The 72,089-nt window shown below is 34.8% G+C and overlaps 2 protein-coding genes and 1 long non-coding RNA gene across 3 annotated transcripts; 1 reads left to right on the top strand and 2 right to left on the bottom strand.

The window, feature by feature from the left end:
• The first annotated feature begins 17,850 nt into the window (after positions 1-17,850).
• Positions 17,851-22,516, top strand: LOC128555623 (uncharacterized). Its single transcript, XR_008370214.1, has 3 exons — positions 17,851-17,904; positions 20,831-20,986; positions 21,798-22,516. It is a non-coding gene; the product is annotated as an uncharacterized LOC128555623 (long non-coding RNA).
• A 366-nt stretch (positions 22,517-22,882) lies between these two features.
• LOC123524880 (uncharacterized) lies at positions 22,883-29,252 on the bottom strand. The gene is made up of 3 exons (XM_045303466.2): positions 29,109-29,252; positions 26,441-27,064; positions 22,883-24,220 (listed from the first exon to the last, which is right to left on the bottom strand). The coding sequence occupies exons 1-3, from the start codon at positions 29,146-29,148 to the stop codon at positions 23,349-23,351; spliced, it is 1,536 nt and encodes a 511-aa protein (XP_045159401.2). The 5' UTR covers positions 29,149-29,252; the 3' UTR covers positions 22,883-23,348.
• Positions 29,253-38,395: 9,143 nt separating this feature from the next.
• Positions 38,396-47,448, bottom strand: LOC123524878 (uncharacterized). The gene is made up of 3 exons (XM_045303464.2): positions 47,330-47,448; positions 40,829-41,122; positions 38,396-39,323 (listed from the first exon to the last, which is right to left on the bottom strand). Exons 1-3 carry the CDS (start codon positions 47,367-47,369, stop codon positions 38,437-38,439), a joined length of 1,221 nt encoding a protein of 406 aa, XP_045159399.2. The 5' UTR covers positions 47,370-47,448; the 3' UTR covers positions 38,396-38,436.
• Between the last annotated feature and the right edge of the window lie 24,641 nt (positions 47,449-72,089).

The following is a 72,089-nucleotide window of genomic DNA, read 5'->3' as shown; positions in this document are numbered from 1 at the left end:
ACTATGTTTTATTTATGGTGCATTATGCCATTAAAAGCCTAATTTCATTTTTACTTAGAAGTATTTAAAGCATCAAATTACGTTGATAGATCTAACATAGATATTTTTATGCTGGCTTATTATCAACTTTATTTAAAAAAATATGAAAACGTGTTGTCATTTTAATACATGTCTAACACATGTATTAAAATATCTGAATTGTAGAAAGATTTTTGCTATTACATGTATACAAAAATGACAGTATTTGATCGCTTTTGCACATTAATTTTGCTAGTGAAATGGCTTCCTGATTGCAAAAGGCGGTACTTGTCGGCAACAAAAGCAACAACAATAACTTGGAAAAGCTAGAATTCCATAACATGAACAAGAAAAATGACACAGTTCTTGATATTTTCATTTATTTAACTATTCCTGAAGTAATTAATGCTGTATCAAACGGCTAACAAATTCACAATTAAATTGATATCAAAACATAACGATTGTAAAACAACATGCTCAAAGTCCTCCAACAAGACAATATATGATATATGTTTGTAGTTCGACGTTGGTCTCCTGTAAGAGATAGTGATAATATAAATTACCACGCTATGGATATGTTAAAATGATGAACACATTTGTCCACAGTATCAATTATTACCATATACAGAGCTTAGCAAAAAACTAGTATGTTTATTGTACAATATTGCCATTGTTCTTACAAACCAGTTAGCTTATTAATGCGCATTTTATAAATGAATTGTGTTTTACCGACATGACGGTTGGGATAACGTACGTCTGTTATAGCCCATAAAGTGATAAATGCACACACGTATCTGCCGTCAACGTTCACACAAGAGACAGGATTTTGATGTATCAAAACTTGTTTACAGTATTTGATTACTAATTGAATGGCAAATTTGGCCAATGACGTACTGTTTAATTCCCGTGACGTAAAATACATTGAAATATTTTACTTGAAATCCGTGATGATTGCCACTAAATTCACAGTGTTTCGATATACATCGTTACTTATGAGAAATATTTTGAATAAGAGAAAATACTTAATCGTACGAATATACATGAAGTGGCCAAACAAACTTGTTGAAAAATAAGCCTTGTAACTTTTAAAGTGATCAACATATACTCTTAGAAATGTTTACCCTAATGTACCGGGGACAGCCGTACACTGTACCGGGTATAGTTTCATGTACAAAAAAGAAAAACATATGGAAATAGATCAATAATCCGGTATTTTCATTGACTGAACTTACATTTCTACTATGCCCCTTTCTCATTATTCCAAGCATTCTCATTGACTCTAAACCTGTCACTTATGTCTCTCTGGTTCTTGATAATTATTTCATATTGCTGGATCTCATAGAAGCATTCAGTGAAGGATAATTTTATATTTATTTGCTAGGGCAGCTGGTTTGTGCCATTTCTCTTTACGCGTTCCCGCCAGGTGAAAACACCACGTTTTAGAATTTAAAATGGCGAGAGCAAATAGTAAAAAGTCGCTGAATAGAGAATTCGCGGAAGGAAACCCCGTAACACGGGGCGAAAAGTCGATATTTTAGAGTTCACACACTAGGATAACGGAGCAAAATCTCGTTGTAAAGAGAGCGTTAATAACCATCTTTTGCTCCATGACCCCGCAATTGTGCCTCTTAGTTTAGTTTAAACATATTTATTCCAAGAAATTAAAGTACAAACACTAATACATGTGTCATACTTTGATCAAAGCAACACCGGAAAGGATAAGAATTAAATGGAAGACAAGTCTTATAGAATTCTTCTCCTTCGCGGACAAAATAAACTTGTACGGACATATCGAGCTTGATATTTTACGGGACTAGGAGCATAATCTTAAAACAAGAAACTGATACTGGTTATTAATGTAAAAAGTGGAGAAGAGACAACATATGATAGAAGAGAAAGTATGCTTTGTTAAATAGATGTGTGAGTAGATATAGCAGAAAGATAGATAAGTCGGAGATAGAAATGAAGAATGAGAGAAGGAAGAAATGAGACTGTCTCAGGGCAGCTAAAAGAATCTCTTACTTTGGGATATGTATGTCTGTACCTGAGTAAATAGAGGATATTACATAGTAAAGGCCATTTATGGCCAAAATGCCAAATAAAGGAAAAAACTCGCAAAAAATAGATTTTTTTGTGTAAGTATTATACAAGATGTATGCAACAACATATAAAAAGTATAGAAAAGTATCATGATGCAAAATGTCTATTTTTGGGGTTAAAATGTTTAAAATATTAATGAAACTGCGGATTTCTGGAATCGGCTCATAACAACAGATTTATGCCTCTAACGAGGTCCAACTTTGGCACTACATTAGATTACGATATTGTGCAAAATGTAAACTAATTAGAAATTTAGAAGGAAACAAAATGGCGTCCTAAATCCAATATGGCCACCATAAAAACGACATTTAAACCAGAATTGTCGTCGATTTTATGTCAAATTGTCTCGTATCATTGGTTTTACATATAATAATTTGGTTATTGTTAGTAACAGTATGCAGTTTACTTAAGATGGAAAACATACTGGCAGCAGATTCAGTACGGGGCAATAGTGAAGTATACAAACAAAATTGCCGAGTCATTCGGCAGTAGAAATTGTCGTAAAGCAGCGATAACTTCCTTATTTATAAACAAAATATATGAGTATGGGTTCTTTTCTTTCTTTGTAAGATCATTTCCCATATGATAATCATGGTTTTGGGGCAAAATTACATTAAAAGGTTTTTTTTTCAGTTAATTTTCATTTTCATTAAAAAGGAAAATGGCACGAATAATATGGTAGGTTCAAATAGTCCTCAGCCTTTTTCTTCCTTGTTTTTTGCTCTGTAGAGCTATTTTCCTTTTGCAATTATTTTTCTGAAATGACATGATTTAAGATCTATGCTTGACATGTAGGTAGCATTTTTACAATGAAATAATAACATGACAGAATTTGTCATGGAAACTTATATCATAAACCACCATTACAATCTGGGGTCTCATTTTCAGCTGATTTTGCAATTTGTGTGTTTGACTGAAAATATTTTTCTTTCATCAAACATAACCCCCACTTTTCTTTTGATTTTTCTTCAGCACTGATAATATTCTTCAAGAAAATGTAATTAAGTTACAGACATTCTAAATTGGTCCTGATGTGTGCTGCAGCCATTGGAAATATGTCAATTTTATATAGTATAAGACGAACAGCTATTTAGTGTGTTATAACCTTATGAACGACTTGGGTTAATAACAATCATAGCTGGATCTCAGCATCACACATTATGTTAAATACAGTCGTATAGAGAACCAACTATTTGTTAGATCAAGTACTCGTGTATTCAATGTAAACTATGTTCGAATTTGGACCAATCAGAAACAAGTTCCATACATAGCACCAGTCGAAGCACACCTCTGCTAGGGTATAGATAAGTAGATGAATTACACTGAAGTCATTCTATATCCACACATCAAGCATTCAACTTATAATTTATCCCAGTACCTTGAAAAAAGAGCTGTTGCAGTCAGGGCAGATAAAGTATATTACTATATCATATATCTTTATATAAGGAATGCTAAATTTACTAACACACTCGTTCATTTTTCATTTGCTATTAATGTTACGCACTTGGGAAGGGCTGACTTCTAATGTTGTAATAACTTGTAGCCCAACCCATTTGCTTTTGTTACTTATTATGTACATGTATATGTGCTATGTATAATGTGTTCAGAAGCAGTAAAGTATGATTAAATCAGATAAATTATATAAAAAAGATGTTTGAGACTAAAGAAGAGTTGCAATATTGTAACTAGGTTTCGAGCCTTAAGGCCAGCGCATAGAAATTAAACCTTTACGGGTTAGACGATAGCAAATACAGGCTGATCATCGGAAATCTGAGACAGAAACGTTTGGTTTGGTAATCTTCTGAGTTAGTAAGAGAACGACGTTCAACGTTATCAGCGAAGTACAGCCAAGGCATTGTGGTCAAACACAGTATTCCCAGCCTATAGGAGTTTCAGCTGATTATCTTCAGTTGAAGGTTGTTAGTTTGAAACATTGAGTGATTCGCCTGATCCCTGAAATCATTACAGTTATGAATCATTTAGGCGAGGTAGCCAGAGAAAAAAATTATTTATAAGGTACTGTATATGGTCTCACCAGCTCTACGTTTTAACATAGGACCGTCACCATAGCGATTGGACCCATTACATTGTTCAAGATACTGAAGGCATAAGCATTTTCTTGTGCCATATAACTCGTATCCTGATATTTACATATGCTATGTGGAAGTGTTGTTATGATATAGATTTCTATGCTAATGCGAATCGTACTTTAGTAAAATGTATTCAATTAATGTTTTTGCTAAAGGTTATGACACACTTAATAGCTGTTCTTTTTATATTCTTAATAAAATTCACATATTCCCAATGACTGCAGCACACATCAGGACTTATTCTAAATGTCTGTAACTTATATTTTCTGCAGAATATTGTCAATTCTGAATAAAATGAAAAAGGAAAGCAGGGGTCATGCTTAATGCAGAAAAAATATTTTCAGTCAGACACACAAACTGCAAAATGAGCTAAACAATGAGATCGCGAACTATAGTGATAGTGTATGATCTAAGTAAACATGAAACATTCTGTAGTGTTATTATTTTATTATGAAAATGCTACCTTCATGTCAAGTATAGATCTATCATTTGATTTCAGCAAATATTGCAAAGAAAATAAGAAAAATAGCTCTAAAGAGCAAAAAATCAGGACTGTGAATCCGTCATTATGCGACTACGATTTTTTTACCATTTTCCTATCAAGTTTCTGTATGCCTATAAGAAAAAAAAATCAAGATTGTGCCAGTTTCATTTGAAATGTACAAACAACCTAAATACAAGGTTTTAGTTTATACCAACAATTTCTAAGGTTTTATGGCAATTTCAGTAAAGTGTGACAACTCGTCAAATTTTGGCAAAAATAGCTGTCACAACATAATTTTCAATCAGTTATCATAACTGTAGCCTACCTTTGCCCTGTTTTGTCATTTTCTACTGTGATCTGCTGCACTGTCAGGGCAAATTACACATTTAAACTGTAAAATATGTTCAACTGTACCTCTAACTACTAGAAATTAGCAATCGTTAGGATACCAAAATGCAGTTTTGAAAAAAGAATAAAAATATTTGTGTTTATCAATATTTAAAGCAAAATTGCAATAAGTTTGTCATCTTTTATCAAATTCTAGTCAAAGCAGACCTTTCCTATCCTCATCTGGCCAGATTTCAATTTTTACCAATGTTCCCTTTGTATGTTATAGCACACTAAATAGCTGTTCTTCGTTATTCTATATCAAATTATCATATTTCCTATGACTGCAGCACACATCAGGACCTATTTTGAATGTCTGTATCTTACATTCACTTGACGAATATTGTCAGTGTTGAATAAAAATCAGAAAAAAATGGGGGTCATGTTTGATGCAAGAAAAATATTTTCAGTCAAACCAGTTTAGCGCCATTTTCTTATTCGGGGTCTGTATTGTCTAAATGACCTTGTGGCGGCCATTTTGGAATTGAGAAGCCATTTTGAATTTGTTTAAGACTGAAGTTTGTATGTTTTGAAATAAAATGTGTATCTTCTATGATGCTGGCCATTTTTTCACACTGTTTGAACTTTGTGAAATACTTAAACGGTTTTCCTGTGTAATGAGAATTTAATGGCAGCCATCTTGGATTTTGGCGGCCATCTTGGATTTTTTTTAAAAGTCATGAGCTTAAATTTTGTGTTATAATTCTCTACTACCATGCAAAATTTCACTTTCTTAATAAAAATATCGACATCATTATGGGCCGATTCCAGAAATTCACAGTTTCAATTCTATTTTTAAACTTTTTACCCCAAAAAATGCATTTTGCACCGTGATAACATTCTATACTTTTAGTATGCTGTTACATACATATTGTATAATGCTTTCACCAAAAATCAATTCTTTGCGAGTTTTTTCCCCTTTTTTCATAAATGGCCTTTACTAACATGAGTGTCTTTTCTTACTGTATTTATTAAACGAGTTGCAAAAAATAATAAAATGCGAGGCTCTGCCGAGCATTTTATCAATTTTATTCAACGAGATTAATAAATTCAGTGTGGAAAGTCACAAATGTAATATTCTTTTATCACATGTTAGCTTTTCCAGCCGAAACATAAAAAGAAATTACTTTACCGATTATAGACCAAGTCAATTTGACCAACGTCTCCTAAAACGTATTTTGACGTCGACGTCAAAGCTTTATTACACTAGTGTATTATCAATTTTATGTAATGGATTTATTTCACTCCCATGACGTCAAACAAGTGACAAATATAGTCATGTTATCCTAATCAGAAAGGTCTTAATGGCTAATACGCTAATGGCTTCTCTAGTTGCAGTAGGTTTTAAAAGCGAACAGCATGGATCCTGACCAGACTGCGCTATGTTGGTTTTCTCATGGCGCGGCTCATATAATTAATCTGTTGCATTATTCGGAACACTGTAGTTTTAGATAGCGAAGAGTGTACTTTCAAAACAACAATGGTGAGTAGATTCTTTTATAATAATTATTTTTTCCTAATAATATTATTTGAATATTTGTGTAAACTGTAAAGTGGTATATGAAATCTGCAGTGGAAAACTCTATGCCAAGTTGAAGAATAAAAAGCTAGAGATGATTCAAGAATTAAATGTTCATAAACTGTAATTTGCCATCCGCTGAAAAATACCTGAATTTAATTTAAAATATCCTTAACTCGAGTGAAAATCTCGTAATCTTGTCGATTCACTTGAGAAATAAAAGTTTTAGATATTATTTAATGTCTTTTTTAAAACTAGATATTTATTCGAACGACGCCTTTTTGTTTATGTCTTTTGTGAATGACGTCAGATCACAAATGCAGTCTGGCAGAAAGGGTCGACACCAATATTCTTTTTGCACAAAATGCAGAGTCAATGTAAATGTTAGAAAACCAATCAAACAGTCTAGAAGTGTTGATGATATTTCATGTAACATCATCAATTATATTTTGTTTAGTTATTAATAAGCTGTTCAATACCTCAAAATGCTATAAAATGTTGACATTGAACATAACTATGTTTACTGTTGTTACTGAAGAAGTTTGTTAAAGATTCAATTTTTCCGCCTGGAACAACACTTCCTATGGTGAAAACCCAAATTCTGTATATTTCGTTTATCCAATTAATCTTTCTTGGAATGTAATTTTACTTTTTTCGGATAAATTATGAAACAGAAGATTAGATGAAATTAAGGTATTAACCTTTAGCCTGCTGGCGGCAAGTTATTTTGCCTTTGCCACCAGTGGAGACCAAGATCAGCCTGCACGTTCGCTATATATTCAGTCAGTAAATTTTCCGTGAACACCCCTTTGAATATTAAGTGGTTCTGCCTAAATTGAATGATGGACCGGTCTATTTTAGAAAATTAACTGGGTAGATGTTAAGTCAGGCTTTGAAAAGATACTTTTATTGTTGTGGCATAGTGTTCAATTATACCTTCATAATATATCCCTGGACCAAATATTAATGTTCTTACTCTCAAATAATTACATTAGATCAATATATTATTTACATATACTGATATAATATCGTGACTTCCTGGGTTAGTTTGCCAGACATTAATATAATGTTAACAACATGCAATGGCGGAAAAGATTTAAAAAAATCAATCATTGACAAATAATATCTTGATTTCTGTTATGTTTACTTTTTAAAATATACTTGACGGTACGATATTGTGACAATGGCATAGAGGCCAGAGATTGACTTAGTTATGTCGTCGCAGCCAGTTGCCAGGGTGAATGCCCCAACTACGGATCTCTCCAGGAAGCGGAGACATGCATCTATGGATAATGAAGAATCTGTTAAAAAAATATAAAAGTAATAGCGATACGTTAACTGACAAAATTTTGGGACCGGACATGGAGCGACCCAACGTGTTCCAAAGAAATGGCACAACTAATGCAGATTTAGATATAGACCTTCTGATTCAATTGTCTAAGGATGTGCAAAGAATACAGGATAGTATGAACATGCGTATGGATTCGCTGCAAGAGCATATTTCTGACTCTGAGAAACGCATAACTGAAAAGATTACAGACAAATTAACAAAAGTGTTCGATAAGAGAATAAGTTCTGAAACAGCAAAGTTGCGGAATGAGATAGATAGTAAGATAGGTGATGTGCGAAAGGAGGTAATGGATGATATTTCCCAAATTGCTGAGAAAATAGAAGAGCTCACACGAAACCAAGTGGAATATATTCAGAATACTGACATACTGACATTGAGTGTAATGTGGTGATTAGAAACCTACCATATCATGTCTCGGAAAATCTTCAAAGACAGGTAAATGACCTTATAGGTGAAGGTCTTCACTACGTGATGTGTCACTAACCAAGGTTGTGAGGAAGGAATCATTCAACAATAAACCAGGAGTTGTGATTGCGGAATGCAAGGACGTGAACGATAAAAAGAAAATCCTTGGTGCAAAACGAAATTTAAAAGATAGTGATAGATTTAATGCAGTTTACATCTACAGTGACCAAACCAAAGAAGACAGGAAAATGGCATCTAACATGCGTGTAATTGTTAAGGTCATTAAGGAAGGAAATTCTAACATTAGTGTAAGAGGATCGCGAGTTGTTGATACAAATAAATATTCAGTCAGCAGTCAACATAGGGCTGGTAATGCTAACAACAATAGACAGAATGAGCAAAGTGTAAATAGAGGTCAGATTGCTGACAGTCCTCGGGGAACAAATGGGAGAAACGATAACGGAAGATCTCAGCAAAGGGGATGGCAACAAATGGTGGTCAGCGAGGCGGTCAACGTGGCGGATACCGAAATAACCAATCAGGTGGTCAAAGACGGAGATAGATACCTACAGGATTTTGGAACGTCAATGGATGGAATACTGATAAGGGCTCCATTAATTTCCAGTTAAGAAATGACTGTATTAACTACCTTGATTTGGACATAATAGGCATTGCAGAAACACATCTTAAAAATAATGACACTATATTTCTTGAAAAATATAAATGGTTTGGGAATAATAGGCAAAACTTGCATGTTAATGCTTGGACGGGTTCTGGGGGTGTAGGTTTTTTGGTGAAATATGATCTCTTCCAATTTTTTTTATATATCTGTAGAGAATGATAGAGAAGAATGTATTCTTTGGCTTTGTTTAAAAATAAGGTAAATAATAAATCTTTGTACATGTGTGTATGTTATTTACCTCCAAAGAACTCAACTAGGCAAATTGATGCATCTGTATTTTATGATAAGCTTTTGTGTAACATATATGAATATCAGAACAAAGGTGTCATTTGTATATGCGGTGATTTAAATAGCCGTTGCGGCGATGAAGCCGACTATATTGAAGGTGTTGATTGTTTACCTATTAGAAATGTAGTTGATTATACATGTAATGAGTATAGCGATGTTTTTATTGACTTTTTAATTGGTGCTAATTATTGTATTTTAAATGGCAGAAACTATTTTAAAAAAGAACTTTACGTGTATCAGGCCACAAGGGTGTTCAGTAGTGGACTACTGCCTTGTTAGCCATGATGAGCTGTACTTGTATTTTGAATTTAAGGTCATTCGATCTTCCGAGTTAGTAAATATTGCAAATATCTTACAGCCAGTAGGAGTTCCAGACCATTCCTTTTTACAGTGGAACATAGCATTTGATTTCTATTATGTTGATTCTGATGTAAATTCAGGAAAACAAGATATTAAATTTGATGTACAAAATATTTCAAATAGCTTTTTAAAAGATAATGATGTTGCTTCAGATTTTCTTCAAACTGTACATAATCTGGCACAAGGTTTTCGTTCACAGGTCGATATTGAGGCTGCATGTGAGACACTATGCAAAGCCATAAAGCAAGATATGTATGATAAAATACCTTATAAACGTATTGTGCTTAATAGTTCTCGCATAAATAAAAAGAGTAGGGTCGGAAAAACATGGTGGAATGATCATTTAAGTCGGCTGTGGAACAATGTTTGTATATCTGAAAAGAATTGGCTAAATAGTCGATCTTACAGTATTAGAAAAGAGTTAAATAATATTTATAAAAACTGTCGTAAAAATTTTGACAGGGAAGTTCAGAAAGCTAAAAGAAAAATTTTTGGTTTAAACAGCAGGAGGAATTATTAAGTTTAGTAGAAAAAGACCAGAACAAATTCAGGAAAACTATTGGCAAGACAAAAATCACAAAATACCATTTGAATATGTTGATGAATATGGTGTGCTGGTTACAGATCAGAATAAGGTGTTAGAACACTGGAAAGATAGCTTCAAAGATCTTTTGAATGGTCCGTCTGCTGATGGCCCTGATGGTTTATCTCGTGATTTTATTCAGGATGAAAGGGAAAATTTTATCCCTCTATTAGATAATAATATATCATTTTATGAAATTAAGAAAGCCATAGAAAAATCTAGTTTACGTAAATCTTGTGGATTTCATAATCTGCCTTATGAAGTTTTCAGAAATGACACTCCTATTCCTTTTTTACATGTATTTTTCAATGTATGATTTGAAACTGGTATAATACCACGGGATTGGAGAAAAGGTATTATTAACCCCATTCCTAAGTCTAGTACAACTGACCCGTTGAATCCAATGAATTACCGTGGTATTACTTTGGCACCAACAATGTATAAGCTATACTGTTCGGTTATCAACGAAAGATTATCATCTTGGTTAGAAGAAAATTCAAAATTGGTAGACGAGCAAAACGGCTTTCGTAGAAAGCGTAATACGGTTGATCATCTATCCACCATTACCTCTATTGTAGAAACTAGGTTAAGAAAGAAACTTCCAACTTATGCCGCATTTATTGACTTTAAAAAGGCGTACGACTCAATCGATCGCTCAATTTTATGGAAGCATATTTCTGACATGGGTGTTAACTGTAAAATGTTACATGTTATCAAATCATTATACTCTTGTGTTAGTTCTTGTATCAAATTAAATGGATATACTTCAGAATGGTTTGATGTTAATATGGGTTTAAGACAAGGGTGTATCTTGTCCCCTGTTCTTTTTAATTGCTTTATAAATGATCTAGCAGTGAAAATCAATGCTGTACGGCTAGGAATTGAACTAGATGATTGTAAAATCTTGTCAATTTTATTGTATGCAGATGATGTTGTTCTCTTAGCAAAGAATAAACAAGATTTACAGAGAATGTTAGATATTTTATGTGATTGGTGTGACAGAAATCATATGCTTATCAATTCCCAGAAAAGCAATATTATACATTTTAGAAGTAAGTCTGCACCAAGGATATTGTTTCAATTTAAATGTGGATCAAACAATTTAGCAATTATTGATAATTATGTTTATCTTGGTTTAGTTTGAATGAATTTCTTGACTATAATTTCACTGCTAAATTTGTTGCTAAAGCAGCGGGTAGAGTCCTTGGATTACTTATTGCAAAATTTAAAATTCTGGGAGGTATGCAATTTGATGTATATCAGAAATTGTATGATTCTATGGTATGGCCAGTCATTGGGTATGGGGCAGCTATTTGGGGTACAAGGACTTTTTCTTGCATAGAAGCAATTCAGAATCGAGCCATGAGGTTTTTTTCTTGGTATAGGCCGATATACACCAAGTGCTGCAGTCGCCGGTGACATGGGTTGGGAACCAATATTTGTTAAACAACTTAAATGTGTGGCAGGCACTTGGTGTAGGTTGGCGTGTATGAGTAATTTAAGAATAAATAGTTTAGTTAATAAATACTGTATTAAGCTTGCTAGTAGAGCATGTAAAAATTGGCAATATAGAATAAAGGAACTTTTTGAAAAATACAACTGTGGTGAATTTTTTAACATAAATGGTGTATTGAATAAAAAGTTTTTGAATGATAGATTAACCACCTCATATTTAAATGAGTATCTTGATACATGGATTGAGACACTACATATCATTAACAGTAATACTGGTAGTGGAGGAAATAAATTGAGGACTTACAGATCTTTTAAGTTTAATTTTGAAACTGAATCATATGTTAAGACAATGTTGCCTTATAAACATAGAACAGCTTTCGGAAAGTTTAGATGTGGTGTCGCCCCTATCAGACTTGAAATAGGCAGATACGAGAGATTACCTTTAAATCAAAGAATATGCCCAATATGCAGAAATGGTATTGAAGTGAAAAACATGTGTTATTATACTGTCAGGAGTATGAGCATATTTGAAAAGATTTATTTACCAAGGCAGTGTCTATAGACATTTTATATGGTTTTTAATACAACGATTAGCAATGACTCCTTAGTTTTATCATGTAAATAGAACTTGAATATTGTGGAAAAGGGAAGATAAATCTATTGGGCATATAAACAGCTAAGCCTATTTAGGCTATTGAGTTGCCTTTCTTTAATGCTGTGTTGTATATTTGTGTATGTATGTATATTACTTTTTATGTGCGTGTATGTATGTATGTGTGTATATATACGTAGGTCGGTACCTATGTATGTATATGTAGGTGGATATATATGTAGATGGGTATGTATATACATGTATGTATGTATATGTGTTTATATGTGTATAGGTGTATTTATTATTTATATGGGTATATATGTATGTTAGTATATGTGTGTATATATATGTGTATGTGTATGTATCTATGTATGTATGTATGTATGTATATATGTGTATATGTATATGTATGCATTTATATGTGTGTATGTATATATGTGTGTGTATATGTATATATATATATGCATACGTATGTGCTATGTTTATGTGTGAAATATATATGTATGGATGCTGATGCAAGTATTTGTTTGTATCGGTGCATGTGTATTTATGTATATTGCATATATGTTCTCTGGTTCACATAAAGTACAAGGGTGATATGATCACAGGGTAAATCTTGTTTTAGTTATTAACTAGAAATGTTACGGTTGTCATTTAATGTTTGATTAGATAGTCTCATATAATTCTATGTCAAGAATGGTCATATGCATTTTTTAAAGTTGTTTTATATGTGTTTGTATGCATGTGAATGAGACTTAAATAAATAAATAAATATGAAATATAAATATGTATAAACTCTTTTTCTTTCACAAAGTTGCAACATTTTCACACATTTTTCATGAAAAATGATACAATTAATTTCATATTACTGAACTTCTGAACATTGTTTTAAATCCATTGACTGAATATTCGCACAACACATGGCGGTGTGCTATCGGAGTGGAGTGTGCTAATTGCTTTTGGCAAAAAATAAGTCCTATCGTTGGATATTGTGAAATTTGCATATGAAACAAACTGACACACGCTTTTTACATAATATCCCTGTAAACTACAAGAACAATTTTGAACAAAAAACCAATAATCGTTCTTCATGGTTTTCATTGATATTTCCTAGTGTTTGATATTTATTTTAAGTAAGAAATCGAACAATTGTCATTATTCCTAATTAGCTAGCAAGAGTTTTCCGTCCCAGAATACCATCTGCCTATCGTGAAGCTTCTGGTGTATTTTATAAGAAACAAGTGGTAGCTTCTACATTTTGGACTTCAAAGTTCATACCAGCACTAAACAATTACATAATACAAAAACAATGGACGACTTATTTTCGAATCCTTTATATTTATGTCTCCCCCCCCCCCCCCTCTCTGGGGGAGACATATTGTTTTTGCCCTGTCCGTCGGTCCGTCCTTCCGTCCGCCCGTCCGTCCGTACGTCACACTTCATTTCCGGGCAATAACTGGAGAACCATTTGACCTAGAACCTTCAAACTTCATAGGGTTGTAGGGCTGCTGGAGTAGACGACCTCTATTGTTTTCGGGGTCACTCCGTCAAAGGTCAAGGTCACAGGGGCCTGAACATTGAAAACCATTTCCGATCAATAACTAGAGAACCACTTGACCCAGAATGTTGAAACTTCATAGGATGATTGGTCATGCAGAGTAGATGACCCCTATTGATTTTGGGGTCACTCGTCAAAGGTCAAGGTCACAGGGGCCTGAACATTGAAAACCATTTCCGATCAATAACTAGAGAATCACTTGACCCAGAATGTTGAAACTTCACAGGATGATTGGTCATGCAGAGTAGATAATCCCTATTGATTTTGAGGTCACTCCGTCAAAGGTCAAGGTCACAGGGGCCTGAACATTGAAAACCATTTCTGATCAATAACTAGAGAACCACTTGACCCAGAATGTTGAAACTTAATAGGATGATTGATCATGCAGAGTAGATGATCCCTAACGATTTTGGGGTCACTCTGTTAAAGGTCAAGGTCACAGGGGCCCGAACATTGAAAACCATTTCCGGTCAGTAACTTGAGAACCACTTGACCCAGAATGATGAAACTTCATAGGATGATTGGTCATGCAGAGTAGATGATCCCTAACGATTTTAGGGTCACTCTGCTTAAGGTCAAGGTCACAGGGGCCCGAACATTGAAAACCATTTCCGGTCAGTAACTTGAGAACCACTTGACCCAGAATGATGAAATTCATAGGATGATTGGTCATGCAGAGTAGATGACCCCTAACAATTTTAGGGTCACCTGTTAAAGGTCAAGGTCACAGGGGCCTTAACATGGAAACCATTTCTAATCAATAACTTGAGAACCTCTCGACCCAGAATGTTGAAACTTCATAGGATGATTGTTCATGCAGAGTAAGTGACCCCTATTGTTTTTGGGGTCACTCCGTTAAAGGTCAAGGTCACAGTGGCCTGTTCATGTAAAATCATTTTTTGGAAATAACTTGAGAACCACTTGACCTACAATGTTGAAATTTAATAGGATGATTGGACATGCAGAGTAGATGACCCTTATTTATTTTGAGGTCACTTGATCAAAGGTCAAGGTCACAGGAGCCTGAACAGTAACTTGAGAACCACTAGGCCAAGAGTGTTGAAATTTAGCGGGATGACTGGACATGCCAAGTAGATGATCCCTATTGCAGCCAACCATCAGTGTCTCTTTGACTTTCGCTCCTGAACCCTATTGACTTCTTGCCTATAGGACTTTGCATTGGGGGAGACCAGCGCTTTTTTACAAAAGCATTTTCTAGTTTCTTTTTAGTTTTCGTCGTGCGCCCCTCCCTCTCTTCGCACCCCCCACAAAAAATATTTTTTGTTTGTTTATTTGATTTAGTAAAGGGCGGTGTGTGTGTGTGTGTGTGTGTGTGCGTGCGTGCGTGCGTGCGTGCGTGCGTGCGTGCGTGCGTGTGTGTGTGTGTGTGTGTGCAGTTATTCAGCATATGGACCAGTGTTATGACCCTTGACTTTGTCAAAAATATGCATATAGGGTCTAAAACTTTGTATGGCATATGTATCTCTGAAGTTTTTTTTTACCTAGAGTCATGAAACCATGAATGTTACTTAGCACGCGAGGTTGTGCACCCAGGGTATTGCAGTAAAAACAGAGTTATGGCCTAAAAGATATTACTGCATGTACAAATGTATTTCAAAACTCATTTTACCTAGAGTCATGAAACTTTATAGATTTGTTGTTCATCATGCGAAGTTGTGTTTCTGGGACTTTGTTTGGGGTTTCACGCAGCCAGTCCAGAGTTGAGGCCGCTTAGCTCAATAGGGAGAGCGCAGATATACGGATCGCGGGGTTGTGCGTTCGAGCCCTGGGCGAGGCGTATGTTCTCCGTGACGATTTGATAAAAGACACTGTGTCTGAAATCATTCGTCCTCGAGCTCTGATTCATGTGGGGAAGTTGGCAGTTACTTGCGGAGAACATGTTTGTACTGGTACAGAATCCAGGAACACTGGTTAGGTTAACTGCCCGCCGTTACATAACTGAAATACTGTTGAAAAGCGGCGTTAAACCCCAAACAAACAAACAAACAAACAGAGTTGAGGCCCTTGACACAGTCAAAAATATGCATAAACTGAAGGACCTAAAAGTTATTTGTCATCTGTATCTCAATAAGTGTTTGGCCAAGAGTCAAGAAATGGTACAGGAATATTATTCAGTGTGTGAAGTTGTGTACTAGGGGTTTGTTTAGGATTACATTTTGCAAGACCAGAGTTATGACCCTTGACTTAGTCATAGATGTGCATTTAAGGCCCTAAAAGTTTGTGTGGCATGTATCTTGAAAAGTACATGACATGGAGACACCCCTCCACCTCCTACCCTTAACCCCACCCCAAAACTATTCTTTCAGTTTATCTTATCTTGTGTTTCTTGATGACGTTTAATTGTATTAACACCCACAGTCCAAGTTAATATGAAAGTTTATTTAGTCTGCATCAACAACAAGTAGCATATAACGTTATGGTGACAGGAACGGGGTGGGGAGGGATTCAGTGTCGTATGTGTTTTCAACTGCAGGGATGTATGAGGTCGGTTCATTATTGATCCCTTCTTGTTTTCGCGAACGTCTTATTTTCGAATCTTATTCATTGAGTGCTTACTTTCCAGGCCGGAAGTATTTCGACCCCCATAGAATAACGACCCCCGGTCATTATTCTATAGAAAATGTGACCCCTTTCCTGTAAAATATTGACTCCCCTTATAAAAACTGACTCCCTTTGAAAACTCTATAGAATAACGACCCCCGGTCATTATTCTGTAGAAAAACTGACCCCTCCAAGTAAAATACTGACTCCCTAAAGATGACACCCTTCGAATTTCATAGAATAACGACCCCGGTTATTATTCTATAGAAAAAGTGACTCCTTCCATGTAAAATACTCACTGCCGAAATTACTACATTCGAACTCTCATACAATATCGATTCCCGGACATTATTCTGTTTAAAAAAGTTACTCTTTCCGTGTAAAACACCGGCTCCTAAAAAGACTTTCGACGATAATATCTATTAAAAAGTGATCCCCACCAAACCTAACTGACAATTTTACTAGATCTACAACTCTAATACCCTCCATTGCCAATAGTTAACATTTTGATTGTACTACTACTACTGGTGCCGCTACTTCTATTGCTATTACTACATGTACTTCTTCTACTACTTTTACTACTACTTCTACTACTACTACTACAACTGTTACTCCTGATACTACTATACCTGCTTCCACTAATACGTCTTGTACATCTACCTCTTCTTCTCCTGCTGCTGTTGTTGCTGTCACTTATTCCTCTGCTGCTGCTGCTGCTACTGCAACTGCCACTACCACTGCCACTACTACTACTACTACTACTACTACTACTACTTTCTATTGTTGCCGCTACCGTACTTTACTGCCACTGCTAAGTATTGCAACTTCTATTAATACTAAGTTCTATGCTAGCAGTTTCTTGTGCAGTTTTCTTGTGAAGAATTACTTCATACCGAAGTTTGCAGGGATTACTGACACTGGTGTGTTTTGTGAATGTATTGTGAATTGTTATTTTCCTGAAAAAAATGTATACACCAAGATACAGCGTCTAGAAATAGAATCCCGTTTCCCGTTGCGGAATGCTCTGATTTCTGTGTCAAGTGATGGTATCCGGGGCTAATGGTCAAACGGAAGGACGGACGGACGGACAAGGGCAAATCTATATGCCCCCCTCCCCCGAGTGGGGGCATAAAATGCAGCAATTAGGCCTTAGATACATGAGTTATCACTAAATTTGACCAAATGACCGGGGGTCGTTTTTTTATGGGAGTCAATATTCTTCGTGAGGTTCAGTTCACTTCACGTGGGGGAGTCATAGTACTATGATCTGGAGGTCATAATACTATGACCGGGGGGTCACTTTTTCTATAGAATAATGACCGGGGGGTCATTATTCTATGGGGGTCGAAATACTTCATTACACCGGCTTATCTATAAGGTAGAAACACTTTGCATAAGAGTATTTTCTTCTTGTATATTTCAGGTTATTTTATTTGTCCTCGCAGCCTGCCTTTTGGTTCAATCTTTCGGGTAATGTATCACCTTCATTAACCCACCAGGTTTAGAATGAAGTGACTTTTACATGAAAATTCATATCGCCAAATTAAATTAAGAATTCTAACACGATCCGATTCATTTTCCTATTAAACAAAGAAGGAAGAAAGCAGTGAATTATCATACAACAAATCACTGTTCTGACGTCACAATTAAATTACGTCATAGGGTCAAGCGGCATAGCAGCGCTCTGTTAAAGAAACCGATTGAAAACGGGCAAATATTTAATGCATGTCTGACATCAAGGATGTACTTTAAAATCCTTTATAACGTGTTAGAATCGAAATAATATATCTCATTTAGTGATTTGCTCTTGAATAAATCATTGCTAGTCGTTCAGATGCGTATTATTATATCACTCGGGCTACGCCCTCGTGATATATTTCCTTCGCATCTGAACTCCAAGCAATGATTTATTCAACGACAAATCACTGGATGAGATATATTATTTCTTAAACAGTTGATTTACAAATCAAAGGACCTTGAAGATCTTGAATGTCGCTATCATAGATGTGGGATAAATAATAGATAGTTATAGGTTATTAGATTTGTATCGAGAAATATGCACGAGTTCTGCAGCGGAAATATTGCGCGACTTTAGGAGCGCAATATCATTCCGCGAAAGAACGAGTGCATATTTCTCGATGCAAATCTAATAATCTTTTTATTACATACACATACTACACTTATAATTAATATATAAATGATATAAATTTGTTCTTTAGCCGGAGTAAAATTGAACATATCGTCGTTAAAGGACTTCTAAACCCAACGGCATGCATGAAACTGACGTCACAAATGACGTCACAAACCCGATTTGAAAGTTGAACGTCAATATGGAAAAACTGGAGAAAAAAACCCTGAAAAAATGACGTTTAAGGTTCCACTGTAACTCAGCGGAGTTTATAAATGAGTAGGCCTATTTAATAAGGTAATTTTAGTCCAAGAAAATCTTCCAAGCGGTTTAGACGATATGGAACGAACATAAAGTTAAGCTGTTTGACTTTTTACCTCCTGTCCTAAAAAAACAAACCAGAATTCAACATTTGAAAGATCAGAATCATCTGTTGTTTCACTTCCTACAAGGATCAAAACTTTATATCTCTCAAAATTCACTAGAGTGCAGCACCTAGCGTTTAAAATATATTTTTCCTGGGGAGAGTCCCTGTGCCACTTGTGGGATGAGGTTACCACCTTTAATACTCTCCCCCACTCCCTGCCCCACATCCCGCTACTACACCATTAGTATACAAACATACATCACATTGCGTACACTGCCTAATTGTGTTGGTGCCCTAAAACACTGCGCGCATGCATTTTTGATAGCCTAAAATTCAGGCCGCATATCATATAAGATGAAAAGCTTTTCAAATGCTTTAACAGATTACAGTGCAGAATTTTTATTATTACCACGCTTATTTGTTTTTAATAACAAAAATATGATGAATAAATACCTTGAAAAAAGAAAATGTTTTTCGTTTACTCTGTAAAAAGTCTGGCGTTCATGTTCTAAAAAATGGCTTTCATGAAGAGAAAAAAATGGCCCCAAGATAAATCCGAGCCCTTTACTAATATTTTGCAGATTAGCTTCTATATGCATTGTATTGCACAGATATAACAATTTCAAAGTATGCAACGACGCACAAATAGCCTTCGATGGATTCGAATTGTCTAACAACACCAATATCGCCCGGAAAGAGAAAAGGAAATTTTTTGAAACAGCCGATTGCAATGGTAAATGATTTTTATGTTGCATAATATCAAATACTAATGACCTGAAAACACACAGCTGGCTTGTGGAAGGTCGCTGGTTCTATTAAGGTGCCCGTATGTGTTGCAATAATGCCCGGAGGGGCACCTGGGTTCTTACTCTACCACGAAAAGCTGGAAAGTTGCCACATTGTGACCTTTACATGTTAAGAATCACCTAGTTAGGTCAAACTTTGAAGAAAAAAAAGAGAAAGAAAACAGCGAAAAATTCGATATGTCAAAATAAAAGAAATATATCTATGCCAACAGCGCACGATTTCATTTTTTTTTTCAAAATATCTTCAGGAGATATTCAGAAGATACACACATGTTTTGTATTCTAGCATTTTTATGCATGATATATTTCTTAAACATGTATCAAATTAAATCACTTGAAAAACAAAAACTGCAAAAGAGATTTATAAATCGGTTATTTACTTAAAGACAAAGTTTAGTGCTAGTTATAACACCACCAAAGTGATAAGTTTTTGCATAGAGCTTAAATTTTATATATTTAATATTCCATAGTATCGAAAAAGATAAAACGCCTTATACTTTGATGGATGTTTTCTGAATCTGGCGCAAAAAAAGTCAGCCGCATCGTAAGTTGCGAATGATATTTTATGTCCCTGATAACATGTTTTCAGCACATCATAGCTAAAGGTACACCTAGTGTATCCCACTCTTAGATATGCAATGGGATAACGGTCTGGTTTGTTGAAAAATCGACTTGAAATATAAGATAGGTTTCAGACGCCGATCAAATTTAATCATAAGAAATAGATAATAGGTGGATAACGAGTTGCAGCGGTATCAATAAAATAAAATGTGCCGAAAGAAATAATTTCATTATTATGGCACTCACCTTCAATCATTTTTCTGTAGCAAATCCGGCAAAACAACGAAGCTGATGCCGCTGTCGAAATATCCGCATTTATTGCACGGTGCTTGGTCAAAATCTTGCAATCGTGAAATAAGGATGTTCGTGCTTTGTTGTCGTTACGGACGTAACCTTTAGAACTTTTTACTACAATCCAACATTCAGAAAAAGATTTCATAACAATTTTATATGCCAGTTTTTTCTATATATTTTCATTAGTATGTGTACCAAATACACCATACAATATTATGATAAAGATATTTTGCCAAACAGATGATGGCATCATATCCGAGGACGAGTTTTCTTGCAAGTGGCAGCACTCTGGAGTAGACATGACGCCATTTTTCGATCTACTAGATGGATCTGATAATGACAGAAAAATCAGCCATACCAACTACCAGGACTTTCTTCAACAGTTCGACTTGAATGGTACTTATATACGATTTTACTAGCTTAGATTATATTTTATGTTTCACTATTGCAATGAAACACTGGGTAATATTGATGGAACATAATGCGGGGTTTCATTACATGCATTTTCATTACGACACAAATATTCTCACTGCAGAAATGTTTGCATATTGTAAATTAAAGTAACTAACCATTATTATCCTGACATGACTCCGTAGATTACTGGGTGATAGTTTGTGCTATAGGACCAGTCTATTTTCAACACGTATTTATTGGTCTAACAAGTCAAAAATTTAAGAAATAAAACATTGTGAAAATTAATTTTTCATGTCATATGATAAAACAATTACTGAATGGCTTGTCGGTCAATAGTCAAAACTAATGGTCCTCAGTCGTTTGGACCTCAGGTAATATTTTTGACTATTGACTGACAAGCCATTGAATAAATGTATACCAGTCTATAAGAAAATGTCTACTGTGTAGGCGTTCTTGCAATCAGTTTTACTGTCACTAACTACCACGTAGATGATACCCACGGCTGAGATAGTGTTCGGGTACCAATAGTGTCTTCTACAGCTAACCGAAAGTCGGTTGTTCTACCCAAGTGTCCGCCAATGTATAAAATAATGCCCCGCGGGACAATTGGGGAGGGGGTCGTGGGTGGGGGGGGGGGGGTGGCTTCATCCATCACCAAAGGTTGGAAGAGTCGCAACATGACCTAACCTTGCGTCAGTGTGATTCTAAACTCAGACTGGAGGAAACACCGTGTATTATACAACTCATCGGCTTGTAGTTTATTGTCTTTAAAGTTTATTTCCTTGCGTTGCAGGGAACGGCAGGATTAGCTCTGAGGAGTTCGTCAAAAGCTGGATCGTCATGATTCTTGATAACGATATTACCATACAGAATTTGCCAGCAGAGCCCGATTTCTCGAATTTCATAAGCACTACGGATCCACCAATTGCCGAATGATGACAGACTGCCTATGTAACTACGAAAGCCATGATACAACGTCCGCTTTCCGTAACCTTAATAAAGTGAAATGTAAGCACGCATAGTTAAATGCTTTGATCTGTTTTTACATGTACCTGATTTTCGTTTGTACAAACATGTACCTTCCCAAGGAAAAGACTGTATAATTTCATTAAATATATTGTTTTCAGCACTTTGTTTCAGAAATAATCATTTCTGTACAAGAATCGTTAAAATGCAAGTATCAATATGGAAATATTTTTCTATTGAATTTCTTGATCTACTGTCAGTTTTCTCTTTATTATCTTGACCCACTGCATGACTTTAAAGTCGTCTTAGGCCCATGAAATGAAAGCTTAAATGTTTCAAATGGTAATGCTTTTTTTTTTTTCGTTTCCTTTAATTTTCATTTATTTGGTGTGTATTCAAATAAATTTAAACTTGCTAAATCATTTTCACATTTTCATGACTGTGTACAGTGTAAATATACCATCAGCCGTTTCGACAGCTGTACTCTTTTTGTCAATGGTTTGTGTAATAAATGTCCAATCCAACAGATTCGTCGAACATTTTATAACTTACCCCAGAATATGCTGCGGCGGATACACATAGGCTTTAACTGTATGTTACATAAGTTTAAGGATCGATGTAAAGTGGGCAGTAGCAGTAGCAGCAGTAGCAAGGTCATGAAACAGCAACTGGCAGTAGTAGAAACAACAGTAGCAAACATTTGAACTTGGTAGCAGCAGTAGCAGCAGCAGAAAAATAAGCCGTGACAGTCCTTGATGTGTGTTATTAAACTTCTGCAAACTTGTAAAGTCCACACATTTCGTTTGTAAAACTATTTAAAATTATGCATTGCATGCTTTAGCTATAGAATGTTTAAAAACAAGTATACAGTCATACAAAACATGCATGACATGGTATAGTGAAAGCTCAATAATTAGGTTAGATTTTATTAACAAACAATATCTGTCAAAATCATAATAACCGAAGAAAAAATCATACAACCATATCATAATTCTGCAATCACTGTTTTCGAAATATAAAGGGCTAAAATTAGATTATTGTGCTTCGTGTAACTTGTATATATTATAACTATATAAAAATCAATAATGTTCGAAGTGGGTTAATGTTCGCTCTATTACACGTTTTCAATCACATCGCAAACAGTAGTCCTCGCGTGAATTTAACCTGAACTATGTTTTTATTTGTTCACTCATTTGTCCTATTTTCTTGAGTGATTCTTACGTGCAGAATGATGTGCCAACAACACTCGAAAGTCTGTAACTAGTAACGCCCATTTTCTTATCAGTTCCATTCACGAAAGTCAATTTAAAGAACGAATCAATTTTGTTCATTTGATAATTACTGGAATATCAAATTAAGCTGAGAAGTTTCTCTTAATTTATAGTAATTTTGACTTCAAGTTAAATTGCTCTAGCACAGCCATGACGATTATGATTGTAAGACATATTGAGAAGACTTTTTCAAGCTGCAATAAAGAGTTTAGTGCCCACTGTGGGTCCTTCTCGATTTCGCCAAAACACTTATCCCCTCTTGAAAAGGTACACTCTGGACAGATATTATAATCTATAAGTTCACAACACTTGTCGCTACCACAGCAGCCACATGGCCGGAAGAAGAACACTTTACAGCAGCAGACGAAATCGAACCGGTAAACGCAACAGCTTCCTCCACATCCGTCAAAGCAGTCAGTACAAAGGGGTTTGTAGATGTGTTTGCAGGTGATTTTACGAATGTTATTCTTCAAGTCCTTGATCAGCACCCAGGCAATAACTTTAGCCATGGCGATTAGATCGATACTGCATTTGACGCTGAAGACAGCCAGTAGAATAAACTGTGGAACATCTTCAATAGCCATGCCAATTACAGTCTCGACCCAACCATGTATAATCTGAAAACCTCTACAACGTGGTTCAGTTTCACTTGGGTTTTGTTTCTGGTATTCAATGATAGTCTCACCTACCATATTTACCAATTTAAAGCACGCGAAGGCCGTTCCAAATGCTGTGATTATGCCAAAAAATGTTGTAAGACTTCCTCCACCGTCTCCGCATTGTGCACGTACTGGAGAACCGCCATGTAAACTGCTGCCGACCTCGAGAAAATTCAGCCAGTCGGGCAGTTCAATATTACCTACCCATGAGGCAAACTGTGCCCAGTTCAAAAATAAATCGAGAATAATGAATAGTGCAGAAATAATACGCTTGAAAATCAGCATTCCGATTGATGGATGAACTACAGGGCCGTCGTACTCTAAAATATAAACAAATATAAAACAGTACAAATTATATATACATCTATATATATATATCAGAAAAGCTGCACCAAAACGTGCAAATAAGTAAGTATTGATGATAAATTGAAAAACAAAGCGAAAGAAGGGCCAGTATTGACATGACCGTCAAGCTGAAGCAAATGTTTCGTGTAAAAAGTAGCCAAAATGGGCTTGGGGAAAGTGTGGCAGGGATGACTGAATGGTACAATAAAGACAGAAGAGTTATAGTTCCTGTACACTGCACTTTCGTTGTGTCCTCTATCGTTAAATGAAATGTCAATAATTATCTTGAACAGTTTTGAATTATACTCGTGACAAGGAAAATGAAGATAAATAAAAAATGAGGCAATTTAGAGTTCTTAACAGTGCACTTTATCCCAGTGTTCTTTATGACTGTTCAGCTTTGAACAGTTTTGAGTCATCTAGTCATCTTTATGACAAGTGTAATAAGAGAGAAAGAGAGTTTCTAGAAATGCTTATAGCTTGCTACTCAATCCTTGTGATATAGTAGATAAAAACACAAGGGAGATAACTGAAATAAAACTATCCCAGGTTGCAGTTTTAATAAACCCCCTTCCGCTCTTTCAGCGTTTTACTCCGTACAACAAGTATAAAAAGGGAGATGATAAAAAAAAATAGCTTAGCAAAGTATACTTATGGTTCTGGTAAAATGCACTTCTGTCATTTATTGAAGTGAAATATCAAATAAATCTCTTGAACAACTAGGAAACCACCTTTATGACTAGGATTATAGATGATTGAAAAATGAGACAATGTAGATTTTACTTAGTTCCTCTTTTTGTGTACAGTATGAATTAATTCCTTCAGAAATTTTAGAGTCATGCTTCGAATATTTTTTTTCAATAACGGGAAATAATTAAGAAGATATTTTATAAGGTAATGTTACAGTAATGTTACAAGTCAAATGGTTTATCGCGGCCAGAAATTTGTACAAACCGGACAGAAGTTGCGAAATTGTCATTTGTGCAGGAAAGAAGCGTTTACCATAATGTCCAGTACTGGACAGGTATAGTGACCATGCACGGACACAGCCAATTTTCTCAGAGGGGGTCCGATCCCCTGCCCCCCGCCCCCGCCCTGGAAATTTTGAAATTTAGCACTTCATTTTTTTGCATTCTGGGATAGTTTTATGGACTAACCTGTTAAATTTGGGAAAATGATAAAATCAAGCTTTCTTGAAGGTAAAATTCTTAGTTTCTTTTAGATAAATAATATGAATTATGTCGGGGTCGTATGTAGCAGCAGCCGCATATACTTTACATGCAGTCCTAATGTTGCCTTTTTCGAAAAACATTTTCTTTCCTTCTTGTCTTCTTTCCTTTTTTAAAGATTTTCGAGAGGGGGTCCGGATCCCCGGTCCCCCCCCCCTCTGGAGCCGCGCATGGTGACATATCATGCTTTCTGTTTATGCAGGTAAACTTGTGTTTGGTTAAATTTCAACAGAGCACAATTGTCTGAACAGTGTACAAACTCAATACTGTTTTTTCAGGCAAGGGTGGAAAAAAGTGGTAGACAATGAAAGCAGTAACAGTTTTATTAAAAAAAAATAAACAATGAGACAAACATTTCCAACATCTTTGGACGGTTCAAAAATCCCACGTTAAACATACGATAAAGCCCGAAACGCGTGAAAATGTTCCGAATGTAAATCGGGTGAAGTAGGCGCTCTATGTATAGAGTTAGATTATGCGTTTAGATTGATTAAACTGGGCGAGTCTACTTACTTATTACTCGAGTATGAAAAAAAAAACGTGTTTTTGAAATGTTGCTCTTAAACAAGGGTGGCGGTTGAACTACTAAAAGTACAACAACAGTTAATTCACAACAAATCGTACGGTATGTTTTATAATCAGTAGAAGCTAGTCGTATTTACGCTTATGAGACCTGTTTCACCCATAAGTAAAGAATTCACAGGTCCATCATGAAATATTTTCCCCAGCGCGCATATACTTTACCTATTCAATATGATCGCGATCAATAATTTTTGGTGCCTGAGACCGTACCCTTCAAAGAGTAGTTCTCGGATTTGATAAAGATATCAATATTCTTTTAAATTCTTTAAGCACATGAAACGAAATACCGTACTACTTTCAACCCATACAGTAATGACCTAAATTGCGATCTAAGTTACATCTTTATCGAGACGGCAATAAACTAATGATGTAGTATAAACATACCCTTATCAAGTGGCATTGGCGTGGTTGTATCTCTGGCTATGTACTGGTTAGCCGGTAGCAGTACACCAGGCTGGCCGTTCTGGACCGGCCCGTAACTTACCGGACCGAATCCTGGATGAACATACTGAGCAGGCATATTTGCTGGATAGCTATATTGGCCAGGTGCCATCACATACTGGACTTGACCCTGATTTGGTGGTTGCTGTGCCATGTACTGCATAGGAATAGACTGCTGACTACCGTAATGTTGATTTGGTGGTTGTTGCCCCATGTTCTGCATAGGAATAGACTGCTGACTACCGTATTGTTGATTTGGTGGTTGTTGCCCCATGAACTGCATAGGAATAGACACCTGACTACCATAATGTTGATTTGGTGGCTGTTGTCCTATGTTGTCCCCAGGCTGGTTACCGGCATCTGGATTTGGTTGTCGTTGTCCCGTGTTTTCTATGGGAAGAGACTCCTGGTTACCGGCATATTGATACGGTGGCTGTTGTCCCGTGTTTTCTGTGGGAAGAGACTCCTGGTTATCGGAATATTGATCGTCTTCATTGAAACTATTTTGCGATGAAGATGAGCTTTCACGAGACGAAATCTTCTGCTCTGGAGGCTCTGCAACATAGCCTATCAAAGGAAAAAATGGTTTGCAATCTGTTTTAGATACTTTCAAATAAATATCCCTTTACACATTTTCATCACTTACAATAGACGCTAATATTCTTCAAAAGGTCATAACGTAATTATCTTGGCAATATAACGCTTCCGCAGAAACAATTTCTCTCTTTTGCCGCCTTCATGTGGACATGGACTGACACAGTATTAGTATTGTGACATATAGTATCATTGTGCAAATGAACATGCATTTGACCGATCTGGGCCCTCGTTTCAGGTCTGCCTCACTGACTGTTTACTTTTTTTTTGTTTAAAGCCACATTTACAAAGTTTCTATAGCTTTAGCGGTTGAAAAAGACTGCAGATAAATGAATGTTTGATCTGAATTGTCATAAGTAGCTAGGTCAGACTGTTACATACTTAAATTCTCAACCAACTGTACTCAAAAGATAATATTACACGAATTCTTGATAATATACAAAGTAATCGACACTTCACATTACACTACCTCTCTACCTAATAGATAAGCAGGAGGAGGTCTACTTAATCCAGTTTACATGATGAAACAGAACATTTAAGTCACTTAAAAAATCTTCTGATAATTCATCGGGTCCTTCATGGCCGAGTGGTTAAAGTCACTGACTTCAAATGAGCCGTGCCATGGGAAAACCAACATAATGGCTTTGCGACCAGCATGGATCCAGACCAGCCTGCGCATCCGCGCAGTCTGGTCAGGATCCATGCTGTTCGCTAACAGTTTCTCTAATAGCAATAGGCTTTGAAAGCGAACAGCATAGATCCTGACCAGACTGCACGGATGCGCAGGCTGGTCTGGACCCATGCTGGTCGCAAAGCCACTATGTTGGTTTTCTTATGGCGCGGCTCAAATTACTTTGTCCCTCACTGCTGTGGGTTCCGTGCCTCGTTTAGAGTATAGATTTTTTCATGCTGGAAGGGGCACCTTGGGTATTCTCCCCACAAAGGAAGCCGACTTGTGTATAGGTTTGACGTTAACCCTTAATAAGATTTTTAAAAAATGAATAATAAAAAACTAGGAGAAGGAAATAAAAATTATTACATAATTGAGTTTTCAAAAACATACTTAATGACACTATTGTACCAAGTCATTAATCAACTCTCTAAACATGGAGGGCACTAAGAGCCACTTTCTTGGAAAATTAATTGAATTTAAAAACGCATATCAAACCTTAGTTCTATAACTGAATAAGCAAACGGTACGTATCGCTAAATAAAAGGTCAGTCTGTTAAAATGATGCTGGATTTTGGATCTTATTTCATCGTTTCATTATTATTGCCGTCTTGACGCTTTCTTTATATTTGTATAAGAGGATGGCTTAATCATTTACTTTCTATTTTACACGTACACTTTTTTTTTATCAAATACTTTTAACACAAAACGAACACAGTAGCACAAGCTTTATCACGAATAGGATAAAGTCGTACATGGTTACAAAATCACGTGTACGGCTATTTAATCTATAAATGTTGTTGTAGGACCTTTTTTGTTTATAGAATGCAACATCGTCTTTGCAAGTGATTAAAAAAACTATTTAATACAGAATTAAACAAGTATTCTTTTAACATATCGGATTAGTTATACAAATTTAGTCTTATATTACTTACCATTATTACAATCATCATTATTATTATTTATCCTTATTAAATTTATTATTATTATCATCATTATGATTATTTTCATCATTGATGATGATAAACATTTTCTACATTGCGTCTGGCACGGCGCTGCAATAAAACCTTTATAATTTATCTTTTTTCCACAAAGCAACGCTACATAATAACTCGCTTATCGCCCTAACACCAAAAAGGTTATATAACTCGTTTCAACTCACATCATATGACTCCAAAACTAAATCTGGCCCAAGTTCTCTCCATGTGTTTCCTCTCGTTCCAGGAAAAGGAAAGACAATAGAATTGTACTCCCATCTCGATTCAGCACCTCGTGTACATGAATGTCTTCCATATTCATACATTTTATCACAAACTACATAAACTATAATGAAAAAAAAAATCGTACCATCATTTTCATGAGCTTCATTGTTGTTGGCTTTCTCCATCCTTGAACACGTATGACAAAATGTGAACAAAAATGTGCGCGCTCTAGAGATAAACTGATAAATCTGGGGTTTTCGAGAGCTTGATAAACTTAGACACCTTCGGTTTGATAGTCATGCATGCAGTTGCATCAATATTAACATATTAAAAGTTTTTTCCTGCTTTTTTTTTTTTTTTTTGGACAGCAGCGTTAAAATCATCCTCTACACCTCTTGAAGACTTGTCTCTGTGCATATTTCATCTCTAGATAATATTTTTACCTCTTAATTAAAGGTCCATAATGCTTTGAATTTTTATCTTAAAAACAGATGAAACAGCTTTCCAAATAGATATTATGCGTACTTACATGGTTAGAAAAACACTACTTTTAATATAGCACATGAACTGTTACAGTTAGAGCCATAAAGGGAGGTAATAAAATCAATAGATTCAAGAAAACATTCAGTAATATATTCAGCAATATTCAAACCTTTGACAAATGTTGTAGAAAGTAATTATCAGAAATTGGATTTAACAAGAAATTAATGTATTTTATGTTCATAACGGAAAATGTGGCAGCCACATTTTAACTAAAGGCAATATGAGCCTTTAAAGAATTATTAAAGAAAAAATTCTTAGAATACACTGTTGATCAGCATCCCGATCACGTAGAAATAAAGAAGGGCTGATTTTGGACCTAAAGGACCCTTTTTCTTACTTTTCACACTTGAAAATTTATTTTTATTTGAAATATTTAGGGTAGCACGAAAATAGTTTTGAAATCTTAAATTGATTGAGAGACGTTTTAAGGAGCGGATCTGTGGTCTAGTAAGAAGACGCCAGACTACGAAGCCAGCGGCCATGCTTCTCATTCAAGTACTAGTATTTCAAACGGGAGCTGTTAGCGCAATACAAATTTTCAAAATATAAATTAACAAGAGCTGATATATGACTACATGCGTTAAATTTTCTATTGCATGGCATACGCAAATGTTTTCTCGTCAAATTGAAAAATAAGGACATAACGCGCACAGACTTTGCATTAATCAACTAGAAATGAGTGCAAGTGCATATTCATTTCAGATTATAACTATTGATATCTCTGACCTTGATAATCTTTTCTTCGAAAGGTGATTAGTAATTATGTTGTTTACTTTTAATGCTAAACAAATATTGGACTGTGATAAATTACTATTTTAATTTATCTTGTTATTGTATGTTTATTTATTTTTTATTTTATTTGAGTCTCATCCATTTACGTGGGTCAATTTACATAAACATATAAAATACTGCACATAAAAAAATGTAAATGGCCACTCTTATAAGAGTTACAAGAGACTTTATACAAATACTACACCATTTGATATATCAAACATCACGTTTTTATATTCCACTTGCAATTAAGTATATATACATTATAAGAATTAGGAAGTGTTCGCTAATCGTGCACTGAAGTGCATAAAAGAGCCTCAAAAGATAATTAATAAATTTTGACGAAAAGTTGAAAGGTGCACTATATATGCTCCAGTAAAAAGAAATTAAAAATATGTATGTCTTTCAAAGAGATAGCTTTCTGGTCGCCTTATTTGATAATAATACTAACTGTATTTTTTTTTATTTTATACTAATAATTGGTCCCCATTTTCAACATATTTCAACGGGTATGTTTTATACTGTTCGTCGTCGTCGGCGTTCCCAGTATGGTTCCTTTTAGTTAATAATCTCTGACAATATACTTTGTACAAAATATTTTCAAATTGTCATACAGTGTAAATGTTCGGACCATTTTTTTTATACAACGTAGAGTTTGACAAAACCACGATTTCAAAAAAGCAATAAATTGGGTCAGTAAAAAGGATAGCGTCACGTCCTTGTTTTTTTTTTAATTATTATTTATCTATTTGAAAAGTATGCACCTAAACGAAGTTTTCAGAATGAGATTATGTGGATAATCACAATTTTGATGATATTTTGCGTACAGATAAAAAACATTTATAATTCTAAACAGGCAAACATTTGGCGTGTGTACATTACCTAATATAGTATATCCTTTGCAGCAAAACGAATTTTTGTCTTACCATACTTACCGACTACTTAGTTTGTGATTTCATTTTGCTGTTTGTTGGGTATATTTAATCGGTCTCGTCCTGTATAGAATTCACTGGGGGTATATATTCCATTATTAGGTAAACTACAAATATTATTAGTTTCACTGTATGTAGTTTGGCATATATTTAATACACACTGCCAGTAAATTTCAGAGCGAAGCTGGAGTCCCCATATGAAAGTTTCTAGCAGTGTATATTTCATACATACTAGGTAAACTGCACATTTTGTAACGAATTAATCTTACCTACTGCAGTTCTTGTTATCAAAGAAATACTAATTTAATTTTGTTTCTGTTTCATTACAGTATAGCGCACTGGTTCACCTCGAGTTCAGGTTACCCTGATGAATAACGCATGAATAAAACCCGAAGGGGCTTTATGTTAAATGTGTGCGTTAAGTAGATCTATAATTTTTTTTTCGCATCAAAAATGATTTAATGATTTTGCTCCCCGCAACAAGGCATTCAATAAGAACTTTTCATCAAATAATTTGTTTGGTATTTCTGCATCACAATACGGTTACGCATAGAAGATCGACAGTTTTACGGCGCATTTCCAGAAACGTATTCTGTTTTGTAACTTACATATGTCGGAAAATTTTAACTATTCAAGGTCTTCAAAACTGGGCACGTTAGTATAATTTTAATTGTAAACTGTAAATTATTAAATCGGGAATAAAATAGCGGTCTTTAGAATCAGGCTGTATATTCACCAGTGACCTTTACTAAAGGTTTGACTAAAGGCAAATAATGGTATAGAAACACAATATCTTTGTTATTATAATTAACTTTTTACTATTCCAATGGTTAAATATTCATTTGTACGAAACTAAAGCAGCTTGAAAATACGTGATTTTATTAAATAACATATTTAACTGGATTCAGCATTGTTTAGAGTTTAATAAACATAGCATCCCTTATCGTCGTCTAAGCGTCTAGACGATCGTGACGTCTTGACGTCATTGGTAACCAACGTCCTTAACGACGACGTTAATAGTTCGGACAGTTATTACGTATGTTGTCTGTTGAAGAATTTTGCCGGCGGCGCCGAAAATGTTCACAAAATGATCCCTTTAGATTATACAAACATTGCGGAAACAACAATCGCTCTCTGTTGACAGAGAAAATATCTTCAGGACAAGCAGATGTAAAGATATATCACAAAAAAGACAATGTTTCAGCAATTGGAGGTGAACTTCAAAGCAGAAAAACTGTATCTGTTTCACAAATAGTGCACAAAGCTAAAACAACAGAGGAAGATGCGAGGAAAAATTATACACCGCTGGGATTTTCAAGCACAAATTCATATAAAAATACAAATTTGTTGGATGTCAATAATTCTTCAAAAAAGAATAAGGAGACCAGTTCTGAAAAGGAGATGGTTAAAATATCAGGCAAATTGAAAAATGAAGAATTTGATTCACCAAGCAGCGGAAAAACAATTTTCAATTTTAATGTTAACAAGAAACCGAAAATATTCATGAAAGGTGGGAACATACTAGAAAAACGTACTGCGGTCCCGACGTTTAATAAAGAGGTTGCTGGAGAAATAGTAACTGTCAATATTATACCTGATGCTGTAGATAACGATATAGACAGTGATGAATGTCAAACTCCCGAAAATTATGAAGAAACTCTTCAGTATTACGAGTGTATAACAGACTCTAGGACAACCCTTTTCAAGTGTATGTATTATCTTGGAGATGAATTAATAGCTGGGAATTTAGAAGGGGACAAAGAAGACTGGGAACATTTCTTACAAAAATCTGAAGCGGAAACTAATGCATGGCGGAAAAAATGTAAACTCAGTGATGACTACTTTGAGAAAACTAGAAGAATTATTGACCAGGACGGCTCGCCTGCTCAGAATATGTTTATGTATGTAAGAAACAAAGTTAGGAATTTATTTCAGATACTTGGTGGAATATGCCCACTGGGATGTTTGCGGCGTAAAGTGTAATGTTAGAATTTAAGTGCTGGTTTATATGGAAATTCCAAGCTAAAGAGGTAACTACGAGGCCGCTTCTGCTTACATATTGTCAATTAATACTGCCTATATTTAGACAATATCATCACAATATTATGACTGATATATTCTTCTGTTTACATAGCGATGGATTAATTGATATGTATACCAGAATGTCTTATTTTCACCTTACCCATTTACAAAGCCAAGGAGCGAAACAACGAAAAGCCATAACATAGTACGTAATGTTGTTCTGTGCTCTGTGCCAGGAAGTAAATTAATAAATGTTTTCTATTGAAAACTTGAAACTTTATCTTTGATATCAAGAAGGGATTAAAGTACATTTCTGATGATAAACCGATAAAAACATGACAACGTAAAATTAATGCATACTTCGTTACAAAGTCGTTTGTAGCTGTCAGTACTTGTATGATAAAGTATAGGTTTTAAATATTTAAGTACAAATTATTTAATTATCTCTGTATTATATTTATAAGACGACACCACTCCAGGAGTACACTGAAACAGGCGCGCTTAAGTTTTGAGTAATCATGGTTTTGCCTTGGGTGTAGAATACTTCAAGCGAGGAAACATCTAGCCGGCTTACGGAACGTCGGTGGTTCTACCCAGATGCTCGCACATGCCTAAAACAATGCCTCAGAGGGGTAGGTGGGATCCTTCTCTACAAGCAAAAGGGGGAAATGCTACATGACATACACTGTGTCGGTGTGACTCTAAACCCCAACAAAAATAGAAATAAAAATCAATCATGTATACACCCGCACTGTCGTTTGTAGTCATGAAAATCGATTATCATCTGTGTTTATTATTATATCTTGCACCAAGTCCTTCAGTATATGTTGTGCAAACCTAGTTTTGTTTTGTTCATATACCACATATATGCCGGCTTCCATACCTTTATACACATATCCATCATTATCTAATAACAACTGGAAGCTACTTCAAACTAAATTATAACAGTCACAAAACAGTTTATACAAGTTTTACTTCCTTCAAACTAAATTATAACAGTCACAAAACAGTTTATACAAGTTTTACTTCCTTCAAACTAAATTATAACAGTCACAAAACAGTTTATACAAGTGTTTACTTCCTTCAAACTAATTTACAACAGTCAAACCAGTTTATACATTTTTTTTTTTACTTCCTTCAAATTAATCTACAACAGTCTCAAAACAATTTATATATGTGTTTTACTTCCTTAAAACTAATTTACAATAATCACAAAAAGGTTATACAAGCATTTACTTCAAACTAATTTACAACATTCCTAAAACAGTTTATACAAGTATATTTTACTTCCTCCAAACTAATTTACAACAGTCAAAACAGTTTATACATTTTTTTACTTCCTTAAAACTAATTTACAACAGTCACAAAACAATTTATATATGTGTTTTACTTCCTTAAAATTATTTACAACGATCACAAAAAAGTTTATACAAGTATTTTTTACTTCCTCCAAACTAATTTACAACTGCAATCACAAAACAGTTTAGACATTTTTTTTTACTTCCTTAAAACTAATCTACAACAGTCTCAAAACAATTTATATAAGTGTTTTACTTCCTTAAAATTATTTACAACAATCACAAAAAAAGTTTATACAAGTTTTACTTCCTTCAAACTAATTTACAGCAGTCACAAAACAGTTTATACAAGTTTTTACTTTCTTCAAGCTAAATTACAACTGACGCAGGGTCAAATATAGATACATATATTTATGTTATGTATGTCCCGTATTGTCCTCCGTAGTCGTATTATTGTTATTAGTCCGTAATCGTCTTCCGTAGTCTAGTTGTTGTATCTAGTCATGTTTAGGCATTATACTTAATCCAATACATCTCATATAGACCATATCCAATAGTCCAGTCTTTACCCATATCACTTATTCATAATTCACTACCTATAATAACTAGCCACATGGATGGGCCTCTCTTCAAATTTTCGATTTCCCGGCTAATTTGCACAACGCATTCGCACTTGGAATAAAATATTGATGGCGAAGGCCTCAGGTTTTGTCGCTGACAAATAAAATATAATATAGGCGCATATTTGTGTATTTCCAGGTAATTTAGAAGATTGTTTTTGATGCTTAATCATTTATCTATATTTTGCCATTCATCGGTTTTGTTACTTCTATGTATTTGCACTTGGAATGAAATGTTGATGGCGAAGGCCACAGTTTTTGTCGCTGACAAATTAAATATAGGCGCATATTTGTGTATTTTCAGACCCGTTATCCCTTGACCCGAGTCTCGAACTCATATGAGCAAACAATTTCTACTAGCCAGATGTAATTTTGGACTGCGACACAACAGTCACAAAACAATTTATACAAGTTCTTACTTCCTTCAAACTAAATTACAACAGTCACAAAACAATTTATACAAGTTTTTACCTCCTTCAAACTAATTTACAACAATCACAAAACAGTTTATACATTTTTTTTACTTTCTTCAAACTAATTTACAACAATCACAAAACAGTTTATACATTTTTTTACTTCCTTTGAACTACTTTACAACAGTCACAAAACAATCTATACAAGTTTTACTTTCTTCAAATTAATTTACAACAATCACAAAACAGTTTATACAAGGTTTTTTTACTTCCTTCAAACTAAATTACAACAGTCACAAAACGGTTAATACACGTTTTTTTTACTTCCTTCAAACTAATTTACAACAGTCACAAAACAATTTATACAAGTTGTAACTCCTTCAACCTAAATTACAACAGTCACAAAACATGTTATACAAGTTGTACATGTTTTTACTTTCTTCTAACTAATTTACAACAGACACAAAACAATTTATACAAGTTTTTTTCTTTCCTTCAAACTTAATTAAAACCGTCACAAAACAGTTTATACAATTTTTTACTTCCTTCAAACAAACTAATTTACAACAGTCACAAAACAGTTAATACAAGTTTTTTTTACTTCATTCAAACTAATTTACAACAGTCACAAAACAATTTATACAAGTTGTTACTTCCTTCAAACTAAATTACAACAGTCACAAAACATGTTATACACGTTGTTTTTGCTTTCTTTTAACTAATTTACAACAGACACAAAACAGTTTATACAAGTTCTTACTTCCTTCAAACTAAATCACAAAAGTCACAAAACAATTTATACGAGTTTTTTACTTCCTTCAAACTAATTTACAACAGTAACAAAACAGTTTATACAAGTTTGTCTTTCCTTCAAACTAATTTACAACAGTCACAAAACAGTCTATATAATTTCTTACTTCCTTCAAACTAAATTACAAGAGTCATAAAACAGTTTATACAAGTTTGTACTTCTGTCAAACTTAATAACAACAGTCACAAAACAGTTTGTACAAGATTTTTAACTTCCTTCAATCAAGATTACAACAGTCACAAAACAATTTATACAGGTTTTATGTCCTTTGCACAAACAGTTGCACCTGAATAAGCATTTAAGCTGCACTATGAAATGTTAAGCTTCTTTTAATTCTATAGTACGCTCACCTATTTTGCAGGATGACAAAACATGAGAAGTGTAGAAGAATTCCACACTTTTCCAAATTAAACTAATAACGTTTAATATAACGGAAATACAGGCTAACATTAAATTATTGTCTTCACGATTTTGTAAAAACATGGTAATGAATAGTGCTTATTTAATTTGGTCAAGTTTGTTAAAGCATTAGCGGGGATCCCCAATTACATTGTCTTTGTTTACGAATCACTTGATTGAAAAACTTTTTTATAAGCACAGTCGGGCAAATACGTGTTCATGTAGGATACTGTCTACTTTTCGACATTTCAATAACCTTTCTTGGTATGTTTAGCGGCGACCGACTGGTGACATACCGGTAAATCTACAGAGACCCAAAGTTGTAGATTTCACCATTTTCAAAACTGAAAATCACGGGTGTGTCTACGTAAATCTAGCATATACCTTAAAATACTAATATGTATTAACAAGTGAGCGCATGGCCGGACATTCAAATGTCATGATATGCCAGTTTGATTGTTAACCAAAATGAAACATTGGACTGCTTTCTCCGTGATAGAAAAATATAATATAAAGAAAGATCTTTCGGAATATCACTCATACATTCACCTTCACCACAGCCATACCATCTCAAACTATATCCCCGGCACTTGTTGCAGCGGGGTAACTCTAATTAAGGTCTAAATCACTAAACATTTAAGGTGGTATCACGTTTAGAATTTCCGGTGAATGACAAAAAAATGAACAAAGAATATTCAGTTCTTTCCAAAAAAATTTATGTTTTGATTCAACCAAATAGTTCCCTTTTCCCACCAGAAAGGAGCAATTCTTATATCTCAATAACGAGGTCTGGTACCTTTATTACAGACAATAAACTAAAACAATAGAAATTCGTACGGGACTTCAGTGAGCTCAGCAAAGCAATCCCAAGCACAAATATAGGTGTGGAATGTAAAGTTACAAACTACAATGTCCTACCAAGATACTAACAAAAAACAATACATATGCAGAATGGAGAGATAAAAATAATTTTGACAGATCGTGAAAACTAATGACAAAGTTTGACAGGTGTATGATGATTCATGACCTAATTCAAAGTTCGCTGTTATTTCTACATTCCACTTTGATTTTCTTAAAATGGCTCTTCTGTATTGTAGCTTACAACTAAAACATTAAAAACATAAAAGAATATCTTGTTATTTTACTGTCGTTTTGTCTATCCAAATCACGTAAGAATTCCTTTTGTTTCAGTCATTTGTCACTAATTAGAGCAACTCATTGTGTTGAAATCATACAAAACACATCCCTTATTTTCACATAGATATTGAGGATTTATTTAATGAGCACATGTATTGGAAATCAATTTTAATATCATTTGTGTATTGCAATAATGCTAAAATATCTCAGCCGTGACGTGTCCTTAAGTTTCTTCCTTATACGAGTAGACAGGGTTTTTAAATAATAAAATTCAGGTTACCTTATTTTCTCTATAATATATTTTAGAACGAACACGACAGAACCTCATGACTACATACATCCAGGCGCGCCTTTCTAAGTGTGTTTAAACTTTGTTAAAATCTAAACAAGCACGTCTTTTTACTGTAATAATTGTGAGGGTTTGTGTTTCGAGCATTCGGATATTTTATCACAAGTAAAACTAATGACTGTCGACGAATACTTTTGAGTATGCCCGAGCGTTTGAAGTTTCTTCTTGTCTCTGGATATTAGATGTTTGTCTGTAATTTTGAAAATCCTTGATTTTGTTTGAGTACGCCAAATCCCTTTAGTAATGAAAACACAACTATTGCAACCATAAGTATGAAATACAGGTAAAGTAACTTCTCATATAAGCCCAAAGCCCATTCAGGGTCGTGGTCGATTTCACCACAACACCTTTCATTTCTTTTGCACGTGCAATCGGGACAGTTATCGTATGACACGCATTCGATGCATTTCTTGTCGTTGCAGCAGCTGCATGGTCTAAAGTAGAGTACTTGGCAACAACAGATGAAGTCGTAGCGGTCGACACAACAGTCCTCGAAACATTCGCCGCAACATGGCTTGTAGATGTGCTTACATGTACCTGGGCGAAAATTATTCTTCATCATTTTAATCCACGCCCAAATCAAGACTTTTGCCATGGAAATATAATCGATGTGACACTGCCAACTAAAGATGACCAACAGAATAATCTGTGGCAGGTCATCACAGAGAATGGCGAAAGTGGTCTCCATCCAACCATGGAGAATCTGGAAACCTCTGCACCGCGGCTCAGTTTCACTAGGATATTGTTTCTGATATTCAACAATTGTCTCTCCAATAGTATTAACTATCCGAACGAGGCCGTATGCGGTTCCAATGCCAATAAAGGCACCGAAGGTTGTCGTAAGGTCGAAGGATCCCTCGTCGCATTGGGACTTCAATGGGGATTTTCCCTTTAAACTATTTGCTATTTCTAGAAAATCTAACCAGCCCGGTAATTCGAAATTACCGACCCACGAGCCAAACTGCATCCAATTAAGGCAAATATCAAGAATGATAAATAATGAAGAGATGATGCGTTTGAAAATAATTCCTCCTATTGAAGGCTGCACCCGTGGTCTGTCATTTTCTGGAAAAAAGATCAAAACAAGGTATGACAAGTCCATATATTCTGGTTACGTTTTCATTGAAATTGTGTTATGAAGTTGCTGTATCAATGACTTCTTGATTTTTTTTTAACATTTGATACTTTTCATTCCAATTAGGAAAACGATGATAGTTTTTAATAGTTCTTAATTTTCTCAGCTTCTCCCGAGGCATCTACATCAATTATTAATTTAGTTAGAGTGCAATGGCGATTGGAGGTGTAAAGCTCAAATATGGTGACTAATTTGTGCCATTCCCTCTTTCGACCCGCGACCCTACCAAGCCAAAACACGAGATTTAAAAAGTTAAAGTTAAAATGGGGGTGGGCTGAGCGAAAACTCGCTTAACAGCGGGGAAGCAAGTCTAAAAGCCACTAATTAGCTGGTGTGGGGTGCAACATGCTGTTTAGTGAGTTTTGGTTCCACGCCTAAATTCTCGTGTTTTCACTTGGCGTGGTGAAAAGGCAAAATGGCACAAATCAGCCGCCATACTCAACAGAGTTCAGGGTGCTCAGAATGTAATATTGTGATCACCCTGTGTCTTTCGACTCTCATCCGAGCTTTGAAACAGACAACAAAGTATATCTTGTAAATATGCTTGTAGATTTTTAGTGGGAGCATTATTGATGATAAGATAGTTCCATTTTTATTAAGCAATTCATTGCTTTCCTTCATGCCATTAGCCATGTCAAAAGTTTTAGATGATGAACAGTGTCAAGACTTACATATAATTGAATACATTAAAAAATCAGATATGATATGCTGATATATATGATAAAACAGACATATACTTCCGTCGTCGTCCGTCGTGCGTCGTCAACAATTTGACTGTTAACACTCCAGAGGTCTCAATTTTGACCAAATCTAAATGAAACTTGGTCAAGTTCGTTACTATGTCATTTGTGGTTAAAAACTAGGTCACTATGTCAGTTAATAGGAAAACCTTGTTAACACTCTAGAGGCAACATTTTCTATCTCATCTTCATGAATCTTTGTAAGAATGTTTGTCTTTATTACCAATAGATCAATTTTTAAACTGGGTTACCTGAGATCTTTAACTGGGTTACTAGGTCAAATCATGGAGCAAAGCGGTGTTACCACTATAGAAGCCAAAAAGAGAGAAAAATTTGGATAATGATGTACTGATTTACATAATGGTCAAAATGTTTGTCTCTTTGATATCTAGACCACATGAAATATTAGGTTATTTGTCGGGTAAGAACTAGGTCAGGTGAGCGATACAGGACTTTCAGGGCCCTCTTGTTTATAACTTTCAACCAGTGTTTGGAAGATTATATTTTGAGTCGATACCTCCTCGATTACCTTAAAACAACTTAATCAGGAGTTTGTTTAGCACATTTGGACAATTTGCTCAAGAAATTACCCTTTTATTTGCTGTTTTGAGTTAGTCTATATCGTTTGTGTGTAACATTCAATCTTAATACTGCTTTTTTGAAAAGATATATCTGACGCACTGAAATGAATTTACCATGATCAGTCGGCATCGGTGTTGTGGAATCTCTCACTAAACGTTGGTCTGCTGGTACTTGCATTCTATTTCCCGGATGTTCGTGCGGGTAATGCGCTATTACTGGGGGTACATAAGGACCTGGTGCCATTATAAGCATTCCTTGGTACATTGGTGATGGTTGTCCCATAGTTTGCATTTGTATAGATTCATGGCTGACTGAATGCCAACCACTTCCATAAAAGCCATCTTGAGTAGAGTTTCGTTCTCTTGGTCTAGATGGAATAAACTGATCTGGGGGCTCGCCGTGAAAACCTAGAAAACAGAAATAACATTAGAGATTTCCATAAAATTTGATTAAAAATACTGAATATGTAACATACAGTTTGCTTGAAGGTAATAGTATTAATCTTTTGAAGTGTAAGATATTTAGACTAAATTTTCTTTTTTCTTTTTTAAAAATATTTCTGCTCATTCGAAAACTGTTTTCCCATTTATATTAAACTGCGTACGGATTTGTTGGATTTCACGTCGCACCGACACATGATAGGTCATATGGCGACTTTCCAGCTTTAATGGTGGAGGAAGACCCCAGGTGCCCCTCCGTGCATTATTTCATCACGAGCGGGCACCTGGGTAGAACCACCGACCTTCCGTAAGCCAGCTGGATGGCTTCCTCACATGAAGAATTCAACGCCCCGAGTGAGGCTCGAACCCGCATCGATGAGGGGCAAGTGGTTTGAAGTCAGCGACCTTAACCACTCGGCCACGGAGGCCCCAAACTGCGTACGGATTCTGCATCATGTGCTATATATTTTTTCATCACGATGACTGAAAATTTGCTGAAATATTTTTACTACAAACTGGAATAAAGGAAGTATGTTCATTGCTTCTTCACAAGGTATATGATGTCATATTTTTTTTCTAAAAGCATTATATTAAAGTTATAATACCGGCCAGCGAAGATTACGCAGCGAATTTTTTTGGAAGGTCATTTTTCTACAGCAACGCATAAAACATCCGTTCACGAAGACATTGACTGGATAAATTTACCTGTAAATTAACAGATTCCATCGATGGAGGCGGAATTAAAAAATGTTACTTTCGGTTTCAGTGACACAACCGCCATCATTCGGATACGTCCGTGACTACGCTAAAGGAAGTGCGCTAATCGTACGGTCCCGTATGAATAGTGAAATAAACCGCAGGTGGTTATTCGCACGGCAGTTTTGTATTACATTGTACTGAAGCCATTCAGCTGATAAGTTTTCAACCGATTTCTTTACTTTTCTTTAATTTTCAGTCGCACATAAACAGGAAATGATTTCGAATATAGAAAAAGGTTAATTTTATGTCTGCATGCAATATTGTTGTCACCGTATGACACATATGCAGTAAGTGTGAAAAATAAAAATGTCATCTATAGAAGTTCACATCATCGTTTGAGTATCATGTAATATGCTTACTTTTTCTTTCATATTTCGGTTGATAAGACTAGAACTAATTATTGACAATAATAAGTCTTAATTCTCTCTCTCTCTCTCTCTCTCTCTCTCTCTCTCTCTCACCGAAAGACGCTGCTAAATATCTGAGCGTAAAACTAAGTAAATAAATGTACACAATGTATCTCATTTGGTTAGAATATGTTGATAACATCACATCAAAAGCAAAGAATTCACTTAGATTCATCAGAAGGGAAAATAAAAAAAAAAAAAAAAAAAAAAAAAAAAAAAAAAAAAAAAAAAACTTACAACACAATGTCCGCCCACACCTTAAACACCGCTCCTCTATAAAAATGAGACTAACATTTATATGTCTTCACTTGGTATCAGCAGTGTTCCACAAGATTGGAAGACGGCTATCGTTGTCCCTGTATACATAAAGGGCCCACGAAGCAAAGCCAGCAATCACAAACCTATTCTCTTACTTGCATTTGCTTAATTCCAACTGATGGGACATGTTTAGTATCAAATATTATTAATCATCTAGATAATAAAATTTGCTTAATTCCTTCCAACATAGCTTCCGCTCAAAACACAGTTGTGAATCTCAATTTTTATTAAATTTTAGTCAAGAATTTTTTATTACCTTGAAGCTAGTAAATAGACAGACCTAACAGTAATGGACCTTATCAAATCGTTTGTCAAAGTCGATCACAATCGTCTGGTCTATTATTATTATTATTATTATTATTATTATACCAGATTTATATAGCGCCCTTTTCATGATCAATTTCACGTTCAAAGGCGCTTTACATAGTTAAAATGCAGCCACACAGGGCGCATAATTCATCCTCTATTAGTACAGACACAGAGCGATCTGACCAGAGGGACAGAGTGAGACAAAGCCCCACACTGACAAAGAGATCATAAATCAGATACCTTTAAATACAATACGAACACAAAAGGTCTTCAATCAGATATACCACATCTGGTATCAAGGGTACCGCAAGGGTATGTCATTAGGCCCTGCCTTTTCTTAACATGTCCGTCACCTGCCAAGCTCACTTAAAAGCACCGTAAGACTCGTTGTTGATGATACAGTAGTTTATCTTGCACTATAAATATCGTGCATGATTGTGAGACTCTCTAGCAGTACCTCCATAAATTAGAGCTGTGGAAAAAGACCCGGTCAAAGCGGTTGAATTACGATAATGCGAAGTGATTAGGGTATATAAAAAGAAATAAAAAAACATTGCTTTTCGCTATAAGCTACATATCCATGAATTTAAAACTATAAAAATGCTTAATATTTAGGCGAACCAGCAGTGTTAGATCACAAAAAAAGACAAACAAGACCCTAAAAAACATGAAAAGAAATGATCAAACAAATGATAAATGTACAAATTTAAGAAACTCCGTTCAACGTAAAACATGTTCAACCATAATTGGAATACTGCTCAACTGTTTGGCATTCAACAATCTCTAACACATGGAATTGAAAGATTAAGAAAGGCTGCCGCCAGATATGTTCAAATCAAGTATGTCTGTAGATGAAGCATCACAGAAATGTTAACTGTACTGGTAAATGTTAAAACAAATTTCACATCCTTGCATCCCTGATTCTTTTATATAAAATCCGTCATTCGTCCATTGTTTTTTTGTAGATCAGTACCGGCTAGACTCTCAGGACCTTCACTTTTATATTCCCTCCTCTCGCACCCATTATCAAGAGAACTCATTTTCCCCCAAGAACCATTAGACTCTGAAACAACCTACCACATCATGTTAAATCTAGTGCTACTCTTAAAGAGTTCAGGAGTGTTGTAGATTGAATGAATTATATGTGAATATATTTAGAATGTTATAATGCGCATGCTCAGCATCATATAGCCAGTAGTCAGTAAAATTTAGAACTATCAACACGTGTTTGTGTTCTCTTTCTAGCACACAATCTGTGGCTATATTAGATCTATAACATAATAAACACCAAATACAGCAAGGAGTGGCTTAGATTGTTCAAACCTGAAATATCTGTTTTATCATCTTTTAACCTGTAACTTGTAATATAATAGTGCTGATTTTAATATTGCACACTAATTTGTGTTTTCAATGAAGGCTGGATCTAGGTGCTAGGAGGCGTGGGCAGTGTTGCATTTTCCATTACTGCTCATGAACAGACTCAATCAAACCGAGTCTGCAATTTTTCACTGTTTGTATTGTTCTCGGTGCTTCCGAGGGATCTACTTTTCAGATTATATTAATCATCTGTGTCGACCAGACAGTCGCCTCCCAGTCACAGTCAGTCATTGACAATGGGGACTATCTAGTTCTGGCTAACATAATTTAACTGACACTGTTTTTATTTTCTGATGGTCGCATTCATTTAGTTATGGCGAAACCCCATTTTTTAACTAACCACTATCAAACCGCAACATCTCGCACAGTCTCTCGTGAGAAACTCATGATGCCATGCAACAGTTCAGAGCACGTGGTTATTTTTGAAAATCAGTATCAAAATTTTACCTATTTATGAATTTATATAATCACATAAAATCTATAAAACAACATACAATTTCTCAGAAAATGTCAATAAATAACGATCCCCTACAGCCTATTGGTTTTTCAAAATGAAGAGTACCCTGACCAGGCGACAACTGAATGACGGACAAAATATTGCAGACAGGGGTACCAATTTGAAACTTGTGTTCAAATTATGTTGCATGGATTATTTATGCCAGATCAAAAGGAAAAGTGATTAGAAATATTGTATAGTAAAAGGTGAGTCCATTGCATTTGATAAAATTATAGCACGACAGACTTCTGGAACGAAGGTGTTAGGTGTCAGTACGGATTTCATTTTAGCTCAGAGATCCGTAACAGCATATTATATAAACATCTTTGAGCTGAACTTTTAGCTAGGGACTACTGTGCAGATGTATACAAATTGATTGTGAAACGTACGGGACCGTAATACCAGCCACGCTAAATGATTGTTCGTACGGGACCGTACAAAGAGCCACGCTAATCTATTTTAAGAAACAAAACAACAACATGTCTAGCACATTCGTATCGCATTTTCTGGTAAACTGCCTTTCCTTTTATTTAACAACAGGCTAAATTTTACAACATTAATGCATTTTTTGTAGAAATGGCATCGAAAAGCAGAATATTTGTAAATTTCTGCATTTATCCGCCGTTTTACACAAAATCCTATCACGGCCGACCAGCCATTGTTGTTTTCGACGTATTTAAATTTTTGTCACGTGACACTGTCTTCGTTGGTTTACGGAATTCGGCGAAGCCTGGCGAGTGAATTAGTGTAAAGCTGGTCATTAAATATTTCATGGTTTTATATCCATTCGTATCTCAACAATATTTGGCCATCCAAGTCTAACTAACGAGCGAATTTGTTCATTAGACTGTCTTCTACAAATCTACAAAGTTATTTGCTTTATTTTAACGGTGATTTTTACCAGTATTATAACTTTAAACATCAACATGTATTTCCCTATATAACATTCCAGTATTGCAGAGGTTGAATGTTCATGTAACATCATGATGGTACATCCCTAAAAACACAGATTAAACAAAAATGTAGATAATGTTACCAATGAAGAATATGTAGCAAATATTCCGCCAAAAATATACTTCCGTGGTGTAATCGAAACATTAATTTATAAATAGATCTTTTTTTTACACTTTAAACACATTTGCGCGTAAACCGGGACCCAGAGGGGCACCATTTCACTCGTGGAATATAATTTACATAAAACAAGATACTTTTCATGCACGTTTTCGATTTTTTTACTTGCAAACAAAACTAGGGTGTTTATTCTGTAGATCGCTCTCTGAAATACGACAGTATGAGGGTCCATGGCTTCAGTTAAATTGTATTCCATTGCATACTATAAAACACCTCGTTTTCTTTTCGTTTTCTTGAAGCAAAAGTTAAGGTGTCATGTGGGAAATTGGTCTCTGACGGAGTGAAAATCTAGAAACTGTATCAAAATGGATATGAAGTGACTGAATTATATATGAAACAAAGAAAAGTTCTTTTACTTTTACTACCTGTAACATTATGATGGCATACTCCTAAAATAGACTAAAGACAGATATTAGGGTTTCCCTATAATCAATCACTAATTGTTTTTAGAAAATCGTTTCATTTTGTCATCTGTATATGTTTTTGGTATAATAAAATAAATATCACACGCCCTGTATGTGTCGGTTTCTTGTCGCCTGGATATAGATAACTCCTATTTTTCGTACAGTTTAATGTAACTTTGTTTTCCGGTATTTTGTAAATAAATACCCTATTCAATTCCTACCGTTGTTGAGTTTCTATACAGAGGGATGCACAAGCTTTCCTTTGGGGAAACAATATGACATAAATGTGTGCTATATCTAATATTGTGAAGCCTTGAAAAATAGTGTCAGCCTCGGCTTTCACAACAAATGGCAAAATTACATTTCTCTGCCAATACCCTCAAATGCATGTAATAAGTAAGTAAGTAAGTAAATTATTTATTATAGTGACTTGTGTTATACATATTCAATACATTGTATATACAAATACATCAGTCATATAAGGAACACCCGGCCCCATGGGCCTATAAGTCACTAGTATATAAAACAATATAATAATATAAGATGTTAAATGTGTGCGTTATATCGCAGGGTTCTACATGCATGATCTTCCGAATGCAAACTAGTGTTGGTAAACTATCATTTTTTGGAACAAGTAAAAATTTGTCGCATATCTAATGCAGATTATTCTTAAGTTGGAGAATCTTTCATAAAAGAGTAATTTGACTCTACGTTATGAAGATATTAAGCTGACTTGCGGAAGGTCACTGCTTTAACGGTAAATCTGTGACGGAAATAAAGCTTGGAGGCCATCTTGTGTCTTTCTCTACCATTATAACACTAGAAAATATCCCTATAACCAGCACTTTGTCAGTGCGACTAGAGGACAGCAGTGATAATGTTTATAAGAAAACACTATTTACCATAAACTGCCATTTTCCTTATTGAGTAGAAGTAAAACCAAAATAATGCCAGAAAATAGGTCTATTCTTACCTCTGTTGTCTCTAGCATAATAATTCCTGTTAGCCGCCATGTTAGCTAAGGTTTGAGGGTGTAAGTGATTGCCTTTTGCAGGTTGCAAATGTAAGTGATATACCTGGCTGTATCTTTTAAGGTTACCTCTAAGCTGTATCTAGTTAAGAGCAGTGATAAAAGCTCTTGACAATAGATTATGGACTCCGACATGTTACGATTTCAGTTTCATAGATAAATAGCTGAACTTTTCGAATGGCTACCTTTCTGGTCCTCGATTTTGTTGGTTTTCTCCGATAAGAAATCTTAAATATACCATCCAGATATCTTACTCACTTAATAAGTATCTGCCATTAAATTTCTGTTCATCTTAGCTAGAGATTTGTGTTGTACAAATCGAGAAACCAATGCTCCTTAACATAACAATTAAACATTATATAATTTGCTTATGTATCTTTCTTGATCTGCATAGAATGGATAATTTCGAATGTACATTCCCATGTGACTGTGTGCTTCATCCTTCGAGCACCTTGTCAACCTCTTACAAAAGAAGAAATAATACATTTTTAATTTCTATTTTCAGGCAATACTTATTTTCACTTTTATTTAACCCAGCAGTTTTGATACATTCTTGGAAATGTATAAATTAGTTTAGTCATCCGCAGACATTCCCCATCTACAGTCAGGTATAAATAAAGCGTACATCTGGCATGAAAATGGCCTTTAATTTTTACAGTTCCTGAATTATTTTCACAAAATATGAACATTTCAATTTCTTTCATCCTGAACTTGAGGACTTACAATTCCTACTACAATTAGATTTTTTTCAGGAGAAATATTTTACAATCACACTGTTTCCAAAAATTGTTCCTGCTTTCCTCTTCTGCTAAATTCGTTTTTAGAAAAATATGTATCAACATTGAAAGGGTTTTGTTGCGTCAGTTACTCACTTCCGCGAAGCCTGCTTTTACATACAGGCGATTTTAGGGTGTATCAGATAGGGTTAAAATGTTTGCATCTCAACTTGTTTTATTGTATATCTTACGGACTTATACTTGCTGCAAGACTGACATTCTGAGATACATTTGTGGTGCATGATTGTGGGTTTCCTTTCCCCACGGTGAGGATGCGTACACCGGATATTGTCATTTAGTGATAAGGTATTTTTGGAAAACGTGATTAATTCTCGTCAACAAGGTAAGTAAAACCCCGATTTACTATTGTATTTTACTACTATAGAAGAAAAAAGCATTACTTTTAATAACCAGATATTGTGTATAAGCTCTAACAAGCGTAAAATGAGCCAATCTTAAATGCATGCCGTGAACACATTTCTCCCGATAAAGTCATCTACAACGTATTTGTGGGGAACATTCTGAATCGTACGATTTATATAGTTACATACAAAGAAAAACATATGCACAATTTCAGCTTTCTAAATGTTCAAATGACGGAGAAATCAGTCATAAATAAGCGTTGACGGTGTACTGTGTATTGAGTTTTCAAAATAATGTTTGAACTGCGCATTGCAGTTTCGTGTACTGGGTATTGGTATTGAAAATCGTGCATATTTTCAGTTTTGATGGTCATTAAATAAACAAGGCATGTAATGGTATTTACACAAATTATCTTAATTGAAAAATGGAATGTCTTTTTCTGTGTGAAGATGACATTAGACTCCACAGATTCTTTAGTACCATACATGAAAATAACAAGCACCAGTTTGAACACTGAAATTACAACTTACACTTACAGCTGCATGCCAATAGTCACTCAGGCAAACTGTCTAAAGACAAGCCATTGCCAAGTACTGGCCCAGCCACAAGTACACTCGTGAAGTTTTATAATAATATAACAGATGATATGATGACAATAACTGCGGAAAAGGTCTCCCCTCATAAGAAGAACAAACATGAGAATATGTAATCCTAAACTTCATAGAGACATAAGCCTTTGGTCAATATATAACACCTATTGATTTTGGTGTCAATAGTTCCAAGGTCAAGGTCGCAGGGGCTTTGAACTTTTAACGTGGTTTCTCCTCAGTAACCTTAGACTAATTTAAGCTAGAACATTTGAACTTCATAGACCTTCTAGTTTCATTTGAAATTTTCTAAAACCCTAAATTCAATTTCTTGTGCAACGTACCAGAAAGCTGACAGGTATATGTATTTACAAATAATATAGTCAAAGTTATTTTAATTGCTTTAAATATATTGTACTTTTACAGATTCTGAAAGGTAATCAGCTCACCACTTGCATCATACGACACGGAAGGGGTGCCTTATGCACTGAGCAATATGTTTTACAAGTAGGAGGAAACAGTGCCCATGTGTTATGTTTAAAATATATTTTGTGCAATGTAGTTACAAGATATGTAATTTCTATGCAAACAGTTCGTTATTACTTTCATGTGATCAACTTCCCTGTTGGTCAAAATAGTATATTTAATGTCAAAGTAAGAATGTTATCAACTTTGAACAATAACAATAACAATTATCTAAATGTTGAAGATCATTCCGAATTTATGCATGCATTCACGCTGTTGAATGTAAAATGTTTATGATGTTTGTTATTTTATCAATTTGTATTTACGTTTCAAATTTGATTAATAAATATCTTAATGAACATGACTATTTGTTCTTATCAAAGTAAAAAGTGGCTTTAAAATGTTTCTTGTCAAATAATGTTTAGTAAAATAAATCTATCACAATAGAACCTATTTCAATACTACAGTATCAATGCCCAGTCTTTTATGCGGGAGTAATTTACTCTCATCACATTTATGCAGTAACTAGCTGCCTCATTTAATGTCAATAAGTGTTCGTCTGCTTTTCTCTTGTCTCTTAATTTAGCGTCAGAAATGACGTCTCTGTCGTGCAAGTAATTGTATAATTGTTCGTTTCGCTGAAGAGTTTGATGCCGGTTCTTCGAAATAACTAGCATTTTCACTATACCTCATATTAGCCAAGTTGTCGATGGAAAACATCTTGCCACGTCAAGAAATAACAGAAAAATCTATATCATTTTAAGGAAACTTTCCTCGGCAAACAAACTGATTAAAGGCTATGTATTCATCTACTTTGTCATATTCTTTCGAAGACTGTGTAGGAGTGTTACCTTTTTAAACCTCGTTTCCATAGATTTGCTTTGTATATTATTGAAGGTCCCATGTACACCGCCGTATGAATACATCTTTTGGTGTCTCGAAATTATATTTTGGTACTGGTAGCATGTGTAAATGCTGAGGTATGTTTAACCCGGGGCTAGAGGGCATGACTGTAGCATGCATTTCCACTGCCGTCCATTAACAGACTCAACCAAACCGAGCCTGCATAATTTTCATTTATACTTTTCCATCTTTTCTGTTTCAGTCTTCTGATAACACAATTTGCCCAAATCAATTCTGTCTTTACATCCTTTTAGAAGGTTAGAAAGGTGGAGGTTTCTTTTGAAAAGGGTTCATTTTGTGTGTGGGTTCCTTTTCTGCTTTGTTCTCTGTATATTTTTAGTTTTATCACGTAAATTACTTTTTTGCGGTTTTGGTACTTAGCGTCATTTGGGTTGTGTTCAACAAAATGACATACAATTTAATGGCTTAAAACTCGACCGTCGATTCAAACAGATTACTATAAGCACGCATAAACACGTTGAATCTGCAACGAAAAAATATCACAATATAGTATTTATTAGCAGGGACGGGCTTTCTGCAAGAGATTGGGAATAACACTTTAGTGATATTCCAATGCCAAATTTAATAAAGATACCTTTAACTGTTTTTTTTTTTTTTTTTTTTTTTTGTTTTTTTTTTTTAGATAACTCATGTTATATCAACTGCCGAAACAATAAATACATAACCGGCAAGCATAACATTAATTATTGCATACTATAAAATTTTATGGTACAATCATAGTACTATTGTGAATGGGAATTTTGATTGAAAGCTTATAACATAAATTACGATTGTTAGTAAACGTTATAAATATTTGTGTAAAAACATTACGTATCTGCAAGGCCAGAAACACAACTGTTTTGTACTTTTAAAAGGAAACGATAATGTACATTTTGTAAGATTTATTCTATAAAATCCAGTGATAATGTCAATGTTTCACAGTACAGTAAAAAGTGATACAAGTCACAGTACATATATTTTCAATACACAGTACACCATCGACGTTCATTTATGACCGATTTCTCCGTCTTTTGAACATATAGAAAACTGAAATTTTGCACATTTTTTTCTTTGCATATATTTAAATATTAAATCGTACGATTCAGAATTTTCCCCATAAGAATAAAATCTTTTGTTCTTCTATAGTAGTAAAATAGAGTAGTAAATTGGATTTTCATTTACCTTGTTGACAAAAATCAATCACGTTTTCGGGAAATACCCTATCACAAAATGGTAATATCCGGTATACCCATCCTCATCGTGTCCCAATAGTTAAATAACACCAAAGCTGTCTGGTTAGAACTAAATCAATTTGTAAATAAGTGAAGGCAGTGTCCAAAAGCATTTAAGAAATCTAACAAGCAGATGAAAAAAAAATTTGTTCTTCTTATTTATAGTAAAATCCATGGTGTGTAAAAATTTTCAGTGTTCTTCACAAATAATCAAATTAATACCACAACTATCCATTAAAGACTATTACAGTGAGTTTTTAAGCAATGACAGGTAGTGAAAATGCATTAATTTTGAAAGATTTAAAATCTATCAAGAAGTATGGTTTTATGTGTTAATGATCTTATAGCTCTAAAGAAAACAAATTAGTGAGATATTATGCGAAAGATACACATAACTTAAGGTAACCTAATAAGTTTCTACAAAGAGACTGTGGTATCGGACTCGTAATTGGGCACAAAAATTATTACTAGAACTTGGTGTATTTACAGCAAACAGGAAACATTAGAGTCGAGTCAGTCCACGTCGGGATATAAAAGCTAAATGTTATATGCATCCGGAGTCGCCGGTGGTTTTTATATGCCGAAAGCATACCATTAAAGGAAGTTACAGATTTTGACAAATCTTTGTTCCCTATTATTGCTAATTTTGAAAAGAAAAAAATAATTGTAACTCTGAAAAGTGTAACTTTGGCCTTTTTAAGATGCCATGGTAAGTTGTTCTTTGCGAAGCAACATGGTGGGCTGAAGCCGGGCTTTGTGTTTGCTTTGTTGATTTTTGCATTCATTAATGCTATTCAACACTGGGTTTAAACCATTTAACAGGGTTAATTTCGCGACAACAAATTATGGAAACCTGTAGAGGCCATCGTGATGTCGTACCGTCGCCTCTTGTGAGTTAGAAAGTATAACTGGCAGAAACAGTCTTTGGATCTGTTACTGAATTATCGCGAAAATATATCGGGGTGGTAATATATACCACAACATCCCTACCTGCTTTCTTATTCTACTATTAAATTCATACAGTTCGGGATTAGTGCTAAATGCTTTAAATAAGATGCTTAAAAATTTAAAGACATTAGGTAGTTGTTATATTATATCTGTCCTTGGGTATTGTAAATTATTAGAACCGTGAAAATGAACATTTCATCATGCAGAAAAAATAAAACGATTGTTTCCCTTGAATAAGTACCAATAGAGTAAGCCTCAACAAGATGAATATATTCAGTATAAGACAGATTTCCTTTAACTAACTGTTTTATCATAAATATACTATCATTATTTCGCCCTCATGTTGAAGGGGGCGATACTGCGACAATACGATATCACGACGCGAAAGTGTTATATTGATAACGCGGCCCTACTAGGCCGTGAAAGATTCGTAGCTGGAAAGATTTAGAAATATGGATCAAACTAGATCTATAAGTTTTGTAATGCAAAATTTGCAAAATACATGAACTAACCTTTTATCTAAAACAATCTTGTGATTTTGCTGAGAATAATGTATGGATTTCCGTGTTTTCGAGTGCAAACAAAAGCTACATAGTCAGTTTGATAGGTGCGAGTAACCCTGACAGACTGAAATCTTACCAGCATATAAAATGTAACAGATAGATCATCTTTAACTGAATTAAAGTGTGGAGTAGCACCCTTCTGCAGACGGGATCGTATGAAAATCTTGTGGCTAAACATGACAGAAGTTCATGTATTAATTGAATGTTCTGACAACCGACCATTAAGAAATGTTTCATTCAATAAAGGTCAGCATGTCGAACTATCTGTAGGCTACTAAATGCGACTGTTGATAAGCCTTATTTGAAAAACAGATAACCTTGTAGCTTAGATCGTTATCTTCCGTAAATTTATACGTCCATCTCCGAAATTTAGCGTGGGCCCATAAACCATGTGGTAAGAAAACGCCCCAAAACAGCTATAATTATGTAACATTTGTTCTATATTAATTTGCGATGGGCGATTATTGGAAAAATAGAAATGTTCGATATGGGTAAGGATATCGATATGAGTTGTATTGACATGGACGATGTATGTGTAAAATTTGAAACAAATATCATAACAAATATAACATCAGTTACTAACCATTTTAGTCACTTCGCAAGTTAAAGTTCAACTTCACAGTTCAGGATTTCGGATGTTCACTGTGCCTCTATGTTTAGGAATGCTTTGAATTTCAAAGTATTTTCTGCAATGAATTAAGTTTTACTGCGATAAGGTGTAGTTATATCTAACGTGTTTGTCTGTTATATTATTAATTAATTTCATGGATGAACATTTAGTTGTGTTATAATGTATTTTATACCTTGTTTTATGATGCGTACATAGGGGAGATATGTAAATAAATAAACTTCTCTTCGCTTTTCGCATCGGAGTATCACCCATCGCATCGTATCGTCGCGTCTTGGCACTGTCACCTTACCAATTTACAAGGCCAAGGAGTGAAACCAAGAATGGCCATAACAGAACACCGTAATATTGTTATGTGCCAGGAAGTAAATTAACACAAGTTTATTATTGAAATCTGAAAACTTTATCTTTGTTTCATAGAATGATATCAGGAGTGGATTCAAAAATATTTCTAATGATAAACTGACGACATGACAATGTAAAATCAGTGCGAATTTCATTATAAAGTAGTTTGTAGTTGTCAGTAACTTGTCATAAATGAGACTGTTTACTTCTTATCGTAATGTGTGGTGTGCTTTTTAAATGCATTTATGTATATGGCCTTGTTAAATAACTACTAGCATACTGTTTTGCCATCACCTTCTTCTCTCCGTCCGTATGTCCGCCAGCATTTTACCCGTAAGATGAAATCAAGAAGTCGCTTAGTTAAGGAGTTAGTTACCACTAGGTAACCGCAAAGTTTAAGTATTTTGAATGCAAATTCTATCACCAATCGAAATATGTCCATAAAAATGCTGCACTCCTACGTAAACTTTTCACTCGGACCACTTTTTTATCTTTTTTAAAAGTCTTAGATGTACTTGTTGAAAAATGTTTCACATATATAAATGGTACAAAACTGATGGCAATGAATAAATATGATAACTTAAAGTAAACCACGTCTTGTAATAATTGAGCTATCGAAATTACAGAATACATACACGAAGAACTACAGCACGCATATTATTGTGTTTTTGCTTCAATTTGTAATCGGGAAATGAATTAAAAATACTGCTTCTTGTCATTTGTTAAGGAGGTAGGTTACCTTGTTACAAATTCAATTTCAAATTAGTTGAACCGCAGCATCTTTTTGTATTTCGTGTAATATGAAGTTTTAACTGATAAAATCTCAGTTTCGTTTGTCTCTGTCCCTTCAAGTTCAATTTTTATCCAGGTTTGAAGAAAATGACCCTCCAAAGGTATTTCATATTGAAAGAAGAAGGAAAATACGGATATTTAACACTTTTCAGTGTATTTTAGTTTCATTGATATTCGTAGAAGTCCGCATAATCTATAATTTTACTAGTATGCACGTTACCTTTCTAATATAAGCTTAAAATGTATATGTCGCGGGGCTCGTGTTTCCATGGTAACGCATTTTCTCTCATTTTTAAACAATTATGTATAAAAATAGGGGTTTTCGACCGCTTCAGTGCCATTCTGTTAATGACCAACATGGAATATTTGGGTAATATTATTAGCAACATACTAAGCGCTATACATGGTACCCTATTTTTCTTAAAGTTTAAAGTAACCATGGCAACAGAGACGTTTAAAATGGCTTATATCTTGCTTTTTGTCGTAATTTCTTATAAAATAATATTGAATAAGATTATCTTTGTAGTTGATGTAGCTTTAAAACATATTATTTCTAACGTAAGTTATATTTTCGTGTTATCTGCATTTATTCAAACAAATTTCTAAGCTTAGAATGCTTACAGCAGTGCCACTTGTCTGGCATTTTTCGTGGAAAAATCGTTCAGCATGCTACTATTATTCTCATGGATATTGTTGAAATGAAAATAAAAAGCCGAAGCTGTGTTTCTTAAATAGACTAGTGTCAGCGCTTTTGAATTTTACATTTAGATACATAGGTCACGGGCTTCGTTTCCATGGTAACATCAATTCAATTCAAGAAACCACAATTTTCTACTGAAATTTGAACAATTTTAGATCTTAGTTTTAGTATATAAGTAACAAATATCAACGGAACCTGAAAAATAGGTATTACAAATGGAACTGCTAGATTTTTTATTTGAAAATGGCCGTAACAAGTAACCTCTCACCCAACTATATTCCAAATAACATTGGTTATCATCATCCATTTTCTTACATTCCGCATAACATTTCAATATAACTACATAAAAGAAGCAAAATATTGATTATTATTCAGAGCAAAAGACTCCTAAAAATATTTCAGCAAATAATGGTTATTTGAAAATAGTTTGAATAAAGAAAATGCACAGAATTACGTACTTCCAAGATAAAAGCTATTTATTTTGCGCGGTAACTGACACGTAACGTCATGACGTCAATGACGTCATTTTAAGGCAACATTGTTTTGAAGCGTTTCTGCGGCAATTTATTCATTATTTCTGCATTATTAAACCATAAAGCGTCAGATCGAAGACAGGTCTATGATTTGTTTTCAGAAGAATGAATATACAAACACATTTAGTTTGTCGTAAACATCGTCGTAAATCGTCACGTTAGCTTCCGGTTTGACATGCGCACATACAAATATAAAGGTAACCTACCTCCTTAAAACAAACAAAAAAAAATGAAATTTATGAATAAGATGTCTTGGTAGTGAAATGTCAATGACTTCAATTGATTTTGAAAATGCATTTATTAGTTATAGCCATTCTTTTACGTTACGAAATTCCATAGAATATAAAAGTAAAAGATAAAGGTAGATTTCACAGAAGCACAGAGCATCCCAAACACAACCAAAGAGCCATGCATCGTCCACAGCAAAAAGACACAAAAACGTATCAATTACAGTAAAGTGCTTTTGTCTCAGACGACACAATGCAGATTTTACAGTTATGAAAAATGCCAGATTTAAGCTTTGAGAAACATTTAAAACGAAATTTATTTTACTGATTAATTTTAGTGTTTGAGGAAAGCTGTATTTGCTACTTACATTACTTTGTAACGCATCACTTTAGAGGCACAATTAGGAATATTAACATTGATTTGTTTGGTTTTAAATTTTTGAAATGACAACATTATCCGTAGTCGTAATTCTAAATTAAACTTTAGAACTGTCTCTCAAGTAACACGCGTGACTATATTTTACGTACCAAAATTATAACAATGCGAATTTTAAGCATTTAATATACTTTAAATCAACACTCTAGATTTGAATAAATTAGCTGCCAATACATCATTAGCATTAAAGGAATTAAAGTGTAAGTTCTTTCTTTGTATCAATGAAAATTCAAAGAAACCTCAAAAATAACATTCACAAGCTATTTCAATCTAAATTTCAATATGTCAAAAAAACAGTTTATACAAGTTTTCACTTCCTTCAAACTAAACGAAAACAGTCACAAAACAGTTTATACAGCCAAGTTTTTACTTCCTTCAAACTAAATGAAAACAGTCACATAACAGTTTATACAAGTTTTCACTTCCTTCAAACTAAATTACAACAGTCACATAACAGTTTATACAAGTTTTCACTTCCTTCAAACTAAATGAAAACAGTCATATAACAATTTATACAAGTTGTTACTTCCTTCAAACTAAATTACAACAGGCACGGAACAGTTTATACAAGTTGTTAATTCCTTCAAACGAAATTACAGCAGTCACATATTAGTTTATAAAAGTTGTTAATTCCTTCAAACTAAATCACACCAGTCACATAACAGTCTATATGAGTTGTTAATTCCTTAAAACTAAATTACAACAGTCACAAAACAGTTGCGATACAGGTTGTTACTTTCTTCAAATTTTATTACAACAGTCACAAAACAGTTTATGCTTTCAATAGCCGTAGCGTATTAAAACGTATAAGCGTGTGATTGCCCTTTCACGCTTCCATAGAATCACCATTTATTACACGAAATTTATTTTGAAAGTATTTCAGAAATGCTCTCACGTACGGAAATATTTCACAGCCAAGGCATATACTGTCACTTTTAGACAACATCAAAAAGGGCCTTTTGAACGATTTGACTAAGTTCCGAAAATCTCAAAATACCCTTCCTCTTAGGATTGTGCAACTATTTTTTCGTAGATGAAAAGCTGACTTCTCGTGCTACAGCCAAGGTATTTTGAAAATTGACTCCCCATTAGCAAAAAGAAAAAACATGGAAGACGTCCATGTGCATACATTTAGACGGGGTGACCCCTGTGCGTGAACACTGACTATAGACCAATGCAGATGCGACTTTCATTTTCAAGTTTAGCCTGTGTACTTTCATTTTCTTTACTTCCGGGAAAAGCTGAAGAACGTCATTTTCTGTGTTGTCAAAAGCATAAGTATGTCTGGCAAGATTGTATAAAAATGTGCCGGTGTAATGAAGTATTTCGACCCCCATAGAATAACGAACACCCCCCCCCCCCACACACACACACACACCCGGTCATTATTCTATAGAAAATGTGACTCCTTTCCTGTAAAATATCGACTCCCCTTATAAAGAACTGACTCCCTTTGAAAACTCTATAGAATAACGACCCCCTCCAAGTAAAATACTGACTCCCTAAAGATGACTCCCTTCGAATCTCATAGAATAACGACCCCGGTTATTATTCTATAGAAAAAGTGACGCCTTCCATGTAAAATACTCACTGCCGAATTACTACATTCGAACTCTCATACAATATCGATTCCCGGACATTATTCTATTTAAAAAAGTTACTCTTTCCGTGTAAAACACCGGCTCCTAAAAAGACTTTCGACGATAATATCTATTAAAAAGTGATTCCCACCAAACCTAACGGACAATTTTACTAGATCTACAACTATAATACCCTCCATTGCCAATAGTTAACATGTTGATTGTACTATTATTACTGGTGCCGCTACTTCTATTGCTATTACTACATGTACTTATTCTTCTTCTACTACTACTACTACTACTTCTACTACTACTACAGTAACTACAACTGCTACTACTGATACTACTATACCTGCTTCCACTTATACGTCTTGTACATCTACCTCTTCTTCTCCTGCTGCTGTTGTTGCTGTCGCTTATTCCTCTGCTGCTGCTGCTGCTGCTGCTGCTACTATTGCAACTGCCACTACCACTGCCACTACTACTACTACTACTACTTTCTATTGTTGCCGCTACCGTACTTTACTGCCACTGCTAAGTATTGCAAGTTCTATTAATACTAAGTTCTATGCTAGCAGTTTCTTGTGCAGTTTTCTTCTGAAGAATTACTTCATACCGAAGTTTGCAGGGATTATTGACACTGGTGTGTTTTGTGAACGTATTGTGAATTGTTATTTTCCTGAAAAAAATGTATACATCAAGATACAGAGTCTAGAAAAAGAATCCTTTTTCCCGTTGCGGAATGCTCTGATGTCTGTGTCAAGTGATGGTATCTGGGGCTAATGGTCAAACGGAAGGACGGACGGACGGATAAGGGCAGAACTATATGCCCCCTCCCCCGAGTGGGGGCATAAAATGCAGCAATTAGGCCTTAGATACATGAGATATCACTAAATTTGACCAAATGACCGGGGTCGTTTTTTAATGGGAGTCAATATTCTTCGTGAGGTTCAGTTTACTTCACGTGGGGTAGTCATAGTACTATGATCTGGAGGTCATAATACTATGACCGGGGGGTCACTTTTCTATAGAATAATGACCGGGGGTCATTATTCTATGGGGGTCGAAATACTTCATTACACCGGCTCTCCTAAGATTATACAAATTCTTACATCCTTTAAACTAATTTACAACAGTCACAAAACAATTCGTACAAGATTTTACTTCCTTCAAACTAATTTACAACAGTCACAAGACAGATTTACTTCCTTTGCATAAAAAGCTGTACCTGAATAAACATTTAATCTGCATAATGGAATTTTAAGCACGTACACATATCTATTTTACAGGTTGACAAAACAGAAGAATATCACACTTGCCTGATTGCTTATAAACGTTAACACAGACCAACGTTGAATTAGAAATCTACGGTCTTCATGATGTTTTGAAAAAAGGAGTTTTGAATAGTGGTTAATTCATTTGGTCCTGTTTGCTGAAATATTAGCGGGGATCCCCTATTACATTGTCTTTGTTCACGAATCGTTTGACTTAAAAACTTTTTATACGCATAGCCGGACAAACACGAGTTCGTGCAGAATACTTTCTAGTTTTTGCCATTTTAATGCCTTTTCTTGGTTTATTCAGAAGCGACCTACTAGTGCCATACCGGTTAATCTAAAGAGAACCAAAGTTGTAGATTTCACCTTTTTCAAAAATGAAAATCACGGAAGGTTCTACGTAAATCTAGCATATGCCTTAAGGATAACATGGTGTAATAGCCATATTTCATATCTTGTAACTGGATCGTAATATTTAAATGAAATTTGGTCACTTTAAAGACATTCAAAATTAAAAGCGTTTCACCGAGAGATTTTTCGAATTTTATCATTTTTGGGGGAGAAAATCGGTATTGAAGTTAACATTGATGCCTATGGGAAATATATAATTTCTTTGATTATGAAAATCTGAACTTGAGTTTCGAGAAAATTTTCTGGTAGAAAGCTGCATTATATTATTCTAATACAAATATCAAAAAAAATTCTAAAATTCCCCGTAGGGAAAAGGAGAATTTTTTTTTCTAGTTTTCAGGGGAGATAACTCGTGAAAAAACAAAATTATCAGGGGAGGTTATCTAAAGGAAATTTATGAGAACTTCTGTCACTATATAATTTGTCAATATGCACCTTATTTCTATCGTTTGACATTTTCAAAGCTTACATTATCAAGTTGTATGTACGCTTTTGGTGAAATTGAGGCCTATTACGGGTAGTCATCCTTAATATTAGTATGTAAAAGAGAGCGCATCACCGGACATTCAAATGTCATGATGTGCGAGTTTTATTGTTAACCAAGCGGCTTTCTACGTGCTAGAAAAATATATATCTAAAGAAAGATCTTTCAGAAGCATGGTATGCTATCAACGCGAAATAATAGCAGGCTCTGTTTACTAGATGTATTGAACAGTTCAACATTACTCATGCATTCACCTTTACCACACACATACCCTCTCCAATCATACCCTCGGCACTTGTTACAGCGGAGTTGTATTATAAAGAACTCTAAGTAAGGTCCAATATCACTAAACATTTAAGCTTCTTCCTAATACGAGTAGTCAGAGTTTCAGGACCCGCCCGCTCCCACCCCCCCCCCCACCCTAAAATTTTCAAAGTTAATGGTGAAAACTTTTAAAGCTGCACTCTCACAGTTGAACAAACAATACAACAATCGTATTACAACGTACTGCGGCTGCGGGCACCGTGAATCCCAAAAAATACTTGCTGTGTATAATACACTTGTAAAATCGATTGAAGAATAAATGAATTCGCTGCACTCCACTCATATTATAACGTGCTGCGGCACCGACAATCCAAACATAACATGTTGTGTATCCTAAATTCAATTCAAGGATAAATTAACTCGTCTAGAACGGTACACCCCAAGCCCTTTATCTAACATAAAATAAATAAAAAGAAATAAATAAAAGCTTCTAAAAGTGGAGACCACCTCGTGGTTTTATTTTCGAAGTGATGATAACATTTTTGATAGGATTTAGAGTCTTGTTTTTTTGGGTTTTTTTTTTTTTTTTTACAATAAAACGCTAGAAATTCTGACCCCGAGAAACAAACATTTTCCGGGGGAGGCCTCAGTACCCCCAGATGCAGTAGGAGAATACCCACTCTCGTACCTACCCCATCTGGACCCCCACCTGGAAAAAGTCCTGGATCCACCCCCGCAGGTTACCTTATTTTCTCTTTTATATATTTTAGAACACGACAGAAACTCATAACTACATGCGTATAGACGCGACTTTTTAAGTTTGAACTATGTTAAGATTTAAAGTAGCGCGTCTTTTTACTGTAAACATTGTGAGGGTTTTGATTTCGTGCATTCGGATATTTTATCACAAATAAAACTAATGATTATTGACATAATATTCTTGAGTATGCCCAAGCGTTTGAAGTTTCTTTCTGTTTCTGGATATTAGATGTTTGTCTGTAATTTTGAAAATCCTTGATGTTGCCCGAGTACGCCCACTTCCTTTAGTATTGAAAAAACAACTATTGCAACCACAAGTATGAAATACAGGTAAGAGAACTTCTCATACAAGACCAAAGCCCATTCCGGGTCACGGTCGATTTCACCAAAACACCTTTTATGTCTTTCGCACGTGCAATCGGGGCAGATATCGTATGACACGCATTCGATACATTTCTTGTCGTTGCAGCAGCAGCATGGTCTAAGGTAGAGTACTCGGCAACAACAGATGAAGTCGTAGCGGTAGACACAACAATCCTCGCAACAGTTCTCGCAACATTCGCCGCAGCATGGCTTGTAAATGTGCTTACATGTACCAAAGCGAACATTATTTTTCATCATTTTAATAAACAACCAAATCAAGACTTTCCCCATGGACATAAGATCGATTTGACACTGCCAACTAAAGACGACCAACAGAATAACCTGTGGCAGGTCATCACAGAGAATGGCGAGAGTTGTCTCCATCCATCCGTGGATAATCTGGAAACCTTTGCACCGCGGCGCAGTTTCACTAGTGTACTGTTTCTGGTATTCAACAATTGTCTCTCCAATCGTATTAACTATCCGAACGAAGCCGTATGCGGTTCCAATGCCAATAAAGATACCGAATGTCGTTGTAAGGTCGAAAGATCCCTCGTCGCATTGGGACTTTAATGGGGAATTTCCCTTTAGACTATTTGCTGTTTCTAGAAAATTTAACCAGCCCGGTAATTCGAAATGACCGACCCATGAGCCAAATTGCATCCAGTTAAGGCAAATATCAAGAATGATAAATAATGAAGAGATGATGCGTTTGAAAATAATTCCTCCTACTGAAGGCTGCACCCGTGGTCTGTCATTTTCTGGAAAAAAAAATCAAAACAGTGTATGACAAGTCCATACATTCTGGTTACGATTTAATTGAAATTGTGTTATGAAGCTTTCTTGATTTTTTAAAATTAAATTTTGATATCTCAGTTGCATTTTCTTTCCAAGTCGGAAAACGATGATGGTCTTAAATAGTACTTCATTTCCCCAGCTTCTACTGAGGTATCTACATCAACTATTGAATCAGTCAGAGTGCAATAACTATTGGAGGTGTAAAGCTCAAATATGGTGGTTAAGTTGTGCCATTCCGTCTTTCGACCCGCGGCCCCACTAAGCAAAACACGAGATTTAAGAAGTTAAAATGAGGGTGGGCTGAGCGAAAACTTGCTTAACGACGGGGAAGTGAGTCTGAAACCCACTAATTAGCTGGTGTGCTACACGCTGTTTAGCAAGTTTTGGTTCCGCGACCTTGCAATTTATGCTTCAAAATTCTCGTGTTTTCACCTGGCGGCGTCGCGGGGCAAAAGGCGGAATGGCACAAATCAGTTGCCATACCAAACAGAGTTCAGGATGCTCAAGATGTACTATTGTGATCGCATTATGTCGTTCGTCTATCATCCGAGCTTTGAAACAGACAACAAAGTATACCTTGTAAATGTGCGTGTAGATTTTTAGTGGAAGCATTATTGATGATAAGATAGTTTCGTTTTTTATTTAGCAATTCCTTGCTTTCCTTCATGCCATTACCCATCTCAAACAAAAATTTTAGATGATGAACAGTGTCAAGACTTACATATAATTAAATACTTTAACAAAATAGATATAATATGCTGATATATTTATATATATGATAAAACAGACATATACTTCCATCGTCGTCCGTCGTGAGTCGTCAACAATTTGACTGTTAACACTCCAGAGGTCTCAATTTTGGCCAAATCTAAATAAAACTTGGTCAAGTTCGTTACTAGGTCATTTGTGGTTAAAAACTAGGTCACTAAGTCATTAATAGGAAAACCTTGTTAGCACTCTAGAGGCCACATTTTCTATCACATCTTCATGAATCTTTGTAAGAATGTTTGTCTTTATTAAATTTAGATTAGTTTTTAAACTGGGTTACCTGAGATCTTTAACTAGGTTACTAGGTCAAATCATGGAGCAAAGATGTTTGGAAGATTATATTTTGAGTTAATACCTCCGCGATTACTTTAAAACAACCTAATTAGCAGTTTGTTTAGCACATTTGGACACTGCTCAAGAAATTACCCCCTTATTAGCTGTTTTCAGTAAGTTTATATCGTTTGTATTTAACATTCAATCTTAAAACTATTTTTGAAAAGATTATAATATATCTGACAACTGAAATGAATCTACCTTTTTCAGTCGGCATCGGTGTTGTGGAATCTCTCACTAAATATAGGTCTGTTGGTTCTTGCATTCTATTTCCCGGATGTTCGTACGGGGCATGCGTTGTTGCAGGAGGTGCATAATGGCCTGGTGCCATTACTAACTGGACATTTTCATTGTACATTGGTGATGGCTGTCCCATAGTTTGCATTTGTATGGAGCCATGGCTGGCGGAATGCCAACCAATGCCATGAAAGTCGTCTTGAGAAGAGTTTCGTTCTCTTGGTCTAGATGGAATGAACTGATCTGGGGGCTCGCCGTGAAAACCTAGAAAACAGAAATAACATTGGAGATTTCCATAAAATTTTATTAAGATATCGAATATGTTTGCTTGGAAATAACATTATTAATCTTTCGAAGTGCGTAATGTTTTATTTTTCAGCTCATTCGAAAACTGTATACCCATTTGTATTCAGCGGCCTAAGGATTCTTCATCTTAGGCAATATTATTTCATCGCGTTGACCGAAAACATGCTGAAAACATTTCTTACTATAAACTGTAATAAATGAGTAAAGTTCATTGTATGCCCCGCTACTTCTTTTCTGGCGTTCATGTAAATGTAAACCCAGCTGGTTAACGTACAATGCTTTATGCATTATATTATACCCCACATGCCTTTCCCTACATAACATTCCAGCATTGCAGCTGGGTTAATTGAGCATGAAATAATTAAAACTGATTTCAAATTTGAATCGAAATCATAATATATCTCAAAAGAAAAGGACATAATTGTTTTTGTTTAAATTTTACTGTTGTCTGACCCGGGAATGTATACTTTTTCGGTTAATGCCGTTTATCAACAGCATTATTCCCGGATTCTGTACAAGTACTAGCCTTTTCTCCGCACGTAATTGCCAACTTCCCCACATGAATTAAAGGTGGGGATTGAATGATTTCAGAAACAACGTATTAAACATTTAAAGTATGAAGTTTCCCTCATGAAACTGATATTGAACTTGTCCTTGTATTTTTGTAAAGATGTGCAACATTTGAATTTCTATTTGCCTTGTCAACATTTCTAAATGGTTAAATCATAATGTTTAATTTTAGAAATTTTAAATATGTCATATTTTTGGCAGGTAAATGTTGAACACATAAACAGACTATTTTAAAAGATTTTCGTCCGCCTAGAAAGCGTTATGGATTTAGGTATAAAAATATATTCATATCTGCAAAAAAAACGATCCTGAAGATTGGTTTCGTTCATTCAAACATTCGTTTCAAAACATTTAATTTGTATTACAATGGATTGGTTGAAAAAAAAAACGAGGTACACTATGACCTGTTTTGGTAAGATTTGAAAAGAAAGGATTCGCTTCAAGGCGTCGCTATCTTCACAAATATGTAGTTTACAATAAAATTTTGCTACTGCGCAACGAGCATTCATTGTTAAGACAGAATGCTCAGCATGGTTTAAGGTTATTAAGATAGTCTCCCAGATATGAACATATTCGATAAGAACACATCCAGACATGCAATTTAGCTTACTCTAAATTAATCTTTTTCGTGACTAAACACTGTCAGTCGCTATTTTCAAAATTAGAATTTGAAAGCGATGTAGATTATCCTCGCTCTTTGACAAATTTTTGGAACATGTATGTTATTTCAAACAGCAAAAGTACTTATTCAGAGTACGATGCAAACCCATAGCGAAAGTTTTATTTACGTTTAGAGTATGTATAGGACTTTTCAATATAATAATGTTTGGAGAGGTGTTACTGTTTTTAAGGATAAAACTATTTCACAAAAACTGAGTTTGCTACAAAAAAAATGGAAAAAATAAATCTTTATTAAAAAGCTATTCACGGGAAACATACACTCTGACTAAAGACTATTATCTGAAAACAAAATTACTGAAAAGATTAACTTAAGCCGATAAAAAAGGGGGAAAAATGGACACATGCAAGTATGACTTTGAATCACAAAATACCGTCTATTTGCTGGTATATCTGCCGAAAAATGTCAGAAATGCAGTATTAATTTAAAATTGCACATGCATATTCGAGGTATTTTGTAAAGAGTCATAATTTTGTCATGAAGTAATGCATTTTTTTAAAAAAAAACAACGAGCGAGATACTGTTCTTTATCTTTACTGAAATTCAACAATTTCAATACATTAAATCCCAACCAAGGCCGAATATCATTTTTTAAAGATATTGCTTGTTTAAACAAACAGACACTTTTAAAATAAGATTTATAAAGCTACTGACGGAAAGATAAAAACCTCTGGATCTGCGGATTTTTGCGATTTGAATTGCAAACCGCAAACTGCAAACTTCAGATCAATTTAATAGTCCAAGAAATTCTTGAAACAATTGTGCACTTCCTGTGAAAAGTATGAAACTTGGCATGATTGTAGATGGATGTATTGTTCTTCATTTTTGACTGGGAAGCAGGTTGTAGATATTCAAAACGGCCGCCATAATTAACATCTTTGTAAAAATACTCTAGCATTGTATATGTACATGGCGAGAAAAAAATAAAAAATGTAGCTGGAAGTGATATTTAGCTACAGATAAGCTCTATATGCAAACAGAAAAAAGTCCAATATGGCGGCCTAGTCCAAGATGGCCCCCATAAAATCATTTTTCCATGAAAATCGCTCTTCTAATGGACGAATTGTGCGAAAATTATGAAACGTTGCATGGAACATGTAGAATATATATTTGTGAAATACACTCCTCAAACAATTTTACACTAACAGTGGATAAACTAATTCAATGTGGCCAACAAAATTCAAGATGGCTGCCACAAAATAGTTTTTCCATGAAAACTGTGCGTCACTTGGTCATACTGTGTAAAAATTTTGAAACATTGCATGGTAGTATATATATTCGTATAATACGCTCCTCAAACAATTGTAAAACTGACATTGAACCTTTTGAATAAATAAATTTAATATGGCCAATAAAATTCAAGATGGCCGCCATAAAATAATTTTCCATGAAAATCTTGCGTCAGTTGGGCATATTGTGTGAATATTGTGAAACGTTGCATGATGGTATATAGATTTGTAAAATATGCTCATAAAAATTAACACTTACATTGGGTAAATAAGTTCATGAATATGACCAATGAAATCCAAGATGTCCGCAAAAAATCAGAAGGAATGGATTTACTTCGGAAATGCACACCTGACTTCCTATATCTACAACAGGTCATAGTAATTGCCATTAGATTAATTATCCTTATACAGCCCTGATTGCTTAGGTTGGTACATGTTGTTCTTCTGTCATTGACTGACCCTAGATTTAACCTGCCCTTTTAGTTTAAACATGTTTCATTCCAGCAAGCAATTAATGAAATATTCACAAAATGGTAATTGAGGAGACGGACAAATAACAATGCTTAGTATACCCTCTTTTGGTATGTCGCAGTAGACTGCCAATGTAAACAAATCTGCTGTCCCTTATGTGTTAACAGCTCCATCATGGCAGTATTGACACAATAATTCTCTTGCATATGTTCTGTCATACGAAAGGACAACAAACTACTCATATAATTGCAATATTGCTTTACCCTGGGAAATCGCAGATGCCATACTGTAAGCCCCGATGTTGCTTTCAAGGGAAGTGCTGGTTTCTTCCATTTTTCAAAACAGAAGAATGGGGTCTGAACACAACTAGCTTTGAGAATATCCTACAAATAGATTTCCCATATGATGTCACACCTGTTGAGAATTCTTGGAAGAACCTTTACATGTATGGTTGAAGTATTTACTCAATGAACGCTTTAGTGGGACCCATTTTCAGTCTGTTCAAAATTGCAGCCCCATCCAGTAACTCTGCGTTAATTATGGATGCTTCTGTTGATGTGGCACTCGTAGACAGATCCTTAAGTGTTGACAGTAGTTCTTGAATTGTTTCTGACCGCAAATTACCCAACGTGGAGAGAACCGGAAAAGAATTTTAATTTTTCAGTTAACTGGGCAGAATGTAGAAAATTTACGAAACATGTCAGGATTCTTTTCTGAAAGGATGACAGTATCTCAGATGTCAACGGGTAAACTTGAAATGTCAAAAAAACATACTGTTTACGGATTCAGAATCTGAACGTATAGTGTGCAGTCTATCTACTATTGTCTAGCAGGTCACACATAGGCTTCCATGCGGCTTTATATACAATCCACTCAATGTGATCAAAACCTTATTCTCACCATATGTCATTAGCCTATTCCGCTTTATCTGTTTGGCAATTGCAATTGCCGTAACTGGAGTCTAGTCGAGAATGTGGCGGTAGGCAGTAGCCTTGATAATGTACATTGAGTGGTACAACTCCTCTCTAAAGTCTGAATTACTGTGATTCAGGTTTGCAGGACATTTGCAGCGGATGTTTGGCAGTTTCTGGGCATATAAGACAAACCCTACATATCTGGTGAGCTTACATCTGACATGCTTATTCATTAGTAGAAGCCAAGCATTAAACAGATGTTAATTTTACCTATTGTAAATGTTATAATGCAAGACTATATGCCATAGTAATAAAATCTATAAGTTCTTTTGGACGCATAGAATACAACCAAGCAAAATAATAGCAGACTCGGTTTGACTGAGTCTGTTCATGGAGGTAATGGATAGTGCAACTCCCCTCACGCCACCTAGCATTGGCTTTGGCGGAATTCTATAGATATTGAATGGATTCCATGATCCTAAAGAACCATAAAGTATAACAACACTGAATCCACGACCAAAAACTAGCCATATTATTACCATTGTTTTATGCTGAAAGAAGAAGTAAACAGTTCTAGGATATGGTATAGTAATTTCAGTGATATAACAATACATAGCAGCAGGTGGGTAAGTTGTTTACAAATTAATGGGTATGTAAGTAGCACAAATTAAGGATTGCTTATACACAGAACAATAAATTGACAATAGCACAAATTCAGTACTTGATAGTTCTTTCAAATTCATACATTTACAAACTGTATTTTATTTTGCAAATTGATTGATTTGGATATTAAAATGTGTAGTTTACAACGCTTATATACCTTTTATACATATCTGGACTGGATATTGTATTTTTGTACTATTATTGTTAATAAATTATCTTAACTATACATCTGTGTCCGTGTTGCAAATTTCTATTTTACTTTTCGTCTCAGCGCTTTGTAAACAAACTAATATCAGTATAAAAACTGTTTTCCCTTTTACTTTATGCACTGTACACTAACATATGCATTATTGTCTTTACAAGTACCCGCTATATACCTATCTGAGCCAATTGTCGCACAATTCTTTGTAATCACAAGCAGCTACTCATATTGACAAAATATTTATTAATATGAACAAAACATAAAATAAGTTGGTAAAATAATATTTTGCTAATTTGAATGGTTTTGAAATCAATTTCTGAGCTTTGTCCTTTGACATTTTAGGTATTGTTTTAACTTATGGTTTCATTTAAACAAGGGTGGGGGGTGCAACATTCATTCAGAATCTTTACATGTAAACAAATGTATTTTGTACATAACTGTTTAGTATCAAGGAATACAAGTAACATAGGATAAGATAATGTGTGTTTTCAGTCCGGACAATATATAAAACATGTCTTGTATACTTTAGAAAAGACAATCAGATTCATAGTGCTGGCCATCTTGGAATATAATGACCATAATGATTTTTGTCTTAATATGATTGTCTTGATTATATAAGGGTACATATTTTATTTATGACTGTTCCAAGTAACATCCTTTTACATGATGTAATCAATTATTTCGACATTTTCAAATAAAAGTTGATTTTTGGCGGACATCTTGGATTTTGGCGGCCATATTGATTTTTCAATACAACTCATTCGAAGCGTGGTATATATTCCACTATTAATCCAAAGCTTTTTTACAGGATACACACACTTGTTTTTCCATTTTCTTTGTAAACTGTATTATGGTGGCCATCTTGGATTTTGGCGGCCATCTCGGTTTTCCACAAACCGCTTCCCAGTCTTAAATGAAGCATATAATATTTGTGTACTACCGTGCCAAGTTTCATGCTTTTTCACAGAAGGTGCACAATTCGTCCCTTTTTATACACTGATTTTTGGACTATAACACCTATATAAACCTTTCCTGTCTATATTTGCTTGTGTGCGTGCGTGCTTGCGTGTCAAAGTATGCAAAAATGTCAAGAAATATAAGATAATCAAATAAAACAACTTGAGTACTGTTAGATGCACGACTGTGCTATCTTATATCCAATTGCTTTAAATATCAAGGATATTATTAGGGCTATTATCAACAATTTACATGTCAAAACAGTTGTTTATTTCTATGTAAGGCATTACATTTTGGTAATTTAGAATCTACCAAAAGTTTCCTTCACCAGATGCATGTAGAAATAATTAATCACTCCAACATTTACATCAACTTACATATGAATGGTTAAATTAAGAAATAATTTATAGCAAAAGAGTGCTTTAACACTATTTATGCACGATGGGCGGTTATACGTCGGGCGTAATAATTTCACGAGGGCGCAGCCTGAGTGAAATTATTTGTACGACGTATTACCACCCGAGTGTATAAATAGTGTTAAAACACAATTTTGCAATAAATTATTTCGATTCTTATATGCCCTTAATTTAAAACAGTAGACAAAATTTTGACGCGCTCTTTCTTGGTCGCAACAAAAACTTTGACGTCACCGCACGTAAACGTGACGTCAGTCTAACGTAAGAGTGCTTTAACAGAGACAAGCATATTAGAATATATTTTGAAGTATTCCTACTTCCAAATAGATACTTTAACTAACCTGGTAATCAAAGTTGAAGTAACGTACCATGCATGTAGGATGCAATTTTTGTCACTACATCATCTTCATACAGAAATCGGCGCTGTATTAGGTAAAATGCTTACATTTGTGAAGTATAAATGGTGGATGAGGACATTAGATGCCCCGCTGGGCATTATCTCAAGAACGGACGGGCACCAGGGTAAAACCACCGACTGTCCATATGCCAAACGGTTTGCTTACTCACATGTGAATATTCCACACCAAAAGCCAGCTCCCGAACCAACAAAAGTTAGGGCCAAAGAAAAGGACAATTATTATGTAGGTAAGAATAATTTCCGAGTTTTTCAGGATACATTTAGAATAATGTTCAAAGTTGATTAATTTTAGTGGCATCATTGAATGTAAACACAATCTCCTGAATGCAAACTGTTGGTAAACTATCATTTTGGAACAAGTTTTAAGCGATACATCCACCTAATGTTGATTAAACTTGAGTAAGCATCTATAATAATAAGAGGAATGTAATTTCATGTGCGAAAGATATTCAACTGATTTCCAAAACGATCCATGCATCTACGGCGAGTCTGTGACTGAAATAAAGCTCGACGGACATCTTGTGTCTTTCTCTACCATTATAACACAAGAAAATCACCATATGACCTGCATTATTTCGATGTTACTGGAGAACAGCAATGATTATGTTTATAAGAAAATACAATTTACCATAATCTGCTATTTCCCTTAATGTGTAGAAGTAAATCTAAAATCATGAGAGAGAAAATGTATATTCTTACCTCTATTATCATTAGCATAATTCCTTTTAGCATCCATGTTAGCTAAAGTTCGAGTGTGTAAAAATGTTTGCCTTTTGCAGATTGCAAATCATAGTGTTACAGCTTTATCTTAAGCGCAATCATAAGAGCTCTTCATAATAGATTATGCACTCTTGGCATGCTAAGAGTTCAGCTTGATAGTTGAACCACTGGAATGTATTACCTTTTTGGTCCTCGAGTTTTTGTCTTCATTCCGGTTTTTTTCACCATCATGTCTGACTCACTTTATAAGTATCCGCCATGAACTTACCATTGATCTAAATGTTATCTTTTATCTAGATTTTAAAATAAAACAACTTATCGATAATTTAGGTTTTAGTCATATTTTTATCAACTTTAGACAAGATGTTAATTATTTTCCTGTTATA

This window comes from Mercenaria mercenaria, chromosome 3, assembly GCF_021730395.1.
Source record: "Mercenaria mercenaria strain notata chromosome 3, MADL_Memer_1, whole genome shotgun sequence".
NCBI classification, from domain to species: Eukaryota; Metazoa; Mollusca; class Bivalvia; order Venerida; family Veneridae; genus Mercenaria; species Mercenaria mercenaria.
Note: the sequence above shows the minus strand (reverse complement) of the source record. Positions and strands in the feature narration are given on the sequence as shown.

Bases quoted from the DNA above. Each gene is read 5' to 3' on its own strand.
- LOC123524880 (XM_045303466.2), bottom strand. From the start codon at position 29,148: ATGGAGAAAGCCAACAACAATGAAGCTCATGAAAATGATG. The intron at 27,065-29,108 runs GTACGATTTTTT...TTCCTTTGATAG, and splicing joins TGAAGCTCATGAAAATGATG to GCTATGTTGCAGAGCCTCCA. The intron at 24,221-26,440 runs GTATGTTTATAC...TTTATATTTTAG, and splicing joins GCCAATGCCACTTGATAAGG to AGTACGACGGCCCTGTAGTT.
- LOC123524878 (XM_045303464.2), bottom strand. From the start codon at position 47,369: ATGGCGGCTAACAGGAATTATTATGCTAGAGACAACAGAG. The intron at 41,123-47,329 runs GTAAGAATAGAC...TCTGTTTTCTAG, and splicing joins TTATGCTAGAGACAACAGAG to GTTTTCACGGCGAGCCCCCA. The intron at 39,324-40,828 runs GTAAATTCATTT...TCTTTTTTCCAG, and splicing joins ACCGATGCCGACTGATCATG to AAAATGACAGACCACGGGTG.